Source organism: Rutidosis leptorrhynchoides, chromosome 4 (assembly GCF_046630445.1).
Source record: "Rutidosis leptorrhynchoides isolate AG116_Rl617_1_P2 chromosome 4, CSIRO_AGI_Rlap_v1, whole genome shotgun sequence".
In the NCBI taxonomy this organism is placed as follows: domain Eukaryota; kingdom Viridiplantae; phylum Streptophyta; class Magnoliopsida; order Asterales; family Asteraceae; genus Rutidosis; species Rutidosis leptorrhynchoides.
This window is the reverse complement of record NC_092336.1, coordinates 541,635,410-541,707,498: the sequence shown is the minus strand read 5'-3', so window position 1 is coordinate 541,707,498 and position 72,089 is coordinate 541,635,410. Positions and strand designations below refer to the sequence as shown.

At 35.6% G+C, this 72,089-nt stretch overlaps 4 protein-coding genes across 4 annotated transcripts; 3 read left to right on the top strand and 1 right to left on the bottom strand.

Annotated features, from left to right (window-relative positions):
- The first annotated feature begins 29,221 nt into the window (after window positions 1-29,221).
- Window positions 29,222-33,837, top strand: LOC139845106 (protein kinase STUNTED-like). The gene is made up of 10 exons (XM_071835329.1): window positions 29,222-29,410; window positions 29,505-29,578; window positions 30,019-30,137; window positions 30,311-30,426; window positions 30,755-31,312; window positions 31,698-31,946; window positions 32,040-32,203; window positions 32,450-32,677; window positions 32,764-32,913; window positions 33,327-33,837. Exons 1-10 carry the CDS (start codon window positions 29,242-29,244, stop codon window positions 33,582-33,584), a joined length of 2,085 nt encoding a protein of 694 aa, XP_071691430.1. The 5' UTR covers window positions 29,222-29,241; the 3' UTR covers window positions 33,585-33,837.
- A 23,713-nt stretch (window positions 33,838-57,550) lies between these two features.
- Window positions 57,551-60,006, bottom strand: LOC139845105 (heavy metal-associated isoprenylated plant protein 26-like). The gene is made up of 2 exons (XM_071835328.1): window positions 59,854-60,006; window positions 57,551-58,085 (listed from the first exon to the last, which is right to left on the bottom strand). Exons 1-2 carry the CDS (start codon window positions 59,935-59,937, stop codon window positions 57,702-57,704), a joined length of 468 nt encoding a protein of 155 aa, XP_071691429.1. The 5' UTR covers window positions 59,938-60,006; the 3' UTR covers window positions 57,551-57,701.
- A 4,939-nt stretch (window positions 60,007-64,945) lies between these two features.
- LOC139842633 (uncharacterized) lies at window positions 64,946-65,434 on the top strand. Its single transcript, XM_071832751.1, has one exon. The coding sequence runs from the start codon at window positions 64,946-64,948 to the stop codon at window positions 65,432-65,434; it is 489 nt and encodes a 162-aa protein (XP_071688852.1).
- A 1,682-nt stretch (window positions 65,435-67,116) lies between these two features.
- On the top strand, window positions 67,117-67,536 carry LOC139842631 (uncharacterized). Its single transcript, XM_071832750.1, has one exon. The coding sequence runs from the start codon at window positions 67,117-67,119 to the stop codon at window positions 67,534-67,536; it is 420 nt and encodes a 139-aa protein (XP_071688851.1).
- Window positions 67,537-72,089: the final 4,553 nt, after the last annotated feature.

Here is a 72,089-nt window from a genome sequence, read left to right as displayed (position 1 = left end):
TGAGAGTTTTCTTTGAATCACTTTCGATTCCATACGTCATGATATTGGAATTTTTCTATGAATTACCGTAATATAATCACGTTGGCCACCGTCATTATATTTCACTAATTCATATTTCCATTCCAAGGTCACTCCATAAGGTTAGGATATGATCAATGATGATTTCTAATATAGTGTGTTAAGGATAGCAGTAATCTTACCTGGATCGACAACATGTCGGTTTTATGCCAAAACATGCACTTGGAAAAGTTTGCGTAGAGTTGTTCTTCTCTTAAGAATGAATTTGCAAATGTTACTCATGTTCTTTTTCACTCTTGGAATTGATCAAGATGTCATCAATGAATACGATGACAAATTTGTCAAGATACGGTTTACAAACACGATTTATGAGATCCATGAACACGGCAGGAGCATTAGTTAAACTAAAAGGCATGACACAGAATTTATAGTGCCCATAACGAGTGCCAAAAGCAGTCTTAGGAATATCTGATTCCTTGACTCTAAGTTGGTGATAACCAGATCTCAAATCAATCTTTGAATAGACGCTTGACCCTTGAAGTTGATCAAACAGATCATCGATACGCGGCAACGGGTAACGGTTTTTGATAGTAAGCTTGTTAAGTTCGCGGTAGTCAATGCACATCCTTAACGTACTATCCTTCTTCTTAACAAACAGAATAGGAGCTCCCCACTGGGATGAACTAGGATGAATGAAACCCTTATCCAATAGTTCTTGGAGCTGGTTGGATAATTCCTTCATCTCTGGTGAAGCTAAGCGGTATGGCGCCCTTGCAATAGGTGCAGCACCGGGAGTCAAATCGATCTGAAACTCAACCTGTCATTGAGGAGGGAGACCAGGAAGATCTTCGGGAAACACATCGGGATAGTCTCTATCCACTGGTACATCTTCAATACGCTTCTCTTCCGATTCGATCAGCTTAACGTGGGCTAGAATGGCTGGATAACCTTTCATAAGGTATTTGCGGGTTTTAATTGAGGAGATGATATTGAGATTAGAACCACTCTTTTCACCTTAGATGATGAGAGTATCTCCATTTCCCAATGAAACATTAACAGTTTTATCATAACACATGATAGCAACATGTAATGGACGTAACCAATCCATTCCTACTACGACGTCAAAACTTACGAGTTCGACCGGCAAAAGGTCTATCTTAAATTCTTTATCGGCTAAGATTAGGTTGCAGTTTTTATAGATTTTATCGACTTGCATAACTTTTCCATTAGCCACTTCTACTAATCGTTTAGTTTCTAAGGGTTGAGGCTTTCCAGTAAATAGGGTACAGAAATCACTAGACACGTAACTTCTATCGGTACCAGTATCGAATAAAATAGTTGCATAACAATTATTGACAAGATACGTACCAGTGATGACCTCATCCTCATCTCGAGCTTCAGCAGTAGTAATAACAAACGGATGACCCTTCGCAGCAGTAGTATTAGCTCCAGTAGCGGGATTATCCTTCTTCTTAGGACAATTCGGACTAATGTGTCCCTTCTCTCCACAAGTATAGTATGTTGGAGGAGCTTTGCCCGGAACAATAGCCTTATCCTTTGGAGGAGTTTTACACGTCTTAGCAACGTGTCCCACTTTCTTACATGATGCGCAAATAGCAGTACACTTCCCCGGGTGATGCCTCTCACAACGAATACAGAAAGGATAGAAACCCTTATAATTCGACCTTGTGTTATCTGCAGGCTTCTTATTATCATTCTGAGCCGAAAGAGACTCTTTGATGATTTCCTTTAGGATTTTGTTTTCTTTTTCTAGGTTGTTTAGACGCACTTCTATCCGAGCAACATGACGTCTACTAAACTCCTTATTCTTCTCACAACTACTCTGAAGGTTGAGGATATCAGACTTTACCCTTACGTGCTCCATGTTATTACAAAATAATGGACTGGTAGCGGGTTCGGGTTGCTTTCTCTTTAGGGTTGAGTTTTCAGACGATTCTTCAATAGGCTCTTCTTCTGGTTCGTAATTTGAGAAGTCACTATCGTAGTTAGGGAGGTTTTGAAGAGCATCCCATTCAGGAGTACTCATCGGTTTATGTACCAATGAGTGAAAAGAACCAGAGTCAGCAGAATCAGCAGGGCTTTCTCCTTCGCTTTCAGATCCGTGAGTTGGGTGAAATTCAGGAGAAGCAGGTAGAGTATCTGGACTATAGTTTGGTGAACGAGGACCACCAAAGCCATAAGGTGGACTTTGGATAGATTTTTCAGTGGTAGATCCTTTAGTATCTTCTTCGGTTGGCTTGAAGAGAGTTGGTTTATTAATACTTGAGCTTTTCATCCTAACTTTAGGAAAGAGACTTTGATTAGCATTTTAAGCCAAGATTATTAAAGCAAGGTTGTTAAGATTATAAGGCAATCCTAAGTGCTTTAAGTCTAAGGCAGGAAAGGTTATAGTTTTCTAGATTGCTAAGGCACCCTAGCTAGCAAGTAAGGCACACATAAAGATGCAATCCTGGTTCTCTATAACAGCCTGGTTTGCTCTGATACCAATCTATAACGTCCTCCCAATAGGGTCTGGAAGGAACGTCACTAATATCAAAACATACCAACATATTATAAATAACGAGAACAATACTAAATGATGAATTTAACTTTAATGAGTACGCAGTAGAAAATGAAATGTCGTTACAATAACAGGAATAACAATAATGTAAATGTTCACATGCAGAAGTAATAAATGTGATATCTCTTGATCCTATGTCCAAGTAGCATCACATAAGCAGTAAGTATAAGAGCTTGAATCAAACAGCACCTGAGACAAAACATGCTAAAGTGTCAACCAAAAAGGTTGAGTGAAGTTCATAGGTTTAACAAAAAGTTTGACCGTTATTTTAGACCACAAGATTTAATTTGTAAAGTTGATCTCCCGCAAGATCAAAAAGTTATGCCAATGCGTGATATTTAGACTAAACGTTCAAGTTTGCCCCATGACAAGTTGTGTCTGTCCTTGTCGGTTTAATTTCATTATCAAGTAATACAAAGACTTAGTCAAATGTATCGGGGACGTTACTCCCGATAGGCCTACCCCTAATAATTAGGCATGCAGCAGCAATTAAAAATATCACTGTAGGGACTTAGTCGGACATAGCCGGGTATAGCATAGTTTAACAGTTTGGTACTTGTGTCTAAATTGTAAAAAGTAAAAACAGCATGTGTCTCACCCCAAGTAAAGTAAGTAAGTTTGCTAGCAATAAAGAGAGGCTATGAATTCACCTTAGTAAGTAGAGAGAGAGTTATTCCTCGGAATAGAAAATTGAACGAGTGAGCATGAAAGTTAACCTATGACATTTAAGAGTAGTTAAGTGTTTTGCCCATGTTTAAGTTTAAGTATGTGTTTAAGTATAGTTTGTTTTACTAAGTTTCTATTCCTAGTACGTTACTATTTTTATAAAGTTTCCATTTTTAGAAAGTTTCTTATTTTACTAAGTTTCTATGACTAGAGAGTTTCTACTTTTATGAGTGTTTTTCATTTTAGGACACTTGCCGTATTAGATAAGCTTCCAATCACCCCTTTCCCTTCGAATGTCTAATTTAGATCTAGGGGCTTGAGCCATAGGACCCTTTAAATCGGAAATCCAAACCCTCTGCCTAGAATCTCGTAGAAGCCATTCGTCAAGAAAGTTTGAAGATCTATACATCTCTAATACATATCCCAAAATGTTTTTAAGTTACAATATAAGTAGTAGGTTATAGGTGCTAGTAATAGTAATAGTGTATACATGTTATTTATTTTATTTTTAATTGAATATAATTTATAACATTATTTACATATTTCGGAAAAAAAATAACTGAAGTAAAAAGTAAAAAGTAAAAATAAAAAGTAAGAAAAAAATACTTACTAGTACTAATTCTTCAAAGAGAGAATGAGAGAAATTTTGGTGTGAGTTTGAATGAGAAATGAGGGGTATTTATACTTGAAAAAAATTAGGTAAAAAGAATAAAATAATTAAAAGAAAAAATATTTTAATTCTTAATGGGATTTTTAAAATTTAAAAGTATTAAATGTTAGGTCATGGGATAATGCACAAAATAAAATAATAAAAGTAGTTTTTCCATTATCATTTTTTAATTAAAAGTAATTTATTTATTTATTGATTTTTTTTTTAAATTCATTTATTTTAAGGATTTTTTTATATAAATAAACAAATTGATTTAATGTTTTTCCAAGAATATTTATCTATAATATTTTTTTTACTTAATTAATAAATACAAATTTTGCATAAAAATAATAAATAATTCGGTATTTTTTATTTTTAATAATAATTATGATTTTAATTATTAAACTATAGTTTTAGTAAGTTTGTAAATATTATTACATTTATATATAATTGGATTTATTATATAGTTAAATATGTAATACATTAACTAAATAATAAAAGTGATACAAAGTTTATATACTTGGTTAAATTATGTCAAATTATATAAATTAATAATATATTATTTATTTAAGCGTACATTGTTGACTAAAAATTACTATTCGGTCAATATTTATTTGTATATAACAACCCTTAATACATATAGTCAGGCAGATAACCCTAGGGTTATTTCAGTAAATTTAGAAGTCGAAAAGTGAGAGTTGTTACAGATTGCATTGAATGGGATTTTCTATTTAAAACCATGCAATTCATGGGTTTTGGTTTAAAATGGATTAGCTTCATTCGTGCATGTCTTTCCTCTTCATCTATCTCTGTTTTAATTAATGGCTCGCCCACCAAAGAATTTTCCCTCGGAAGGGGAATTCGACAAGGTGACCCCATATCACCGTTTCTTTTCATAATTGTCGCCGAAGGCCTTAACATACTTGTTAAAAGAGCATTAGCCAATGGTCTTTATGGTCTTTTACAAGGGTTAAGTGTCGGGCAAGATAACCTCATCATAACACATCTCCAATATGCGGACGATACAATCTTTTTTGGCGAATGGAATAAAAGAAGCTCCAAATATATCTCCAAACTCCTAAAATGTTTCGAAAATATATCGGGACTCAAAGTTAATTTTCGCAAAAGTAAGCTCTACGGTATTGGTACATCTACGGCCGAAACCGAGCAAATGGCTAGATACATTAACTGCTCTGCAGGGTCTACCCCATTTACTTACCTCGGCATCCCTATTGGTGTCCCCACTTCTCACATATCCTCTTGGCAGCCAATCATCGAAAAATTTAACAAAAGACTATCGGATTGGGCTGCCAAATCAATTTCCTTTGGAGGTCGCCTCACGATCATCAAATCTATTCTAAGTAGTATTCCATTATATTACTTTTTCTTATTTCACGCACCATCCGCTATCCTTAAGGTTCTTGAATCTAAAAGACGGAAATTCTTTTGGGGGGGTTCTTCAAATGATAATAAAATTAACTGGATTAAATGGGATCAAATTATTTTACCATATGAAAATGGGGGTTTAAACGTGGGTTCTCTTTTTGCTAAAAACATATCACTACTGTGTAAATGGTGGTGGCGTTTTAAAAATGAAGATAACGCTCTATGGGTAAAAACAATCAAAAGCATCTACGGGGCGGCCGGGGGGGGGGGGGGGGGGGGGGTTGGATTCTAACATTTTATGCAGGAACATTTCAGGTCGCACCATTTGGAAAGAGATTATTAAAGCAGGAAAAGTCGCAGACAACGTAGGAACATCTTTCACATCCTCAATTTTAAAACGCATTGGAAATGGCACATCGATTAGCTTTTGGCATGATATATGGTGCGGTCCAGAGAACTTAAAATCATTATTTCATAGGCTATACATGTTAGAATCTCGTAAAGAAGCATCTGTTGCCGATAGAATTCTGCATGTTAATTCCACTTCGATCGGAAACTGGGAATGGTCACGGACTCCTAGTAGTCGTGCAATGGATGAACTTGCGGAACTCAATAATCTATTATCTTCAGTAACTATCTCGGATCGCCCGGATTCATGGAAATTTTCCCTTGACACATCTGGCATCTTCACTACATCATCAATGTCAAACCTGATCAATACGCTTAAATATGGCATCAACTCTAGAAATCTATCATTACCCCGTAACAAATATGTCCCACAAAAGGTATTCATATTCTCCTGGAGAGTCATTCAACAAAAAATCCCTGTCAGAAGTGAACTTGATAAAAAAGGAATTGACCTTCACACCATCTTATGTCCATTATGCGATAATCACATCGAAACCGTTGACCATGCGTTGATAAACTGTCAAAAAGTGTCTTCAATTTGGATACAAATACTCGATTGGTGGAATCAAAATATCTCAACAATTTCTAACATCAATGAAGCAATCATCTCTGATTAAGGCTTCTCACTTAACCCTATTGGATCTTCCTTATGGCAAGCTACTAAGTGGATTGCGTGCTACATTTTATGGAAACATAGAAATCAAAAAGTCTTTTCAGGAAAAATATGGAACCCGGCAATGATAATCTCCGAGATTCAATCCCAAAGCTTTAGTTGGATCTCAAACCGTTCGCGAAAAAAAACATCAATCGCCTGGCATCAATGGCTCCTCAACCCTTCTTTCTACGTGGCATCTCCTCTAATTCGCACTGGAATCGGCTAATATGGCTCTTTTTAAATCGGATAGTATTCGTTTGTTCTATTTAGCCTATGTGGGTTAGATTAAATGGGTAGGTTGTTGTCATCTTTGTCGCCGCTAGATAGGCACGGCTGTCTCCTCCTGCCCTGCTTGTGTTTCCACAAGTTCATCCCACATTGTGTTATTTAGCAAATGTCTCTCCCGATTATCCTTCAAGTTTTTATCCAATCTTTTTCCGATTGTTTAGATTGTTAATAGCATTGTATAGAAGCATATAGGGACTTGTATTGCTATATTCCGGGTTATAATAATAATATATTTGCTTTTCAAAAAAAAATATTTAGTCAGCAACTTTGGAAGGCGATTTAATGTTTAATAGTTTGGTGACATATTAACTTCCAACATTAACCACCAGAACCGGTAATTTGGTGACATTTTAACTTCCAACATCTTACCACGGTTATTACGTATCGTCAACAAATCATCACATCGGATCGCCTAATTAATACTCGTAAGACCATGAATAACCCTGCCTGTGACGTCACAGGCAGATTGTTCACTTTTTGGCCAAAAAGTGCAATCTACCTGTGACGTGGCAGTGTCACCCTTTGACACCAAAATAACACTGACGCCCCTCCAGTGTCAAATAGGTCTCACCAGTTTTATTTTTTTTTTCTTTTTTATTTTATTATGCGTACAAATTATATTACATATTATATTACATATAATTAAAACATATAAAATTTAACCATTACATAAATTTAACCATTCATGGTGCGGAATGCGGACGGAAGGTTCCAAATATGCTCAACTAGATCATCGGTTAGTTGGTCGTGCACCGTCCTATCTCTTATTTCTCGGATGATAACGTCTTGATCTCGTCCTCTATTCGGTATCCGTTCTGGAAGATTCTCCATATCTTCGGTAATGAACTCTTCCTCCCAATCACTTAAGGCAAATCCTTGATCTTCCAAAATCATATTATGTAATCCTTCCATATGGAGAATCGTTCAATCCGCATACGAAAACGCCTTTTAAATTTATATGGCGGAAACACGGGTGTGTCACTAAAATAATCCTTCCATAAGTTTTCTCCGGCTTCTTCACGATTTCTTGGAATATAAATTCGTGATCTTGGAACACGTTCGGATTCGTCTTCGTCATCATCATCTTCTAAATGTTGAATTAGTGCAATAATACGCTCGTCTTCCGAATCGAAATCGTAACTAAGTAAAAATACGATGTTGTAAGTGGTGAAGTTTTCACCCACAATCGCTCAAAGCTCCCATCTGTATAGTCATCAGGAGTCTTTTTCCTTTTCCTACTCTTGGGTAAAGGCCATAATGGGTAAACTGATAATCATAGGCTCAACTCCGTTATGTACATGTAATCAATTTATACATAAATAAACATTTATTGCTTTTAGAAAGAAAAAAAAAGGTAAAGAAAAAAACATTAACCATCAGAACTGAAATGTCCCGTTCTTATTGATTAAAAACGTTCCATATTAATTGATTTCGTTGCGAGGTTTTGACCTCTATATGAGACGTTTTTCAAAGACTGCATTCATTTTAAAACAAACCATAACCTTTATTTCATCAATAAAGGTTTAAAAAGCTTTACGTAGATTATCAAATAATGATAATCTAAAATATCCTGTTTACACACGACCATTACATAATGGATTACAATACAAATATGTTACAACAAAATAAGTTTCTTGAATGCAGTTTTTACACAATATCATACAAGCATGGACTCCAAATCTCGTCCTTATTTAAGTATGTGACAGCGGAAGCTCTTAATAATCACCTGAGAATAAACATGCTTAAAACGTCAACAAAAATGTTGGTGAGTTATAGGTTTAACCTATATATATCAAATCATAATAATAGACCACAAGATTTCATATTTCAATACACATCCCATACATAGAGATAAAAGTCATTTATATGGTGAACACCTGGTAACCGACATTAACAAGATGCATATATAAGAATATCCCCATCATTCCGGGACACCCTTCGGATATGATATAAATTTTGAAGTACTAAAGCATCCGGTACTTTGGATGGGGTTTGTTAGGCCCAATAGATCTATCTTTAGGATTCGCGTCAATTAGGGTGTCTGTTCCCTAATTCTTAGATTACCAGACTTAATAAAAAGGGGCATATTCGATTTCGATAATTCAACCATAGAATGTAGTTTCACGTACTTAAGTTACAAGTCGTTTTTGTAAAGGTAGTCATTTCAGTCGAAAGAACGACGTCTAGATGACCATTTTAGAAAACATACTTCTACTTTGAGTTTAACCATAATTTTTGGATATAGTTTCATGTTCATAATAAAAATCATTTTCTCAGAATAACAACTTTTAAATCAAAGTTTATCATAGTTTTTAATTAACTAACCCAAAACAGCCCGCGGTGTTACTACGACGGCTCAAATCCGGTTTTACGGTGTTTTTCGTGTTTCCAGGTTTTAAATCATTAAGTTAGCATATCATATAGATATAGAACATGTGTTTAGTTGATTTTAAAAGTCAAGTTAGAAGGATTAACTTTTGTTTGCGAACAAGTTTAGAATTAACTAAACTATGTTCTAGTGATTACAAGTTTAAACCTTCGAATAAGATAGCTTTATATGTATGAATCGAATGATGTTATGAACATCATTACTACCTTAAGTTCCTTAGATAAACCTACTGTAAAAGAGAAAAATGGATCTAGATTCAACGGATCCTTGGATGGCTCGAAGTTCTTGAAGCAGAATCATGACACGAAAACAAGTTCAAGTAAGATCATCACTTGAAATAAGATTGTTATAGTTATAGAAATTGAACCAAAGTTTGAATATGATTATTATCTTATATTAGAATGATAACCTACTGTAAGAAACAAAGATTTCTTGAGGTTGGATGATCACCTTACAAGATTGGAAGTGAGCTAGCAAACTTGAAAGTATTCTTGATTTTATGTAACTAGAACTTGTAGAATTTATGAAGAACACTTAGAACTTAAAGATAGAACTTGAGAGAGATCAATTAGATGAAGAAAATTGAAGAATGAAAGTGTTTATAGGTGTTTTTGGTCGTTGGTGTATGGATTAGATATAAAGGATATGTAATTTTGTTTTCATGTAAATAAGTCATGAATGATTACTCATATTTTTGTAATTTTATGAGATATTTCATGCTAGTTGCCAAATGATGGTTCCCACATGTGTTAGGTGACTCACATGAGCTGCTAAGAGCTGATCATTGGAGTGTATATACCAATAGTACATACATCTAAAAGCTGTGTATTGTACGAGTACGAATACGGGTGCATACGAGTAGAATTGTTGATGAAACTGAACGAGGATGTAATTGTAAGCATTTTTGTTAAGTAGAAGTATTTTGATAAGTGTATTGAAGTCTTTCAAAAGTGTATAAATACATATTAAAACACTACATGTATATACATTTTAACTGAGTCGTTAAGTCATCGTTAGTCGTTACATGTAAGTGTTGTTTTGAAACCTTTAGGTTAACGATCTTGTTAAATGTTGTTAACCCAATGTTTATAATATCAAATGAGATTTTAAATTATTATATTATCATGATATTATCATGTATGAATATCTCTTAATATGATATATATATATATATACATTAAATGTCTTTACAACGATAATCGTTACATATATGTCTCGTTTAAAAATCATTAAGTTAGTAGTCTTGTTTTTACATATGTAGTTCATTGTTAATATACTTAATGATATGTTTACTTATCATAGTATCATGTTAACTATATATATATCCATATATATGTCATCATATAGTTTTTACAAGTTTTAACGTTCGTGAATCACCGGTCAACTTGGGTGGTCAATTGTCTATATGAAACATATTTCAATTAATCAAGTCTTAACAAGTTGGATTGCTTAACATGTTGGAAACATTTAATCATGTAAATATCAATCTCAATTAATATATATAAACATGGAAAAGTTCGGGTCACTACAGTACCTACCCGTTAAATAAATTTCGTCCCGAAATTTTAAGCTGTTGAAGGTGTTGACGAATCTTCTGGAAATAGATGCGGGTATTTCTTCTTCATCTGATCTTCACGCTCCCAGGTGAACTCGGGTCCTCTACGAGCATTCCATCGAACCTTAACAATTGGTATCTTGTTTTGCTTAAGTCTTTTAACCTCACGATCCATTATTTCGACGGGTTCTTCGATGAATTGAAGTTTTTCGTTGATTTGGATTTCATCTAACGGAATAGTGAGATCTTCTTTAGTAAAACATTTCTTCAAATTTGAGACGTGGAAAGTGTTATGTACAGCCTCGAGTTGTTGAGGTAACTCAAGTCGGTAAGCTACTGGTCCGACACGATCAATAATCTTGAATGGTCCAATATACCTTGGATTTAATTTCCCTCGTTTACCAAATCGAACAACGCCTTTCCAAGGTGCAACTTTAAGCATGACCATCTCTCCAATTTCAAATTCTATATCTTTTCTTTTAATGTCAGCGTAGCTCTTTTGTCGACTTTGGGCGGTTTTCAACCGTTGTTGAATTTGGATGATCTTCTAGGTAGTTTCTTGTATAATCTCCGGACCCGTAATCTGTCTATCCCCCACTTCACTCCAACAAATCGAAGACCTGCACTTTCTACCATAAAGTGCTTCAAATGGCGCCATCTCAATGCTTGAATGGTAGCTGTTGTTGTAGGAAAATTCTGCTAACGGTAGATGTCGATCCCAACTGTTTTCGAAATCAATAACACATGCTCGTAGCATGTCTTCAAGCGTTTGTATCGTCCTTTCGCTCTGTCCATCAGTTTGTGGATGATAGGCAGTACTCATGTCTAGACGAGTTCCTAATGCTTGTTGTAATGTCTGCCAGAATCTTGAAATAAATCTGCCATCCCTATCAGAGATAATAGAGATTGGTATTCCATGTCTGGAGACGACTTCCTTCAAATACAGTCGTGCTAACTTCTCCATCTTCTCATCTTCTCTTATTGGCAGGAAGTGTGCTGATTTGGTGAGACGATCAACTATTACCCAAATAGTATCAAACCCACTTGCAGTCCTTGGCAATTTAGTGATGAAATCCATGGTAATGTTTTCCCATTTCCATTCCGGGATTTCGGGTTGTTGAAGTAGACCTGATGGTTTCTGATGCTCAGCTTTGACCTTAGAACACGTCAAACATTCTCCTACGTATTTAGCAACATCGGCTTTCATACTCGGCCACCAAAAATGTTTCTTGAGATCCTTGTACATTTTCCCCGTTCCAGGATGTATTGAGTATCTGGTTTTATGAGCTTCTCTAAGTACCATTTCTCTCATATCTCCAAATTTTGGTACCCAAATCCTTTCAGCCCTATACCGCATTCCGTCTTCCCGAATATTAAGATGCTTCTCCGATCCTTTGGGTATTTCATCCTTTAAATTTCCCTCTTTTAAAACTCCTTGTTGCGCCTCCTTTATTTGAGTAGTAAGGTTATTATGAATCATTATATTCATAGATTTTACTCGAATGGGTTCTCTGTCCTTCCTGCTCAAGGCATCGGCTACCACATTTGCCTTCCCCGGATGGTAACGAATCTCAAAGTCGTAATCATTCAATAATTCAATCCACCTACGCTGCCTCATATTCAGTTGTTTCTGATTAAATATGTGTTGAAGACTTTTGTGGTCGGTATATATAATACTTTTGACCCCATATAAGTAGTGCCTCCAAGTCTTTAATGCAAAAATAACCGCTCCTAATTCCAAATCATGCGTCGTATAATTTTGTTCGTGAATCTTCAATTGTCCAGACGCATAAGCAATAACCTTCGTTCGTTGCATTAATACACAACCGAGACCTTGCTTTGATGCGTCACAATAAATCACAAAATCATCATTCCCTTCAGGCAATGACAATATAGGTGCCGTAGTTAGCTTTTTCTTCAATAACTGAAACGCTTTCTCTTGTTCATCATTCCATTCAAATTTCTTCCCTTTATGCGTTAATGCAGTCAAGGGTTTTGCTATTCTGGAAAAGTCTTGGATGAACCTTCTGTAGTAACCAGCTAGTCCTAAAAACTGGCTTATGTGTTTTGAAGTTTTCGGGGTTTCCCACTTTTCAACAGTTTCTATCTTTGCCGGATCCACCTTAATACCTTCTTTGTTCACTATGTGACCGAGGAATTGAACTTCTTCCAACCAAAATACAAACTTTGAAAACTTAGCGTACAATTCTTCCTTCCTCAATACTTCTAACACCTTTCTCAAATGTTCACCGTGTTCTTGGTCATTCTTTGAGTAAATAAGTATGTCATCAATGAAAACAATGACAAACTTGTCAAGGTATGGTCCACACACTCGGTTCATAAGGTCCATGAACACAGCTGGTGCATTAGTTAAACCAAACGGCATGACCATAAACTCGTAATGACCGTAACGTGTTCTGAAAGCAGTCTTTGGAATATCATCTTCTTTCACCCGCATTTGATGATACCCGGAACGTAAGTCAATCTTTGAATAAACAGACGAGACTTGTAGTTGATCAAATAAGTCGTCGATTCTCGGTAGTGGGTAGCGGTTCTTGATGGTAAGTTTGTTCAACTCTCGGTAGTCGATACACAACCTGAATGTACCATCTTTCTTCTTGACAAACAAAACAGGAGCTCCCCACAGTGATGTTCTTGTTCGAATGAAACCACGCTCTAAAAGTTCTTGTAATTGGCTTTGCAGTTCTTTCATCTCACTGGGTGCGAGTCTGTAAGGAGCACGAGCTATTGGTGCAGCTCCTGGTACAAGATCTATTTGAAATTCAACGGATCGATGTGGGGGTAATCCCGGTAATTCTTTCGGAAATACATCGGGAAATTCTTTTGCAATGGGAACATCATTGATGCTCTTTTCTTCAGTTTGTACTTTCTCGACGTGTGCTAGAACAGCATAGCAACCTTTTCTTATTAGTTTTTGTGCCTTCAAATTACTAATAAGATGTAGCTTCGTGTTGCCCTTTTCTCCGTACACCATTAAGGGTTTTCCTTTTTCTCGTATAATGCGAATTGCATTTTTATAACAAACGATCTCTGCTTTCACTTCTTTCAACCAGTCCATACCGATTATCACATCAAAACTCCCTAACTCTACTGGTATCAAATCAATCTTAAATGTTTCGCTAACCAGTTTAATTTCTCGATTCCGACATATATTATCTGCTGAAATGAATTTACCATTTGCTAATTCGAGTAAAAATTTACTATCCAAAGGCGTCAATGGACAACTTAATTTAGCACAAAAATCTCTACTCATATAGCTTCTATCCGCACCCGAATCAAATAAAACGTAAGCAGATTTATTGTCAATAAGAAACGTACCCGTAACAAGCTCCGGGTCTACCTGTGCCTCTGCCGCATTAATATTGAAAACTCTTTCGCGGCCTTGTCCATTCGTGTTCTCCTGGTTCGGGCAATTTCTAATAATGTGGCCCGATTTTCCACATTTATAACAAACTACATTGGCATAACTTGCTCCGCCATTACTCGTTCCGACACCATTTGTTCCTTTTGTTCTATTAACCCCTGGTCCGTAGACCTCACACTTCGCCGCGCTATGACCATTTCTTTTACACTTGTTGCAAAATTTGGTGCAGAACCCCGAGTGATACTTTTCACACCTTTGGCATAGCTGCTTCTGATTGTTGTTGTTGTTGCGGTTATTATTGTTGTTGGGATGATTGTTGTATTTGCTGTTGTTGTTGTTGTTGTTGTTGTTGTTGGGCCGTTTGTTGTAGTTGCGATTGATGTTGCGATTGTTGGGATAATTGTTGCGATTATTGTTGTAATTGCTGTTGTTGTTGTATTGGTGATTCTTATCACCGTTTTCCTCCCACTTTCTTTTGACTTGCTTCACATTGGCCTCTTCAGCAGTCTGTTCTTTAATTCTTTCTTCAATCTGGTTCACTAGTTTGTGAGCCATTCTACATGCCTGTTGTATGGAGGCGGGCTCGTGTGAACTTATATCTTCTTGGATTCTTTCAGGTAATCCTTTCACAAACGCGTCGATCTTCTCTTCCTCATCTTCGAATGCTCCCGGACACAATAGGCACAATTCTGTGAATCGTCTTTCGTACGTGGTAATATCAAATCCTTGGGTTCGTAACCCTCTAAGTTCTGTCTTGAGCTTATTGACCTCGGTTCTGGGACGGTACTTCTCGTTCATCAAGTGCTTGAATGCTGACCACGGTAGTGCGTACGCATCGTCTTGTCCCACTTGCTCTAGATAGGTATTCCACCATGTTAACGCAGAACCTGTGAAGGTATGCGTAGCGTACTTCACTTTGTCCTCTTCAGTACACTTACTTATGGCAAACACCGATTCGACCTTCTCGGTCCACCGTTTCAATCCGATCGGTCCTTCGGTTCCATCAAATTCCAAAGGTTTGCAGGCAGTGAATTCTTTGTAGGTGCATCCTACACGATTTCCTGTACTGCTAGATCCAAGGTTATTGTTGGTATGTAGCGCAGCCTGTACTGCGGCTATGTTTGAAGCTAGAAAAGTACGGAATTCCTCTTCATTCATATTCACGGTGTGTCGAGTAGTCGGTGCCATTTCCTTCAAAATAATCAAATGGAACAAGTTAATCATACAGAATATTAAGATTAGTTAATAGTATTTCGTAGCATAATATGAACTCATTTATAAAAGCTTTTTCTTCATATTAGCGTTTTATAAGTTTAAATTCGGGTAGTACCTACCCGTTAAGTTCATACTTAGTAGCTAATATACAATTCAACTACTACAATTCTATATGAAAAACTGATTATAATAATATTTCGCGTTCAAACTTTTACACAATATTTTACAAACTTACAATACCGCTTATTTCACATATAGCATGAAATATAGCACACAATAAATTTGATACAAGATGGTTGTGAAGATAATTCTAGCTAGTACACAAGTCGTTCAGCAAAGGCAATAAAGACACGTAATTCATACGTCCAGAAACAAGTCATGCATTCTGGTTTTACTAGGATTACTTCCCATCCTTGGTCTTGTGGAACATAACCGTTATGGTCGTTGATAAGACAGCGTGTTGTAACGTCGTCAAAGGGATGAGGGTTACGTAATGTCCAACAGTCCCGTAACAATCTAAAAACCTCATTTCTTACCCCAATTACCGACTCCGTCACTTGTGGGAACGTTTTGTTTAATAGTTGTAGCCCGATGTTCTTGTTCTCACTTTGGTGAGAAGCGAACATTACTAATCCGTAAGCATAACATGCTTCTTTATGTTGCATGTTAGCCGCTTTTTCTAAATCACGAAGTCCAATATTCGAATATATTGAGTCAAAATAATTTCTTAACCCATTGCGTAAAATAGCATTTGGGTTCCCCGCAATATATGCGTCAAAGTAAACACATCGTAACTTATGGATTTCCCAATGTGATATCCCCCATCTTTCGAATGAAAGCCTTTTATAAACTAAGGCATTCTTAGAACGTTCTTCGAATGTCTTACAAACTGATCTCGCCTTAAATAGTTGTGCCGAAGAATTCTGACCGACTCTAGACAAGATTTCATCAATCATATCTCCGGGTAGGTCTCTTAAAATATTGGGTTGTCTATCCATTTTGTGTTTTTATACTGTAAAATAGACAAGAGTTAGATTCATAAAAAAAAAATACTTATTAATACAAGCAATTTTTACATATATCATAAAGCATAAGCACACTATATTACATATATTACCCACACGAATACAACTATCTTATTCCGACTCGCTTGTTTCTTCTTCTTCAGTTTTGGTTCGTTTTGCCAAGTTTCTAGGGATATATGATGTTCCCCTAATACGAGCCGTCGTTTTCCACATTTGTTTAGAAAAACCTGGTGGTTTAGAGGTTCCCGGGTCATTGTTACAACTTAAGGACTTCGGGGGTTGACGATACATATAAAGTTCATCGGGGTTGGAATTAGATTTCTCTATTTTTATGCCCTTTCCCTTATTATTTTCTTTTGCCTTTTTAAATTCAGTTGGGGTAATTTCTATAACATCATCGGAATTCTCGTCGGAATCCGATTCATCGGAGAATTGGTAATCCTCCCAATATTTTGCTTCCTTGGCGGAAACACCATTGACCATAATTAACCTTGGTCGGTTGGTTGAGGATTTTCTTTTACTTAACCGTTTTATTATTTCCCCCACCGGTTCTATTTCTTCATCCGGTTTCGATTCTTCTTCCGGTTCCGATTCTTCTTCCGGTTCCGACTCTTCTTCCGGTTCCTCTTCGGGAACTTGTGAATCAGTCCACGAATCATTCCAATTTACATTTGACTCTTCATTATTATTAGGTGAGTCAATGGGACTTGTTCTAGAGGTAGACATCTATCACATAATATCAAACGCGTTAAGAGATTAATATATCACATAATATTCACATGTTAAAAATATATAGTTTCCAAAAAAATTTGTTAAGCAATCATTTTTCAAGTAAACACGGTCGAAGTCCAAACTCACTAATGCATCCTAACAAACTCGATAAGACACACTAATGCAAAATTCTGGTTCTCTAAGACCAACGCTCGGATACCAACTGAAATGTCCCGTTCTTATTGATTAAAAACGTTCCATATTAATTGATTTCGTTACATCGAAATCAGTTTCTTGAATGCAGTTTTTACACAATATCATACAAACATGGACTCCAAATCTTGTTCTTATTTTAGTATGCAACAGCGGAAGCTCTTAATATTCACCTGAGAATAAACATGCTTTAAACGTCAACAAAAATGTTGGTGAGTTATAGGTTTAACCTATATATATCAAATCGTAACAATAGACCACAAGATTTCATATTTCAATACACATCCCATACATAGAGATAAAAATCATTCATATGGTGAACACCTGGTAACCGACATTAACAAGATGCATATATAAGAATATCCCCATCATTCCGGGATACCCTTCGGATATGATATAAATTTCGAAGTACTAAAGCATCCGGTACTTTGGATGGGGTTTGTTAGGCCCAATAGATCTATCTTTAGGATTCGCGTCAATTAGGGTGTCTGTTCCCTAATTCTTAGATTACCAGACTTAATAAAAAGGGGCATATTCGATTTCGATAATTCAACCATAGAATGTAGTTTCACGTACTTGTGTCTATTTTGTAAATCATTTATAAAACCTGCATGTATTCTCATCCCAAAAATATTAGATTTTAAAAGTGGGACTATAACTCACTTTCACAGATTTTTACTTCTTCGGGAAGTAAGACTTGACCACTGGTTGATTCACGAACCTATAACAATATATACATATATATCAAAGTATGTTCAAAATATATTTACAACACTTTTAATATATTTTGATGTTTTAAGTTTATTAAGTCAGCTGTCCTCGTTAGTAACCTACAACTAGTTGTCCACAGTTAGATGTACAGAAATAAATCGATAAATATTATCTTGAATCAATCCACGACCCAGTGTATACGTATCTCAGTATTGATCACAACTCAAACTATATATATTTTGGAATCAACCTCAACCCTGTATAGCTAACTCCAACATTCACATATAGAGTGTCTATGGTTGTTCCGAAATATATATAGATGTGTCGACATGATAGGTCGAAACATTGTATAGTGTCTATGGTATCTCAAGATTACATAATATACAATACAAGTTGATTAAGTTATGGTTGGAATAGATTTGTTACCAATTTTCACGTAGCTAAAATGAGAAAAATTATCCAATCTTGTTTTACCCATAACTTCTTCATTTTAAATCCGTTTTGAGTGAATCAAATTGCTATGGTTTCATATTGAACTCTATTTTATGAATCTAAACAGAAAAAGTATAGGTTTATAGTCGGAAAAATAAGTTACAAGTCGTTTTTGTAAAGGTAGTCATTTCAGTCGAAAGAACGACGTCTAGATGACCATTTTAGAAAACATACTTCTACTTTGAGTTTAACCATAATTTTTGGATATAGTTTCATGTTCATAATAAAAATCATTTTCTCATAATAACAACTTTTAAATCAAAGTTTATCATAGTTTTTAATTAACTAACCCAAAACAGCCCGCGGTGTTACTACGACGGCGTAAATCCGGTTTTACGGTGTTTTTTGTGTTTCCAGGTTTTAAATCATTAAGTTAGCATATCATATAGATATAGAACATGTGTTTAGTTGATTTTAAAAGTCAAGTTAGAAGGATTAACTTTTGTTTGCGAACAAGTTTAGAATTAACTAAACTATGTTCTAGTGATTACAAGTTTAAACCTTCGAATAAGATAACTTTATATGTATGAATCGAATGATGTTATGAACATCATTACTACCTTAAGTTCCTTGGATAAACCTACTGGAAAAGAGAAAAATGGATCTAGCTTCAACGGATCCTTGGATGGCTCGAAGTTCTTGAAGCAGAATCATGATACGAAAACAAGTTCAAGTAAGATCATCACTTGAAATAAGATTGTTATAGTTATAGAAATTGAACCAAAGTTTGAATATGATTATTACCTTGTATTAGAATGATAACCTACTGTAAGAAACAAAGATTTCTTGAGGTTGGATGATCACCTTACAAGATTGGAAATGAGCTAGCAAACTTGAAAGTATTCTTGATTTTATGTAACTAGAACTTGTAGAATTTATGAAGAACACTTAGAACTTGAAGATAGAACTTGAGAGAGATCAATTAGATGAAGAAAATTGAAGAATGAAAGTGTTTGTAGGTGTTTTTGGTCGTTGGTGTATGGATTAGATATAAAGGATATGTAATTTTGTTTTCATGTAAATAAGTCATGAATGATTACTCATATTTTTGTAATTTTATGAGATATTTCATGCTAGTTGCCAAATGATGGTTCCCACATGTGTTAGGTGACTCACATGGGCTGCTAAGAGCTGATCATTGGAGTGTATATACCAATAGTACATACATCTAAAAGCTGTGTATTGTACGAGTATGAATACGGGTGCATACGGGTAGAATTGTTGATGAAACTGAACGAGGATGTAATTGTAAGCATTTTTGTTAAGTAGAAGTATTTTGATAAGTGTATTGAAGTCTTTCAAAAGTGTATAAATACATATTAAAACACTACATGTATATACATTTTAACTGAGTCGTTAAGTCATCGTTAGTCGTTACATGTAACTGTTGTTTTGAAACCTTTAGGTTAACGATCTTGTTAAATGTTGTTAACCCAATGTTTATAATATCAAATGAGATTTTAAATTATTATATTATCATGATATTATCATGTATGAATATCTCTTAATATGATATATATACATTAAATGTCTTTACAACGATAATCGTTACATATATGTCTCGTTTAAAAATCATTAAGTTAGTAGTCTTGTTTTTACATATGTAGTTCATTGTTAATATACTTAATGATATGTTTACTTATCATAGTATCATGTTAACTATATATATATATCCATATATATGTCATCATATAGTTTTTACAAGTTTTAACGTTCGTGAATCACCGGTCAACTTGGGTGGTCAATTGTCTATATGAAACATATTTCAATTAATCAAGTCTTAACAAGTTTGATTGCTTAACATGTTGGAAGCATTTAATCATGTAAATATCAATCTCAATTAATATATATAAACATGGAAAAGTTCGGGTCACTACAAGAACTGTATAATTATGAATTGCTTTAGATAATTTGTATGTATATGTATCTTTATTATACAACAAGTAACTATTACCGTTACAATTACAAAGACCCTTACAACTATGTTACATCAGCATATTGTTATTATTAAACATTAAAATATTTTAAATTAAAAAAATATCATAATATATGTCACAGACCGTCAGAGGCATCTTAGAAGATGTGCGAGTGCGAGCAATTGCTCATGACTCAAAATTTTGAATGATCTATACATTATTTTTTTGACAAAATTACCCAAATAGTCCTCGTGTTTTTCATATTTATCCCAAACCATCCCTCCCACTCAAATTATCCCAAACCATCCTTTAATTGGTTTTCATGTCCCAAACTAGTCCCTCCCACTAACTGGCACTAACAGTCTCTTAAGTACGTTGCACTAACTAGTCCCTCTCACTAAATTTAGGAACAACTCTATTAAAAAAACTCTCTCCTACTCGCGTTCACACCCGATGTACTCCTAGATCCAATCTGCAAACTTTTTTCGGTGATCGGCGGGAGCAAACGCTGATCACTACGCCTTACTCTTCTCCTCTCTCTGATCATGTATATCCAGCTCTACGTTTTCGACTTCTTTCCCGATTTCCGTGAGGATTCGAATTCACTTCAATTTTTCGGAATCGGCAATTAAATGGGAGTAATATCACACTCTAATTAAAAGCTCTTCCCTACTCCTGATTCACCAAGGGTGGGTTATTCCTAATGATCTTAGTATCATGGCGAAGGTGAAAGAGATTGATTCGTTATCATCCGCTTTGCTATTACCAAACACCATACAAAGCTGAGATTGCATCATCATTTGACAGTTTAAATAAAATAAAATGGGTTGGCTATTGAGGATTCATTTCGTTTTTAGTCTATGTTTCACAAGGAGGCTTTTAAAGTTGAAAATTAAGTCACATGTATTTAGAGGAAATCACATGACTTAGGTAATCGTCTTGGCCCTACCATGGTTTCAATAATTGAGAGCTATCTGATGGTTGGCAGCACGCTACTGAGTCTAGTTAGATCTAAAGCTATATGTTTCATCTATAAATTCCTTTAGACTAGCGTATCTAAGTGATAAAGGCATAAAATATCTGTGACTAAGTTGTGCCAAAAATGCAAGTAGCACAAGTTCGTTGCATTATGTTTCTGTATTAAACAATTAATATTGTAGATTGTAGCATATTACCATGTCAAAGTTGCTTAAATCATATGCTACATAACTGCGTAAAGGTTTATGTTTAGGACTCATTTATAGTTCATGTACAATAGTTGTGTTCTTTTGCGTGTTAGCTGTGTGTCACTTATGTTTTATGCAACTTTGGTATCCTATTTTGGGTATTGTTGTTGTTGTGTAATTTTGTCTTAAAGATATATAGTGGAACGGATTAGTTAGTGCAAAAATCTTAACGGATTGTTAATTTCAGTTTGTAGGAGGGACTAGTTTGGGACATGAAAACCAATTTAAGGATGGTTTATGCAGGTTTTAAGTGGGAGGGGTGGTATGGGCTAAATATGAAAAACACGGGGACTTTTTGGGCAATTTTGTCTTATGTTTTTAATGATGTAAAACGAAAAAAATACATCAATACTAAAACAATTTCGCGCGGTTAAAAAAAAGCTAGAGACCAAATCAAAGAGTATAAAGATAGAAAAGATATGGTCAAATCCTGTTAATTGAAGATGCATTAAGTTTTAACTCATGTAAATATCTTCGATGATAATTTAATAATTTAATTAAGAGACGTAACGGATTAACGTTGATAACTACTATTGATAGTGATATATTGAAAATCGTTGAGTTAAAAAAGATTCAACAACCTTGTTTTTTAATTTTTTTTTTTTTTTTTTTACGAGGAACCCCCTAGCGACGAGCCATAATGGCTCCCCTCTAGTTGGTAAACCCCGGGTAAACGGCAAGCCAGGCCTCCACCGCTACCAGGTAAAACATCCTCTAGTCAATCAGTCACTAAATGGAGCTCGCCCCAAGGTATTTTGCCTTGAAGAGAATCGAACCCGTGACCTCTTGCTTCATTGGAAGTCCTGGTGGCCACCCAGGCTATGCCTGGATGGTTTTTTAAAATGTTAGGAGTGTCATTTTATTTATAAAAAATAGACAAAATTACATGGGGGGTCCCTGTGGTATGTTCGAAATAACAAGTGGAGTCCAAAATAATTTTTTCACCTTTGGGGGTCACTGTGGTTTGCAATAGTTTCACGGGGGGTCCAACAGCCTAACATCTGTCAATATTTAACGTTTTTGGGTCTCACATGATTTGCACATGAGGGTAATTTCGTCTTTTTAATTCCTTTGACCCCTTTTAAGTCTTACATGCACCTATTTCTTCTTCTCTCTCCACAAAAATCACAAAATCCACAAAACTCATAAAACCCACAAATGAAGGCAACAAAAGAAACATCTACTTCATATCAGACCAAGCAAAAACTGGTTGCAATGATTATATAAGCACTCATACGCCAAATTGTATACTATTAGATTATCAATTCTCCAAAATGATAATCAACACTCAGATACACACACACAACAGGAAAAGACCTTGCATAGTTGCAATCATACAGCAAGATTACTTCTTAAAGTCTGTGAAACATCACGTTTGATTAAAACATGAGGTGACCCAATACACTTATACACAGAGGGTGAAAAAGCTATGTAAAGGATACGTGGTCGCTCTGTTGCTGTTTTTGCATCCCTTCTAACTCGCTTGGGGCTGACAATCTGTTTACTCTCTAAACCTTACAATTTATAATTTCAATTTCAAATAGTCGCTAACAATCTGTTTACTCTCTAAACCTCTGAAACTGACTTAATTAAGGCTTTTACTGGAAATGAGTAAACTACTGATTACATTATAAACATTTATTTATATACCAGCTGATCCAAAACATACATTTATTGTTTCTACCAAACCTAACCCCAAATTGATCACCAGACGTTAACAAAAATACGATTCATAATCAAAATTAGAACAACAATAGATACTTTGATGCATAAAATGGTGAATCAGAAACAACAACAAATGGAGTGCCTTACTCTAACCAATTAAGTAACGAATCAGTTGTTGTACATGATAATTGAATGATCGAGTCACTAATATAACTGTAGATACAGAGGAATATGTACCTAGGTTCTCGATCGAAGTGAGAGCGATGGTTTCTAGAATCTGAATCACGACGATACATTTTTTGTTGGTTGGGTAGGGCTGATTGATTGCAGAAGGATTTGGGTTCAGTGATCCGATCCACACTAGGGTTCCGCTATATAATATCCGATATTTACCACGGCCATATCCGTTATTATCATCATTATCATCAATTTTCTACGCATCGTTAAAGCTCTTGAAGAAGGCGATAGTGGTGGCGGTTGAAGAAGGCGGCGACGGTGGTGGCTGTTGAAGAAGGCGGCGACGGTGGTGGCTGTTGAAGAAGGCGGCGACGGTGGAGGATATTGAAGAATGCGGTGGTTGTGTGTGTTTCTATTCTAGGTTTGGAGACTTCAAGGTGGTTGTGTGTTTCTGTTACTGTGAACAAGATAAATGGAAAGATAAAAAAAAAAAAATAAATTAAAAAGGGAAAATTTGACTAAATGACCATTCTACCCTCATGTGCCTAGCACATGATGAATTTTAACAGAGTTTTTAACAGACGTTAGGCTGTTGGACTCCCCGTGAATCTATTGCAAACCACAGTGACCCCCAAGGTGAAAAAATTCTTTTGGACTCCACTTGTTATTTCGAACATACCACAGGGACCCCCCATGTAATTTTGTCTAAAAAATAATTTAAGTATAATGAGATGACAACTATTTAAGAATAAAATACTTTAATGCGAGTTTGTTAAAGTTGTTTTTGTTTGTTGATTGATAGTGTACCCCACCTTCGGGTCACAAATAATCGCTCCGTAATAAGATGAACGACGAAGCGAGTGACAAATATAAGCATGTGAGCGCAAGTCATATACGGAGCGGAGGCCTTGGGCATGGTGCACCGAAGCCTCGATTAGCCAAAGTCAACACCTATGAGAAGATATGGATTAGTTAGGCCACCGCCACATTCACTTTGAGGAAGGGACCACACACATTTCCTTGACAAGTCCCATGTATGAAAAGACCAAAAATCTTTCCATAATACATGAGTAATGCCCAAATGCATGGAAAAATGGGATCTGACCTCTACAAATAGAGAGATCTTTCGGCTAACGAGGGGCAGACGCAACTCACTCACCATACAAGCATGCTACTAATGAACATATCTTTTTTTTCTCGGTGACGTAAAGCAGTCCACGGATCAGCTACCTTCGGGGAACCACTAACGAAGAGAATAAAACCTCTATACTCACTCATATTATGCCCAAACGTGATATAGTCATTGTAATCTAAACTCATCGATTAGATTCGCCGGAAAGTTTATAAACATTGGTACTATAAATTTTTTTTATATGTATTGAAAAGTAAAATTATCGAGAACCCATTTTATATATCGTATAGGGCCTTCTATATTCGTGAGACGACCCTGCAGACAGTAAATAAGCAAATTCATAATTTAACCAAAACTAATATCTAGAGAAACAACATCAAGCGTCGTCCTATTGGCGACTTGACTGCCTCGTAGAGCCTAAATTGAATTTTCGACTGACTTTGAAATCCATGAAAATTTGATTCTACCATTTTAATGGCGTCTTTTATTTTATTTTTTATTTTTTTTATTTTTTTTTTCATTCTCATGGCGTCTCAATTTTATTTTATTTTTTATTTTTTTTAACCCTTATGTTAAATTTTTATTTTACTATATTTAAAACAAAAAGAAATTTTCCTACTTTTTGACCGGAGGTCCACTCGGAAGCAATCTCCTTATATGTCGAATAGATAGAGGGATGATTTCTCTACTTTTGTGAGTGTTTCACTCTGGGTGGAAAAATGACTTATTTTTATTCTCGAATAGAGAAAATATTGTCTACATCTCACCTCCCTTATACACCACTCATGTGATATTGAGTTTGTTGTTGTAATATCTAGAGAATACTTCTAAGAAATATAAAAGGTTTTCTAAAACTGAGACTCAGACACCCCCACTCAATAAAAAAAAATCACGTCTATAAACTTTTCAATATTTTTTTGATATTAAATTAATTTGAATTTGAATATGGGTACACTAAGTTAGTTTTTCTCTAATATTAAAACAATGAATAAAATATAGTAAGGGACATTATACTTTTGTTTTGGTTGCCCAAACGGTAAACCAGCAGCCAGTAAATTAAATACGGTTAACAAAGAAAGGAACATTTTCCTATTTTTATTGTATTCCTTTTTCCTTATTTTAGGGGGAGTGATTAGTACACGTAGTACACCTTCAAATGTGTTTTGCAGAGTTGTACTGTACAACATTATAAAGCATATGGTTCAAAATAGGTGGTGTACGAATCATAATCCTAATTTTTCATTTTATGTGAAATTTATGTATTAAAGAATGTTATATAACTTTTTTGACAAAATTACACTCGTCGTCTCTGAACTTGTATCCAGCCTTCTCAGGTCATCCTTAAACTTTTTTTTTGCTGGCGTCATCCCTAATGTTGTAAATTATAACGCTGGACGTCCCTCCGTCTACTTTCCGTTCATTTTCTCCGTTAAGTTAGATCATGTGCATACAATGTGGGGGTATTTTAGTCTTTTTTTTTTTTATCTATTCTTCCTTATCTTGATCTCCATCCCCAATTTATTTTTTACAAACCCTAGTTTCTTCTCCATCTTACCTCCTCATTCTCTGATTACAAAATCATAAATGCTGGTATCATAACAAATCCAAATCCAATCCAAATTCAAATCCAATCTACAACTTAAAATGAAATATAAATCGAAGCATAAATATAGATGTTTCAGCAGAGAGTTCTCTATTAACAATACCCTCAAGTGCCTCGCATTACACAATCAAAATAAAACCAAAATTTACAACACCCTCATGTGCCTCATAAGTCCAAAATTAACAGTCCATCTTTAAGATCCTAAAATAAGAATTCTAAATCCAAATTAAAAATCCCATGTGGTTTCACGCACTAAATTCATGAACCATTGTCCATGAGATCATTTTTAAGATTGCATTGTAGGTTTAAAATTCTAAATTATTACACACAAAAGTTATCATTGTAGTCACCTGAAGCATGGGATGAACACACCTTCAGATCGACATCTTCAGATTATGTTTTACGGTGGTGGTTTCGACTTAATATTCTCTATTCAAAAGCATTCAAATTCGACCACCTTCACCAACAAACAATTAACAATCGAGTTCTCTATTCAATGATGGTAGCAGCTGGTGTGAATGGAGTTGGCGGCGGCGGTAATTTCGACCAAGAGACGAAGAAAATAGATCCACCATTTACTTTCAGCAAAGAGACGAAGGAGATATGTTTTAGATCCATCGAACGATATAGATGTTTACTTTCAGATCTTGTTTTGAAGGGCGTATCTTCAAATCTTGTTTGTTTCAAATGTGAAGGGTGTACGGTTTGAGATTTTAATTTCCAGATCTCATTTTATGTTTATGGTTACTGAAATATAAAGGTATCTGAAAAATGAATCAAGGTTTATGATTTTGATTTAATTGCAAAAATTGTGTGATTTTTAGATTTGGGTTTGTAGATATGAATTTAGTTAAATATTAGGGATTATGATTTGGGAAAGAATGAAGAAGGAAAGTGGAGGAGTGGAAATTGATAGAACAAAAATAAAATGATAAAACTACCTTCACATGTCTTGCACATGCATCATTCTAACGAAATATTTAGAAGGAATGTAGACGGAAGGACGACCGACGTTATAATTTACAACATCGGGGATGACGCTAGCAAAAAAAAAGTTTAAGGATGACATGAGAAGGCTGGATACAAGTTCAAGGACGACGAACGTAATTTTGTCAACTTTTTTTGATAAGCAAAGAAACTATCCTATAAACGAGCACATTGGTTCTCCCATAAAAGATAAAACTTCGGGTAATCATGTCCCTTTAGCGGGTGAATTGCTCATCATGCGCACCTCTAATCAAATTTATGTGTTAAAGAATGTTATATAACTTTTTTTGTAAGCAAGGAAACTCTTCTATGAACGAGCACATTGGTTCCCTCATAAAAGATAAAACTTCGGGTAATCAAGCCCTTGAGCGCAAAACCTGGTACCGGCTGAATTGCTCATCATGCGCATATCTAGTCACGCTCCCGTTTTAAATTGGTTTGAGAATAGATTTTTCATGATTTGGATGATTTTTTTTTATGTATAGATTATTGATCTACGTGAATTACTTGAAGACAGCTCTTTGAGTTGTCAATAAAAAATTTATTTTTTATTCTATTTTATTATTGTGAATTTTATCTTAAAACTTTATTAACGACGAAATTAATGGTTGTCGTTAACATGTTTAAAAGAATCGTACATATCAGTTAGTTATTATGAGTACTTTATAGTGTCAGTTATTTAATACTCGATTGTAAATGTGTTTTAAGCACGTTAACAAGAGCCTAAAGGTTTTCGTTAGCACAATCATTACTATGTATTTATTACTATGTATTTATTACTATGTATTTATTTATTTATATTTATATCATTTGAATTATTTCTCCGTACATAAAATAAATATAAATATATTCGGTTAAAAGTTTTCAAAAGAGAGATTATCCCCACACACTAATTTTTGATTCAAATACATCTAATTTTTGTAAAAAGAATTTCGGAAAAAAATTCAAACTTTTTTTTTTCGGAAAAAAAAAAATTTTGAATTTTTTTTTTCATTCATACGTGATTTTCGCGCTACATGTTGCACTCTAATTAGTTCTTTGAATTTCAAGTAAATTAAATTATGCAAGGGATTAGAACTCTATACCCTTACTTATACTTAGAATAATAATATAAGTTTAATTCCCTAAATTAGTTTAGAGGTATAACTCTTTATGAGATAAGAATGTAGATTGAATTAAAAAGTGATACGAGAATGACTTCGAAGACTGTTGCAGGCCGTAGGTTGAATTGAAAGTCAATAACGGTAGTTAAAATTTGAACGGTAATGATGTTTTCCTGTCTCTTTCTATCTATTTACTTTCTTCACAAAAACGTCATTCCTTATTTAAAACTTATATGAATAAAATTTCTCAATCACCTCTCAATATTAATGTCACCGTGAAAACAATAATAATTACTCGTATTGAATTAAATACTCTCGTATATATTAACGGATTTCACCATTTTTCGCGGGAAATCTTTAACGTCCGCCGACGCTTTCTTTAATTCTGTCCGTCTCCCCATCACACCTTTCATTTTCGACCCTTTTGTATTTTAATCACAAAATCCCATTTCATTCACCAATTTTTTTTAGATTAATATGATAAAAAAAAAAAAAAAAACCTAATCTTGATTTTATCTTAATTAATTATTTTATAGTTGGAGTAGTTGGGGTTGATTTGTTTTCAAGCAACTTCATCAATTTTGGATTAAAGATGGAGTTGCATTATAAATCTATCTTGATTTTGGGTTAGTTTTTTCCAATTTATTTACTTTTCTTTTCTAATTTTTGTCGGTATCCCTAATTTCAGATTTTCGGGTAGGTTTAATACTACAGGTGGGGTTTCTATAAGAATAATAAAGCTTTTGGCTTTTAGCCAAAAACTCATAATTTTAAGATCTTCTAAAACAGTAGTTTTGAATGTGAAGTTTCTAGATATAAAGTGGGTTATATAGTCATTCTATTTTGGGGGGCTACGTTCTTTTGGTTGTATTTAGTGGATGCTCTGCAAATTTAGTGAAAAATTAGAAAATGTTGAAGAAGAATTTGCAGAGTTTTTATTGAGAAAATAAAAGAAGGTGCATAATAATAATAATAATAATAATAATAATAATAATAATAATAATAATAATAATAATAATAATAATAATAATAATAATAATAATAATAATAATAATAATAATAATAATAATAAAGTAATAAAAACAATGACATTTGAGGCTGTTGATCATAATCATCATCATGGTGTTGAAACAAAGAATGTTTTGGTGGGAATTCGATTCGATGAATGTGGGAGACAGCTTCTTGATTGGGCTGCGGTAAAAGTTGCTGATGCTGGTGATCGTGTTATTGCGATTAATGTTTGTCGAAATTCTGGTAATTTTTTGAATATGATGTTATGTTATTGTTAATAATGAGCATGTTTTGAATTTTGTCATGAAATTCTGCAAATTTGAATGATTTTTTGCAGATTCTGTATCTAAGTACAAGACTTTGCTAGATGATTATTTGGCTGATTATGAAGGTCTTTGTGATCACAGACAGGTAATAATATTGTTAAGGTATTTTATGAACAATAGTTACAATTATTTATTTATTTATTTATTTATGTTATAAATAAAAGAAAATAGGCTAACTCGAGCAACTGATAAGGTTACTCCTTTTTTGTCCTGTAACAATTGCATGGTCTGTGCACCAAGGTGGCCTTGTCTATGTTACCTAAACACATGGTTTATAAAGGATACAATTTTAAAAGTTATTCAGGGGGACAAATTTTGCCATGTTTCGGACAAAGACCAAACTTATGCCTAAAAGTTACTGAAATTTTCTACCTACTATGATACGTGCGAAGACAGAAATCTGATTGCATGTGATTTATATCAAAACCAACAAAATAATAATGAAAACTTAAGATAAATTCAGTTAGATATTTGAAGGTTCTGGTTTTTGTGTAAAAGTTAAATTTTGAACTATGGGTTTTTCAGGTGGACCTTACTGGACAAGTACTAAGAGGGAATTCAATAAGAAAAGTATTGGTTAGAGAAGCAAAGTATTATTCTGCAACTGCTGTTATTGTTGGTGTTAGCAAGATGAAGGCTTTCGGGTACGTTGATCTTTTATAAAATTAATAAAATACTCCCAATATTTAAATTAAAAAATTCAAATGTGAAGACTAATCTTTACTTGCACGGTATCCACATGGTACTACTTTGGACGGTGTGCTTGCTTTTATTTATTTTTGTTTATGTATTTTTTTAAAATTTATTTATTCTGCAGGGGTTGGTTATCAATTGCGAAATACTGTGCGAAGAAACTACCTTTAGCTACTGAAGTATTGGCAATCCATAATGGGGAAGTTGTTTTTAAGAGGTTTTCTAATGGCCAACTTTCAGGTATGTATTGCTTATGGTGTTTTACTTTAAATTAATCATGATTATGTTAGGCATATGGTTCGGTTCATGTTACAATCGAATGACCCTAATCCCTTCCGAATCTGTACATTTTACAATGAATTATATACAAAACAAGAAGAATAATCACACACACTAAAAGTATAGTAGTGGTTAGCCTAAAAATATATAATCACCCTCATGTTAGTCTCATGTGCATGTTATTTATATTTTACCATTTATAACGAATCTCCAGGTTATATTTTATCCTGCATTAAATAACATATATCAATATCTAATTTTCTTTTTTTATATATATTTTTTTGAAAAGGATCAATGAGAGATCCAAGGCCAAGTTTCTACTTAATTGGGAACTCACAATTGAAAGACACCCAGTCAGAGTTTTGTGAGTCCGAAGCATCGGATATGGGGAGACACAGTTCTGAAATGGTACACAGCTTAAAAGGCGAAGATTTAGGCCCATTTGAGCTGCGAAAGAAAGCTTTGAGCTCGGTTTCTGTGGTAATAGAAGATTTTGCACATCAAAGACCAGGCTGGCCTTTACTTCGAGCCAACAGTGTGTTAACCCCATCAGCAATGGAAGCTAGAAAAATGTCGGTGGTCAAGTGGGTCATGAACCTACCGAACCGGTCCACACCTGGAACTCCTAGGACGCCTTCTTCGTCTAGTAGTGACATCAGCCCTAAGAGTTTGGGTTCTGATTCAAGATCTGAATGTAGCATATTTACAAACACGAGTAACGATAGTAATACGCCTAAGAGCCATGAGTTGCCTGAAATCTTGAATCTTATACTCAAAACGAACCCGTCTCGCTGCAAATGGATCGCGTTTGATAAACTCAAAGCCTCAACTTCTCACTTTTCATCAGGTAATTACACATTCTTAAGTTGTGCTTTTGTTGTATTTCTCAAAGTTTTCTCTTTAGTAATAACTAACAAGAATTATCAAAACTAAAAAATGGATAAACTTTCTGTTAGGTATTATAAGAGTGTTTATTTCACTAATAATTCCTTTTAGTAAAAGTTATCAAGTATAAGTTCCTGCTTAGTAACATCTACTCAGAGCCTCAACTCATAATCAAAAGACTTCCTGTTAGGTGTTGTTGTATGAGTACATATTTTTTATTTATTTTTTTCCGGAGTGGCGAAGCCTTTAATCTTCGGTGCCCTGTTTTTGGTTTTCGCTGTATATTTTAAGATAAAACACGTTGGACAATTACAAGATTTTGACTAAAACTTGTGTTTTTTTGGCAGAGAATCTGATTGGAAAAGGTGGTTGTCATTGTGTATATAAAGGGACATTTTCTGATGGAAAATCGGCGGCTGTCAAGATTAGGAAGTCGTCAAGAGAAGCATGGAAAGATTATATCTCCGAAATCGACATTATGACATCACTAGATCACAACAACATTACACCTCTTTTAGGAGTGTGTGTGGAAGACGATAACTTGATATCTGTTTATGATCTCGTGCCTAGAGGAAACCTAGAGGACAATCTACATGGCAAGTCTCCTTCAAAAGTTTTAAAGAATTTTTTTTTTTATGTAAATTTCATTTAAAACTGTGCATGATTTTATTGTGCAATTTGGTTTTTAGGTGTGACGAAGGATAAATCGGTTTTGTCATGGGAAGTAAGATTAAATATTGCAATTCGAGTTGCTGAAGCTTTGAATTATTTGCATAAAGAGTGTTTGAGACCTGTTATTCATCGTGACATTAAGTCTTCAAACATTCTTCTCTCTGACAAATTTGACCCACAGGTATAATGTTATTACATCTAGTAATGCTCGAGGTGGCAATTTTAACCCATTTACTTATGAGTGTCAATTCTGAGTTCTGACACTAATTACTTTGAGAAACTTTCATTAGATTTTGAACAGTAGTACTTGTTGCCAAACAATCTAACCCGAGATACCCGTCCCAAAAAAGTTACCCATATTACCACCTATAAGTAATGCTTTTTCGAATCTTACCATAGTTTTCCGTCCCTTGAATCTTGTTTGCAGCTATCTGATTTTGGGCTTGCAATATGGGGCCCCACAACTTTGCCTTTCTTGAGTCACAGCGATGTAGTCGGAACTTTCGGGTATCTTGCGCCGGAGTATTTTATGTATGGTAAAGTTAGTGAAAAGGTGGATGTTTATTCGTTTGGCGTTGTTCTCCTGGAACTACTGACTAGAAAAAGACCGATAAGTTCGGATCCTGTTAAAGGCGAAGATAGTTTGATTATGTGGGTAAGAATCTTGATATCATTTTTATTAACAAAAAGCTTTCAGATTGTTTATTCTTTATTGTTGTAATTTTATCATGTATAATGTAGGCAAAACCGAAGCTAGAAAAAGGGGATCTAGCAAGCATATTGGATCCGGATTTGGACTTAGAAGCCCGCAAAGATGAAATAGTTCGAATGGCTCTGGCTGCTACTCTTTGTCTCACACGCTCAGCTAGAAGGCGTCCTACAATGAGCCAGGTTCCTAAAAAACCCTTTCACTCCTAACAGTATCGTTACAGTTTGTTTGTAAAGGTGGCAATTTCAATCCGTTTATGTGAAACAGGTCTATTAGGGTCCTAATTATATGTATAATGGGTCAAATGAGTGAAGTTGATCGACTTGATTGAAAATGAACGGGTTGAGTGGGATGAAAGTCGCCAAAAGTGTCAATCTAAATATTTTCAACCTGTTAAATTGTTCTATTTTCAACCTATTAATATATATGAAAAACTTTCGTATAACTTTTATTTATTGAACAAGGTCCATAAAAGTGACAGAACGACACTGCTTATATTACACATTTATTTACCCCAACACGTTATCCCACCTTTAGATACATATGTGTTAGGGTATTACATAACTGCGTTTTTTTTCATTTTGTGACAATTTAGGTTTTAAAGATCTTACAAGGAGAGCACGAAGTAATTGAAAAGGGAACTCAAAATGATCTAGAAGTGTCGTGTAACAATGAGGATGACGATGATGATGAAGTTTATCCCGAATCAAATGCAGAGTCTCACTTAAGTCTTGCATTTCTTGACGTTGAAGACAAGTCATTATTTGGTAGTGTGGATGTAAACCAACACACCCGTGTTTCATTACAAGGATACTTGAGAGGAAGATGGAGTCGATCTTCGAGTTTAGATTAATTAGCTTTGTTTGTGTTTGGTGAGATCTCATTTGAGTTGAGAAAATTCTTCCATGTTCAGAAGAAGAATTATGTAAATATACTTATATGTGTAGTTGAGAATATACATGTGTGAAGAGGAACTTGAAACAACTAGTTAGGTGTGATGAATTAGGTGATTATTGAAATGTAAACTTGAGTTGTTAGGGGATTTAAGAATCGCTCACAATGTGTCCTTTTTTTTTGTTAGTAATAAATCAAATTGTGACATATTTACCATCATATCGTTTAGCCATTTAAAATGCTATTCAACGTTGCAATTTTTTTCGAACCATTAGCTATTTGTAGTGTGTATCTGATATGCGAACCATTAGCCATATCAGTTTTCTCCTCGGCAGCAGTTGGGAGCGGGTTATACAACTGCGGGAGATGAACGCGTAGGTGGTTAAGTTCCCTTTGGGTGATCCCATACTGCTTTTCAAAAGAAAAAAAAAATGTAAGTTTTTAATAACATACACGAAAACTCCAGCACACAGAATTTCTCTACTGATACTGTGCAATACATCATAAAACACGGGTGATTCGTACTAGGATCTGGCGTTGTTAGGCACACCACATGCGTAGACAGTTATATAGGATTAGTAGTTAAAACTGATCCATCAATGTACCATGTAACATGCTGTTGTAGTCCTAAAACTTTCTATTAGACAAATATCAGTTAATCCACCAAGGCACCAACACTATTTTGCAGTTCAATTTTTTTTTCTTCTTTTTTTTTGCTAAAAGTACGGAAACTCATATAGAAACGTAAACGTTTTCAAAAAGAAAACGCTTACAACAAGAATTAAAAAATGGGCCCATGACGAAGCTCGAAGCTAGAATGTTACAAAGAAAAGCTAACGATCAAACAATCTATAACTGAGCCTAGCCCGCCAAAACAGAACAACCAAACAACAACCGAAAACAGAAAAATTCAAGCACTAAGATAACCACCTATACATTTTGAAACTAGACTAATGTTTTGTGGTAATGCAGAGTTGTCACAATTTCAAGTATTCCACCACATTTTTTTTTTTTCTTTTTCTGAATCATGAAAACTGACGCAACAATTATACACTGTATATTTATATGAGCAATATTATAAGGCGGTCAATGATAAAGTGGTCCCGGATGTCATTTTGGCTTCTAATTGTGCGGGTAAGTCCATGGAAGACGGACCCCTTGCGTGTCCGTGCTATGGTAAAAAATGCAAATCGAAGTGCCTTAAAGCTTCAAGGTTCGCTCGTGAGCACAAGGTCTCTTTTGAGTGCATTGGAGGTAGGAATATGTATCATCGCAAAATGAAGAAGCCCGTTGTCGATACCACTCCTAATTGGGCCGAAAGAAACTCAGACCTTGAAGATGATGTGAGGACTGTTGGTGTAACATAATCCGTTGATGTCGGTCCCACGCTTCCTAAAAGATTAGAAGGTTTGAAAAAGGAGAAGAAGAACAAGGATGATGACTTGGTTAATCATAATGATGAAAAGAAGAAGAAAGGTCTTTACCAATTTTAATTGAACTGAGTGGAAGAAAATATTGCGATTGCGAGGAGCCATCATGTGAAGGTTTTTGTAAATCTTGGCGTGTTTTGAATAGAAATGTATCAATGGTTCAACTCGGAGACATAAACAAGGGGTCGATAAAGAAAGCGAATGATGCTTCCAGTTCGGGTTCTCATAAGCTAAAAGATTCCGATGAAGATATGGAATATGACGTTGCAATTCAAAACTTGTTTATCGGATCTTTTGACGACAACAAGAGCAGTTCCTCTAACGTACTCTCATTTAAAATAGAAAATCGTTCAGGTAAAGACTTTTGTCGGGAGATTGTTAACGGTAAAATGTTAAAAGTGGATCCATAATTTTGGTGTACTGTAGCGCTTATTGCGTTTTTTTGTCTATGTGTTTGTTGGTGTTGTAGTTTAGGCAGTGCCATTTTGTTCAGTATTGGTATGGTTTAGGGTAGATGAAGTTCGGTTATAGATAGTTTGTATGTTCGCTGCTTTTTAGGTACTGATCATGCATATTTTTACCATAGGGTTAAATATGTCTGCTCAATACGTAGAGGGGTTTAAAGATCTTAGAATGTGGCTCTCCGGTCCGGCTACCGTGAATAACCCTGGCCGACATGATGATGTCGGCGGGGTGGCCAAGTGATTCAGTCCACCTCCGATAACGGTCGTCGATCAAGAGGCCCCAAATAAGGTCGTAGGTACTAGCTTACGAAAGACTAACCTGTTAACCTTGAAAAGATGCCGAATGATGCTTTTGTATCGTAGGTGATGGTTACGTAATATGATGTGTCTCGTAGGTGATGATTAGGGTTTGTATTTATAGGCAAACCCTAATTCTAGAACCGTCCCAGATCATAATAACCTCATCCATAACTGACTCCCCCGAATCACGGATATAATTATGGAAAAGATATTTACTTGACAGCTAAGCAACCGCTGTACCGAGAACAAAGGAATCAGATACAATCCGTATACCGCATAGCACACACAAGCACACGTATACGCACACTATTAAGCGCCTGCATGCATATGAGGTGCGCATGCGGGTTGCGGTATCATTATGTCCCCCCAGTTTGATGTTATATGACGCAAGACACATGACATCAAACTATTAAGCGGAAAAAAAAGAAAACGGCTAGCAATCAATGTTCCGCGTGCGTTTCGAGGTCATTTAATGTCTGTCACTGTCGCAGAAGACCATTCAGCTGACAAGACATAAAGTGGCAGTTGGCAGGCGCGTGTCAGCCACGCGCTCATAGGTAACCATACCCATCTGACATCCTCACGCGCACTCAAAATGCTAACCGTTGATCGCTGAACACGTGTACAGCCACGATAAACCCATTCCAACCCATTGTTCCAAATCGTCTCTATAAATAGCCCCAAATCACACACATTTTCATTTTTCTGCTCCAAGCTTCCTCAATACGCTGCTACATTCAATTCCGATCAAATCCTAAATACTCCGGCCACCGTCTAAAGGTTAGTGATTCTCCAACCATTCTATAGAAAATGACTAAGGCTAACGAAACCTATGTAGATAGTGTCAGATCGATTATAGAGCAGAAACATATTGATCACTTAGTTAAACAATACCCGCCGTTAGCAAAATACAATCCGGTGCCACCCTTGCCCAATCAGCGTGCTCACGAGCCACCAGAGAAAAAGGTGGTCATCTACGAACATGCGTTCAAGCATGGTAACTTTAGGGTTCCCCCATCCGACTTCTTCCTAGGCGTATTAGATCACTTCGGAGTGGGATTAGGACAACTACACCCTTATGCCATAGGCAAAATAGTTCTGTTTGAAATGTTGTGCGCCGCACTCGATAGGGTTCCGTTGGTTAAAGTTTTCTGTCATCTATACCGCTTAGCCAATCACCACAAATCCTGGTTCACCTTCTTTGCCCGTCAAAATTTCACCAAAACCCCAAAGTCGAATGCGGGTAACTGGAAAGAAACTTTATTTTTCATTGACCAAACTGTAGTTGGTACCGCTTTTCCGCAAACGCTTATATGGTGTTAGAAGGTGGAAAAGGATGTGAACAAAACCCCGGTCCTTGATGACGAGGAAACAAAGCTGTTAGCGGAGTGCGCTAACGCACAGCTGGTGCACCGGTCATACGGGAACGTAATGTTGCGGCTAGGGAAGATATCCGTACACTGGCCATGGGAGGATGTGCGTCCAGCCATAGTCGGACCGGATGGAAAGGGTAGGAATAGTATAATCACGTACTAACAACAGTTTGCTATTTATGTGTTCTAACGCATGCGTGCATGTTCGCAGAGATGAAGATGAAGAGAGTACTGACTGCGGAGGAGATTGCGGGCATCGCCTTTCGCAAACAGAATGTGAACCAGCCGTTAGAGCAGGAGAAGACTGACGAGAATGCACCTGCCACCTCCGGCAATAAGCGCAAGGCCGCCGAAGCCTCCCAATCCCAACAGAAGAAGAAGAAACTCACTCCCAAACAGAGGGAGGACAAGCGGAACGACAACTTCGTTCCCATCGAACCCCGTTCTGCGGATCTACCTCCCCCATCTTCTGGTAAGAGTTCTGCTTGCGCGCATACCGCACATTTAAGTTTGCATTTATTTAACCATTTATGAATACGCAGGGCATGCTGAAGAGACTCATCACACCCCACCGCGGGTCAATCCGGACCTCGAAGCTACCGCCGAGTCAAAGGACAAGACGATACACCTGGACTCCGAGTCTACACCAACCCCGCCACACGGTAGCTTTCGATTGGCGAACATGGCGCAGCTCACACAGTCATCTGCGGAAAACGCCGCAGAGCAATCCGCCTTCCTCCAACAAATCTTCCCTGCTGAGTTCCGCAACCAACTAGCCGCACTGCCTTTTAATCAGGCGCTCAACGCCTTCGTCCAAAACGGCCTCGTCTTTTTTGGCATGGTTGCGGATCAAGCCCGCCGTTCCACTAACTTGTATCAAGTGGCCGTGCGGAAAGAAACAGAGCTAGGGCTGCTGCAAGCGGGGGTTGATCAGGTGAAGAAAGACAGGGACGCCGCAGAAGAAGCTCGCAAGGCGGTGGAGTTAACCGCGGCGGAAACCAAAACTGCACTGATTGAAGAGAGAAAGAAAAACCGCGAGCTGGTTGAGGCGGTTGACCAGTCCAAGGGGGAGGCGGAGCGCCTGCGGGTGGAGCTGGAAAGGGTGACGAGGGAAAAGGATGACGCGGTTACAGGTCGCGAGCTAGCGGAGGCGGACTTGACAAAACTCTGCACCGCTCTTCCTACCATTGCGCAGAAGGTAATGGATTCCGAGCCTGTGTCCGACAAGTTCAACGCCTATGTTGACGCGGTTAAAGACCACGAAATCAACAAGGCAGTGCTAGAGGTGATCCAAGCCTGCGGGCTCACACTGCCATACCCCGACGTCGTGCAGAAAAAATTGAAGGAGGGTACGGCTGCGGTGCTCATGGAAGCGGAAGAAGCCATCACTGCCATCCCGATCCCCCTAATTAATGCGTTTGCCACGGACCCTAATATGTCGATTGATGGGTTCCTCAAGGAGGAGTTTTAGTTTGTTGTAATAGTTTGCGCCGTAAGTCCTATGCTTAGGCAGGCAATTGTAAATACAATTTTTGAGCCATAGGTCCCGTGATGGGCAGGCGTTTAAAACAATTACCATTTGTGTAACAACTTAATTTGATGTATATATATTTCTGTTATGCATGCGTAGTGTGTTTATTTGTTTATATATCGCGAATCAAAACAAAAGGTGAACCGCATGCCCATGCGCATAGTTAACCAAAACTCATGCGTATGCGGATGGTACTGCGTAAAATCAACCAATACTTTAACAATTTACCTTTAACAATTTAGACTCAAAAGTTACTGCGTTTTTGCTTTGTCATGTACTAGAGGTGCACGGTAGCTGTATGGTAAGCAACGCAACTAAAAACAAGCCAATGTCTTTATGCTTAAGAGTTCCTCAAGCAAACCAATGCGAGAGTAATTACACACAAGCAAACCAATGCTTGTAATTTTTTAAGTCGACTTTGCAGCCATCTAGTCTGTGTGGCGCTTGGCTAGGGGAAAACCAATTCCCTTTGCCTGCCGTTAGCGTCTAGCCTTGTAACCAAACAGGCTTCTGCCGCACGGGGGCTAAAGGACACCCCTTAAATAGGCAGGAACCGCATATAAAAAAGATTTAAACAACAAAAGTATGCCCGAGTAAATATTTAATTGGCAATAATCACAATTACAACCGCGACACATCCAAACGGACGGAAATTACATAGAAAAAATAATGTGCTACAATAAACTGGAGTGATCAGGTCCACCTAGCTACATATAACATTTTTTCAATAACGTCGCATGCCAAGTGCGTTTCACAGGTTTTCCATCTAATGTCTCGAGATGGTACGCCCCGGTATTGTTTGCCTTCGCCACCATGTATGGACCTTCCCAACGGGGGCCCAGTTTCCCAGTATCCTCCGCATGACTTGCGTCGTTCTGACGCCAAACCAAGTCACCGCACTTGTAAGAGCGCGAACGCACACGCTGATTATAGTACTTTGCAATTTTTTGCTTGTTATTTGCTTCGTTGACAGCCGCAGAGAGTCTGCGCTCTTCCAGCAAATTAAGATTTTCCCGCAAAGCTTCAGAGTTATTTTGCTCATCGAAATTTTGTATGCGGAACGTTGGTACCCCAATTTCTGCGGGTACAACAGCTTCTGATCCATAGACCAAACTGAACGGGGTCTCACCAGTGCTTGCTTTGGGTGTTGTTCTATGCGCCCATAAAACCTTCGGTAGTTCATCCACCCAACCAACGCGACCATGACCCAACCTAGCTTTGATTCCAGCTACTATATCCCGGTTGGTCACTTCGCACTGGCCATTCGCCTGCGGATGCGCAACAGATGTAAAAGTTTGCTTAATATTAAGCTCTGCGCACCAGCTGCGAAAAGGGTCACCCGCGAACTGCGTACCGTTATCACTAACAATTTCGTTTGGTATACCAAATCGACAGACGATGTCTTCCCATACAAAATTTCGCACCCTTTTTCCTGAGATTGCTGCCAGCGGTCTCGCTTCGACCCACTTTGTGAAATAGTCGATTGCAACAATCAAGAATTTGATGTTTCCTGCGTGTGCAGAATGTGCGTAAGGTACTGATGTGAGTAACATTAGAAAATAAATGATAAAATTACCTCGGCCTTTTGGGAATGGTCCGAGTATGTCGATTGCCCATTTGCAGAATGGCCACGGTGAGGAGACTGGTATCATTGGATGCGCAGGTGCTCTGCTAATAGGTGCATGTATTTGGCATGATTCACATTGCTTAACTATGCGCAGTATCCGCGTACATGGTGGGCCAATAATATCCTAGCCGCATTATTTTTGACACAATGGACCTGTGCCCCGAATGGAGTGCGCATGCACCCTCATGCACCTCGCGTACAACTTCCCCCGCCTCTTTCGGGCCAATGCACCTTAAGTGCGGTCCCAAATAATTCTTTCGATATAGGACGTCACCCTCAAGGGCATACAGCGGTGCCTTAACGCGGACTTTCTTTGCATCAGCGGAATCCGCAGGAGAAGTGCCATCCCGCAGAAAAGCCACGATGGGCGTCATCCATGTTGAGCTTGATTCCTCAACTGGTGCCACTAAAGGCATCATAACAATGGATTTCGCATTGAGTTCTTCTATTAGAACTTTCTTCCCCATATGATCAAAAGCCAAGGCAGCCAGTTTGCTTAGCGCATCCGCTTTCTTATTTTGCCCCCGCATTACGTGGGAGATTTGAAAAGCTTCAAACTGGTCAGCGAGGTTGTGAACAAGCGATAGATATTGCTGCATGGCTATGTCATGCGCTTCGAAATCTCCTCTGACTTGACTGCATACTAGCTTTAAATCCACATATGCGTGCAAAATTTTAACAATTTAACTTATGCGCAATGCGCATACCTGCTAACAGAGCCTCATACTCTGCTTCGTTGTTCGTAACAGTAAAATTAAACCGCAGTGCGTATGTATGCTCTTCGCCATCCGGGCCTGTTAAAATTACACCCGCACCTGCACCAGATGTGCTGCACGCACCATCGGTGTACAATTCCCATGGTGACAAAGTTGGTGCAGGTGGATCCTGATGTTCTGCTGATGCCTCGACATCCGCAGGTAATTCTGCTAGGTAATCAGCAAGTATTTGACCCTTAACCGCACTGCGCGAAGAAAAATTTATTTCGTTTAGCATTGATAATAATAAAAGTTGTCTTATTTTACAATAATAATAATAATAATAATAATAATAATAATAATAATAATAATAATAATAGTTATTATGATAATAATATTGATAATATAATAATATTAATGTCAAAACAATAATAATGATAGTAAAAATAATAATTTTGATAAAAATGATGATTTCTCTAATAATGATAATAATAGTAGTAAAAATGATACTTTTAATATAAATGAGAGTTTTTATTAAAAATGATAATAATAATAATAATAATAATAATAATAATAATAATAATAATAATAATAATAATAATAATAATAATAATAATAATAATAATAATAATAATAATAATGTTAATAATATAAATGATATTAACAATAATAATAATTAGCTTAGTAATAATAGTAACAATAACTTTAAGTAATGCTACCTTAAGAAGTAGTTTCTAAAAAAAGAATTTGCCTTAGTCCGGGCTCGAACTTGAGACCTCTCGGTTAAATCCAAAACCCCTAACCATACGTATATCCTTGCATTCCCATTTTAATTTTCCATAATCGCAATCATACTCTTTACCATCATCTTATCTATCATTATTCTATATTATCATTATCTACATCATTTTCTATATTATCCTCTCGTTCATTTTCATCCTAACCCGTTCATCTCATCATCATTTGGTACAATATAAATTGGATCTTAGTCCAATAATCGCAAGAGGTATACGGCCCAAAATGGATTCCATAGATCCATTTACAATATGAATGACCCAATATAAATTTCTGCAGCCCAATGCTAAACGAATCCAAATAGGTAATCCATTAGTTGATTGGATGACAATTGGTATTAAATATATTAGCTGGATTTGGATCCCAATCCATGTTCCCTCATGATTCGGTAAAATAAAATAAAAATGTGAGCATAACCTGCTCCACCTGACTTCGGAAAAAAAAAGGCAGTCAAAATTTGTTATGATTAAATTATCATCATCTTCTCCTGTTTTCTGTTTCATCATCGTTTACTTTTTCTATTCATCATCTTTATTCGATTGTCTCCTTCATCATTTACTAACGTGTCCTCTATCATAATCAGAAACGAGAAGTATCGGCTGCAACTGTGGTTATACAACCGTAACAGCTGCAACGAGCAGGGAAAGTTTAATAAGGGTTTCGTGGTGAGTTTTTTTTTTCGAATAGGTATAGATGAGATAGATAGAGAGAAAAGATGAGCTAGAGAGAGAGATGTAGTTCATAGTTGTCGATGGTGGAGATCACGAAGAAGAGTGGTGGTGTTTGTGGGAGAAGAAGGGTAGCTTATGTGGTGATTGTATATGGTTGAAGATGATGAGGATGATCGTAGGTCTTATGTGGTACTAGAAACGGAGGTGACGATCGTTGGGATGTGATAGTTGTTTAGTTATTAAAAGTAAGTCATAACCATTTAGTGAATGGTTATAATGGTTCGGTTTGGTAACGTGATTGTTAGTAAGAGATCACGACGTTTCAAATGGTAGTGGTTGATAAGTATAAATAGTAGTTCATGTACATTGTAGTCGTAGGATTTGTAGCAGAAGAGTACGGTTGTAGTTATATCTTTGTGGGGTGGTGTTAGGGTTGGGTTGTCGAACAAAAGAACAACGAATAGCAATAGCCGGTGGAGGAAAACAGGTCCCCTATGATGGAAGAATAGTCGTGTGATGGTTTGTGTGGTGGATGACGACTATTTGGTGGTGATGGGTTATCGAGAAAGAAGAAGAAGACAAACGATTAAGATGATGAACTTTTCGTTGTGGAGGATGATCATGTATATGAAATTACTCTCTCGTTTATGAAATCGTGTTGTGATGATAATCATCAAATGTATAGTATGATAATTTAAAATTATGTTGAGGAAAGAAGTCTTGTAAGTTGATAGATGATATGTGGATATATATATATATATATATATATATATATATATATATATATATATATATATATATATATATATATATATATATATATATAAATAAGTGGGTGTTTGTTTGATTGAGTAGGAAAACAAAAACCGAGTAATTGATGTTGGGGAATTATATCCACTCATGCATGTTTCTATGTAAATATTAATAAAGAAACAAATATAGTAGAGTCTTATTATTGAACACGGGTAATGGTTGTCGAGCATATATAATAAATATAGATATAGATATAGATATGTTTTACATGAATTTGATGACAATGCCTTTCCCACCAAAAAGAAAACAAAAAGAAGATATCTTGGTGCATGTATGTATCGATTCATGCATCTAAGAATATGTGATGTGCTGGGATCCACAAATAAATATTTAATAACCATTCTAATTTCTAACGTGTATGAATCACTAAAAGACTATTAGGTTAATCTGTTCGTATTCATATTAAAGTTGATGTGGTTCTTAGTCATATTAAAGTTGACGTGATTTGCATGTTATAAGACTTTGATTTTTTTATTAGTATTAAATATTAGTAAATCTTAGTTTTAAAATAAATGGACTATTAATTAGTTTTGGTTAGTATTTGTGTTGACTGAGTATTTTGGTACACGTTGGGGATGAGATGCAGTCTACCAATTTTTTTTTTTTTATTTTTTTTTATTTTTGATCTTGAAGTGGTTAGTGGTTAGAGCTAGTATTTTTAGTATTTAAGAGCTTAACTTATTGTATTCAGTTAATTAACGATAAGTAATGTAGTTCCTTTGGTTTCCATTGTTCTTTATTTTATTCTCCATATTAATAATGTAACCAGAATGTGTCATTAGCCGTATTTTGTTTTTATGTCATTCAATCCATATCAATTTGTAATTTTGAGTGTGAGTAGATAAGGGGTCTGTGTCCCAACAAAGACACTCAAGTTGGACAAAATGGTAGAGCTTGTAAGTATGACTTTTACAAAAATAAAATAAAATAAATAATGGATGGAGTCATGAAGATATAATAATTTTTGTCTTTTGGCACATGAATATATTTAGGATATATTATAAGTTAAACTGATCACTAAAATGTTAAACGTATTCTTCAAACGAAATAATTAGAAGGTGCAAAGTTTATAGACTTTACTACATCTTTAAATTTGTTAGATATATTTTAAAAACTAATAAGTTCGAAATATAAAATTTGTACGAGTAATTTTCGTTTTCAAAACTAACTATATTCGAAATACTTTATATATATATAAATACGTTTTAATATCATGTTTTATTATATCGCAAATTATTTTATCACTAAATCATATAATAGTTTATTAACATATTTCAATTCATTATATATATATATATATACATATATTTATATATACATATCTATTTACAATTAATTGTTCGTGAATCGTCGGGAATGGTCGGAGGTCAAATGAACATATGAAACAGTTCTAAATTTTGAGACTCAACATTCTAGACTTTGCTTATCATGTTAAAACCATATAAAGATTAAGTTTAAATTTGGTCGAAAATTTCCGGGTCGTCATATTACCTACCCGTTAAAGAAATTTCGTCCCGAAATTTATAAAAATGTTTTCATGACGAAATGAAGTGATAAATAGAGTTTTTATCATTACTTAGTAATATAGATTAGACGATTCGGTTAATTGAAGCGTATGAGTGAAGCTATGGCAAAAGATTGGATTAGAGATTTGACTTTTTGACGTAGTCTTGGTTGAATTCCGAAATTCAAGGGATTTTGAGAAAATCGTCGAGATCTGAAAGATTTGATTCTTTTGTGAATAAAATCTCTTTAATTAAATGCGATTACCTGCCTCGATCTCTTTATCAGATATTTCACTATAAATTAACTTTTTTCGTTCCATTACTTTTATCACTCCTATATCCAATTCCCAAATTCAAATGATTGTGAAAATGCTTAATCCAATTCTAATCCTTGTCCTTATTCTTACTATCACAACAATCATTCTCTCTTTTTTTTTTTTTTTTTTTTTTTAACTTCCACCGAAGGAATCTGTTTTCTTCTATTTCGCCTTTGGGGTTATAGTGTTTTTAATTCTCCTGTGTCTTTATGTTGCGATAAACATTGATATACACAGTTTGTAATTGATGTGTAGTTATCGGGCATTATATTTTCCTTTATATTTCGGAGCTCCATGTTCTTATTTTCTCTTCCCGATTTTAAACCAAGCGAATAATGGTCCAGAATTGGTAGATATAGAGTTTCGAATGATCATAATGTTCTAAGCAGAAAGGAACGTGATAGCACGATTTGATTTTCAAATTTATCAACATCACGGAAGATAGAACCACTAGAATACATTTTCTTGATATGTTTATAAGTTTAGCAGGATGAAAGAGTTATGTAACATGACACGTGATAATGGTATGATCTACTGTGAACCATCATCACGTTTCACTAGAAACTCAGCATGACTTACTGTAATATAATCACGTTGGCCAAGCGCCATTATATTATACTAACTCATGCTTCAATTCCCAACACTTCTCCACAATTCATTCATAATTTATACTTAGATTTTACAGAAGTTTCCAATATAATGAAATACAGAAAACACGAAGAGGTAGATAATTTCGGACAAGAATATTTATAAAAATATCTTCAGAAATATCGAAGATATTTATGATGATATTTTGGAGTTTCTAAGTTCGAAGGTTGATGAAGAAAAATTTTCCGCAAGATTTTAACATGACTTCGGAGTAAGATATTCTCTAAAGATTTCATCGGATCAAAAATTACCTGAATTCTTTGAGTATAGGGTTTGGTCCTTGTATTTGTCTTTGGTCTCCTTCAGGGTTAGCTCAATCCGTTTTTCAGTACCAAATTTTTAATCGAGCGTTTCCAACACTACATTCTTTATCATCAACCTCTTGGCCATTTAGGCCATCTACAATTTTACTGTTTCGTCTGCATTTAATGCAGCCATATCTGAATCGTTGGTTATCAATCCGAGGTGTTTTCAGGAGAATTGTGTTCTTAGATGATTAAACGCTGATGGTAGTATGGTGGAATATAAAAGGTTCTCTGGTAACAATAAATGAGCACGCGTATATATCAAGGTTATAATAAGGTTGTTTTGAACGAAAAGTCGAAGTTGACTTGTTGGAGCTGTGACAAAATTGTCTAATTGGAGAAGGAATTTCAATGTTATTTTCAGTAATAATAATGCCAAAAGAGCTAGCACAGATACGTGTGAAACGTTTAGTCAGGTTCCAAGTGTTTTCAGATGCATAACCACACGCATCAATCTTTTCTTCCATAGAGGATGTGCGGTGGGTTCATCCTCTCGATTGAGATGTTCTCAAGAATCATGAAAAGTTTGAACGTAGATTGGAATCGTCAAAATACAAATGAGGTTTAAGATGAAATCAAGTGGCAAACTTGAAGAATTGTTTAGTTTCATATATTATAATCAATATTTTAATTCATTTTAATTGTCCAATGTTATTTGTCCACAGTAGATAGTCCAAAGTTGTCAGTCCAATAATTCATATATAGTTTAATATATAATATTCGTATTAATTAATACGTATCGTGACCCGTGTACATGTCTCAGACTCAATCACAACTCAAAGTATATATATTATTTGAGAATCAACCTCAACCCTGTATAGAGAACTCGATCATTACTGCATATAGAGTGTCTATGGTGATTCCAAATAATATATATAGATGCGTCGATATGATATGTCAAAACCTTGTATACGTGTCCCGATATTTAAAGTGCGTAAAATAAATAACAGAAATTAAATAACGATAAATAAAGTGCGTAAAGTAAATAACAGAAATTAAATGACGATAAATAAAATTGCGAGAATGTAAATTGTGATAATTAAATTGCGATAAATAAAATGTAACCAGTTAGCTAGGAACAATTAGCTAGGAACAGTTAGCGTGGATTCTTAACAAAATTTCTCATAGTTAATTCGTTTGTTTCTAACAAATTTTATTTTGTCAAATGTTTTCTTCATTATGCCACTTGTTGGATTCTGATAAATCAAAATCCCAATATGAAATTTGATGAATATGGTTATTCTGTGGTGAACGGATTTGTATATCGGTGGATGTAAGTAAGATAGTATATGACTGTTGAAACAGATTCAAAGAACGTACAATGTAACTTATTAATGTGAAATTTAAATATTCCTCGGGTATTACCTACCCGTTAAAATATTTTCACCATTAACAGTTTGTACAAGAGAATTTTTAATTACAATCTTTATGAAAACATATATACATATATATTTTCTTCTGATGTATTCATGAATTTAATGAGTTAATATGATATTAAACTCATTTGCTTTTCGGTTGGAACTAGAATAAATAATCTCTAAAACTTTAGAGATTACATATTCGACATTTCGAACGAAGATAAATGAGGTAGAACGATACGTAGAACGAAGATCATACTCAAAGTACAGATGATGATATTGAAGCATGGATTGTTGATGGTACTGGTGTTGTTATTGATGGTACTGTTGGTGCCGGTGATGTTGCTGAAGCTGGTACATTTTCCACCATATTCTCCGAATTGATTATTCGAGCGCGAAGTTCGTTGATTTATTACTCCAGTATGATTGTCGATCGGGACGAGCGGATGAATAAGGTTCAGAATTGTGGATAGAATATAATCTTGTCGAGTTACCCTAGAAATGAGACTGAAAATGGTGTTTCGAACAGGTTCGTCGGTAAACGCTTCAGGTTCATTGTCAAGAGGTGAATTCGGTTGGTGGAAGGGATTACCTTCTGCACGTCTCCATTGATTAAGTCGACTACAAACCCATCAGATAAATTGGGGATGTATGATTGGTTGATTCATTCTGGTGACACTGCTTTCGGAGCTTAGGTGAAACTCCATATCGGAATAGCTGTCGGAATCCGAGGAATTCAAACTGGTTGAGGGATTCATCTCGCACGATCAGATGAATGATTTTCGATAAGAAATAGATTATAGGATGTAGATTAGTACCCTGCATTACATAATTTACATATGCATATATAATACTAAAATCCCATAAGTTACGGAGGCAAAGTCTATAGTAGCAGCTATGCTAAGATATGAAATAACAGATACGCTAAGATACGAATTTTTGTCTATACACTATTCATGCAATCATTGCAGTAAGATGTGTCTAGACTAAGAATGATAAGCAGGTAATTTCCTAAGGATGATAAGCAGATGATTTCTGACACAAAATGATAAGCAAAACTTTTGTCATGCAGACACGGTCGAAGTCCAGACTCACTAATGCATCCTAACAACTATCAGCTAGACACACTAATTCAAGGCCTGGTTCGCTAAGACCACCGCTCTGATACCAACTGAAAGGACCCGTCCTAAACCATCTGGACGAAGTCACCAACAACTGGTTTCATTGCGATGATCGACTCCAAACACTGTCTTTAAAATGAGCAAATGCACAGCGGAACGTTTCTTTCATACCTGAGAATAAACATGCTTTCAAGTGTCAACCAAAAGGTTGGTGAGTTCATTAGTTTATCATAAATAATCATTTCATAATTTTAATAGACCACAAGATTTCATATTTCCATTTCTCATAAACATACGTCCCATGCATAGAGACAAAAATATCATTCATATGGATTGAACACCTGGTAACCGACATTCACAATATGCATATAAGAATATCCCCATCATTCCGGGATCCTCCTTCGGACATGATATAAAAATTCGAAGTACTAAAGCATCCGGTACTTTGGATGGGGCTTGTTGGGCCCGATAGATCTATCTTTAGGGTTCGCGTCAATTAGGATGTCTGTTCCCTAATTCTTAGATTACCAGACTATATAAAAAGGGGCATATTCGACTTCGATAATTCAACCATAGAATGTAGTTTCGATTACTTGTGTCTATATCATAAAACATTTATAAAAGCAACGCATGTATTCTCAGTCCCAAAAATATATATAAAAAGGGAGTAATGAAAACTCACCATACTGTATTTTGTAGTAAAAATACATATGACGTCATTTAACACGTGTAGGGTTGACCTCGGATTCACGAACCTATATCATTTATATCTATTAATACATATAATCGTAATCGAACAAGTTTATATATTATTAGAGATTTAATTGTTATTTTAATTATGTTTTTCATTAATAACCTTATTAATTATATCTATTAATATTTATTAAAAAGTATTAATATAGTTATATTAAGTGTAGTAAATATAGTTTTATATAACTAATTGTTATTTGATAAAATAATATTGATAATAATAAAAGTTGTCTTATTTTACAATAATAATAATAATAATAATAATAATAATAATAATAGTTATTATGATAATAATATTGATAATATAATAATATTAATGTCAAAACAATAATAATGATAGTAAAAATAATAATTTTGATAAAAATGATGATTTCTCTAATAATGATAATAATAGTAGTAAAAATGATACTTTTAATATAAATGAGAGTTTTTATTAAAAATGATACTAATAATAATAATAATAATAATAATAATAATAATAATAATAATAATAATAATAATAATAATAATAATAATAATAATAATAATAATGTTAATAATATAAATGATATTAACAATAATAATAATTAGCTTAGTAATAATAGTAACAATAACTTTAAGTAATGCTACCTTAAGAAGTAGTTTCTAAAAAAAGAATTTGCCTTAGTCCGGGCTCGAACTTGAGACCTCTCGGTTAAATCCAAAACCCCTAACCATACGTATATCCTTGCATTCCCATTTTAATTTTCCATAATCGCAATCATACTCTTTACCATCATCTTATCTATCATTATTCTATATTATCATTATCTACATCATTTTCTATATTATCCTCTCGTTCATTTTCATCCTAACCCGTTCATCTCATCATCATTTGGTACAATATAAATTGGATCTTAGTCCAATAATCGCAAGAGGTATACGGCCCAAAATGGATTCCATAGATCCATTTACAATATGAATGACCCAATATAAATTTCTGCAGCCCAATGCTAAACGAATCCAAATAGGTAATCCATTAGTTGATTGGATGATAATTGGTATTAAATATATTAGCTGGATTTGGATCCCAATCCATGTTCCCTCATGATTCGGTAAAATAAAATAAAAATGTGAGCATAACCTGCTCCACCTGACTTCGGAAAAAAAAAGGCAGTCAAAATTTGTTATGATTAAATTATCATCATCTTCTCCTGTTTTCTGTTTCATCATCGTTTACTTTTTCTATTCATCATCTTTATTCGATTGTCTCCTTCATCATTTACTAACGTGTCCTCTATCATAATCAGAAACGAGAAGTATCGGCTGCAACTGTGGTTATACAACCGTAACAGCTGCAACGAGCAGGGAAAGTTTAATAAGGGTTTCGTGGTGAGTTTTTTTTTTCGAATAGGTATAGATGAGATAGATAGAGAGAAAAGATGAGCTAGAGAGAGAGATGTAGTTCATAGTTGTCGATGGTGGAGATCACGAAGAAGAGTGGTGGTGTTTGTGGGAGAAGAAGGGTAGCTTATGTGGTGATTGTATATGGTTGAAGATGATGAGGATGATCGTAGGTCTTATGTGGTACTAGAAACGGAGGTGACGATCGTTGGGATGTGATAGTTGTTTAGTTATTAAAAGTAAGTCATAACCATTTAGTGAATGGTTATAATGGTTCGGTTTGGTAACGTGATTGTTAGTAAGAGATCACGACGTTTCAAATGGTAGTGGTTGATAAGTATAAATAGTAGTTCATGTACATTGTAGTCGTAGGATTTGTAGCAGAAGAGTACGGTTGTAGTTATATCTTTGTGGGGTGGTGTTAGGGTTGGGTTGTCGAACAAAAGAACAACGAATAGCAATAGCCGGTGGAGGAAAACAGGTCCCCTATGATGGAAGAATAGTCGTGTGATGGTTTGTGTGGTGGATGACGACTATTTGGTGGTGATGGGTTATCGAGAAAGAAGAAGAAGACAAACGATTAAGATGATGAACTTTTCGTTGTGGAGGATGATCATGTATATGAAATTACTCTCTCGTTTATGAAATCGTGTTGTGATGATAATCATCAAATGTATAGTATGATAATTTAAAATTATGTTGAGGAAAGAAGTCTTGTAAGTTGATAGATGATATGTGGATATATATATATATATATATATATATATATATATATATATATATATATATATATATATATATATATATATATATATATATATATATATATATATATATAATAAGTGGGTGTTTGTTTGATTGAGTAGGAAAACAAAAACCGAGTAATTGATGTTGGGGAATTATATCCACTCATGCATGTTTCTATGTAAATATTAATAAAGAAACAAATATAGTAGAGTCTTATTATTGAACACGGGTAATGGTTGTCGAGCATATATAATAAATATAGATATAGATATAGATATGTTTTACATGAATTTGATGACAATGCCTTGTCCCACCAAAAAGAAAACAAAAAGAAGATATCTTGGTGCATGTATGTATCGATTCATGCATCTAAGAATATGTGATGTGCTGGGATCCACAAATAAATATTTAATAACCATTCTAATTTCTAACGTGTATGAATCACTAAAAGACTATTAGGTTAATCTGTTCGTATTCATATTAAAGTTGATGTGGTTCTTAGTCATATTAAAGTTGACGTGATTTGCATGTTATAAGACTTTGATTTTTTTATTAGTATTAAATATTAGTAAATCTTAGTTTTAAAATAAATGGACTATTAATTAGTTTTGGTTAGTATTTGTGTTGACTGAGTATTTTGGTACACGTTGGGGATGAGATGCAGTCTACCAATTTTTTTTTTTTTATTTTTTTTTTTTTTTGATCTTGAAGTGGTTAGTGGTTAGAGCTAGTATTTTTAGTATTTAAGAGCTTAACTTATTGTATTCAGTTAATTAACGATAAGTAATGTAGTTCCTTTGGTTTCCATTGTTCTTTATTTTATTCTCCATATTAATAATGTAACCAGAATGTGTCATTAGCCGTATTTTGTTTTTATGTCATTCAATCCATATCAATTTGTAATTTTGAGTGTGAGTAGATAAGGGGTCTGTGTCCCAACAAAGACACTCAAGTTGGACAAAATGGTAGAGCTTGTAAGTATGACTTTTACAAAAATAAAATAAAATAAATAATGGATGGAGTCATGAAGATATAATAATTTTTGTCTTTTGGCACATGAATATATTTAGGATATATTATAAGTTAAACTGATCACTAAAATGTTAAACGTATTCTTCAAACGAAATAATTAGAAGGTGCAAAGTTTATAGACTTTACTACATCTTTAAATTTGTTAGATATATTTTAAAAACTAATAAGTTCGAAATATAAAATTTGTACGAGTAATTTTCGTTTTCAAAACTAACTATATTCGAAATACTTTATATATATATAAATACGTTTTAATATCATGTTTTATTATATCGCAAATTATTTTATCACTAAATCATATAATAGTTTATTAACATATTTCAATTCATTATATATATATATACATATATTTATATATACATATCTATTTACAATTAATTGTTCGTGAATCGTCGGGAATGGTCGGAGGTCAAATGAACATATGAAACAGTTCTAAATTTTGAGACTCAACATTCTAGACTTTGCTTATCATGTTAAAACCATATAAAGATTAAGTTTAAATTTGGTCGAAAATTTCCGGGTCGTCATAGGTCATGTCTGACTCGCACCATGCGAAAATATCTGCGTTAGCTGACAGTATTCCATGCAACTTGCCCTTCGTTTCGGCTGACAAGCCTGCGCCGATTTTAATTCGCTTATCCGGATGCAAGCGATTTGCTATTACTGCACAGTTTGCAAGTTGCTCTCCTACGCTAGGAGCGCTTACAGACGCGACAGAGCCACACAGCTCGGTTGCTTGATGTGACGCAACTGTGGCAGCGCCTCCTACTGTGGGAAACTTAATCAAACCATGCACTACCGATGGGATGATGTTGAAACGCCGTATGAAGTTTCTCCCTAGCAGTGCGTTATATCGTGAAGTTGAACGAACCACATAAAAATCGACCAATTCATGCCTGATCATCTGCGGGTTCCTGTCATCCGCAAGCTCTATCATTAATTCTATCCGGCCTAGCGGCCACGAGTTTTCTCCGGAAAACCCTGATAGCGTAATATCAGGCTGGCGTAACTGCGCTTTGACTTCTGCCGGAAGGAAACGATAACAATGCTCATACATAATATCGACACCGCTGCCAGTGTCAACATGCATGCGCTTAATCTGGATTCCGCAATCAGAGATGCGACACTTGATGATAATGGGCTCATTAATAGAATCAATTGACATTACAGGAGGGAAAGTGATTGGGAGAAGCTCCCAATCCTGGTGATCATTGTACTTTCTCCGCTGGCTGATTTTCTCTGCGTCAACCATGTTAATGGTTAAGTCGGCATTTTTCGCTTTGTCAACTTTCTGCCACGCGAAAGTCTTAGACTTCGAAGCCTCTTCTGCGGCCTTTCCCTTGTCCTTTTTAGGTGGTTTTAGATGATCCAATTTGCCCGCGCGAAGCGCTTCCAGAACTCGTTCCATCAAGTTTTTACACCGATTGGTGTCGTGACCATGATCGTCATGAAATTCACAATACTTTGTTTTATCCCGCTTACCAAATTCTGTAAGCGGAGTTGGAACCGCAAAGGTTGCGCATACCGGTTCGGTTGCCAAAATTTCTTTTGGCGTTTTAGACAAACTTTTGAGTAGCGCATAGTTCTGATTATTGATGTCGCGCTGATTATTGTTTCGATAATTGCCATTTGATTTTCCTTTATCATTCCTGATAGGACCACCGCTAGGATACCTTCCGCGAGAGTTGTTACCGCGATTTTGATCGCGCGAACGATCATCGTCGTCCTTCCTCTCGTTGCGTGAGCTAGCTGTTGGGATGTCATTATCTTCGCCACTCCGCATATAGTCGTGGCATTTATTAAGCGCCTCAGCATAAGTTGTTGGGACTGTATGGCGCAGGCGCCTTACCAGTGTTGGATGACGTTCTGAGTTTATACCATGTATGAGTCCGGAAATCTGTTGCTCTGGTTTGAGATCTGGTATGCGCAGACACTCGTTAGTATATCTTGTGAGAAATTCACCCAAAGATTCCTTGGACTTCTGCACGATGTCATGGCATTCAATGTGAGTGCGCTTGCGTGGTCTCTGATTCTGATATTGCAGTAAAAACTTTGTCCGCAGATCCATAAACCCGGCAATACTACCCGCCGGCAACTTATTAAACCACTCACGAGCAATACCCTGTAGTGTCATAGGAAATATCTGACACGCAACCGGATCCACCCAGCCTTGAGTGCGCATTGCGCCTTCAAAACGCTGTAAAAAATCATCTGGATCGATCAGGCCATTGTAAGTACCCAACGTGCTAGGTACCTTTGGTGCTGATGGAAACGGGTATGCGGATATATGCGGAGGAAACTTGTCAAAGGTAGTCGGTAGCTCGAAGGGTGGTTTAACAGGATCCCCTTTCAAGTTTGCAAAGAAATGCTTCATCATGTCCTGAACAAAGTCAGGTTGTGAAAATAAGTGAACCATATCAGGAGGTGCGGCCTGCATGAATTGACTTGCAAGATTTGCCTGCCCTTGAACATTTTGCCAAGGTTGACCCTGCGTCTGCGGATATAACCAAGGCTGCTGCGTTAGAAAAGAGGGATAACTTGAAGACGCAGAGTACACAGGTGGTTGTAAAGGAAGCGAAACCTGTGGCGCGGATATCTGCGAAACCTGAGGATACACACTTAAAAGCCCAACTGTATGCGCTGTGCTGTTATCGGCGCCCAATGAGAGTGCATCTGGGATGACACCAAACCCCCAACTATTAAGTAACGCCTGCGCATCCGCAGGAGTTAAAAATTGTGAAACTGGGCGGGGTGGTTGCCAAGGTTGCAACGGTGTAAATGACGAATTCTGTTGAATGCTCTGCGTATGCAGAGGTATTGAAACAGTGGTACTGTAAATAGGTACCTGGCCGCAGCAAACCACATGCGGCCCCGTTGTTCCACCGCTAGTGCTTGCCAAGATGACCCTTGGATCCACTGACGAAAAGTCCAGCCGCGTGGTTGTGACTGGTGAGTTTGCTCTTGGCGGTGTAATCCCGTCTGAATATATCGGCTTGTACCTCTGAAAGGATTCGCCGGATATAGGTGGAGGGTACATCGTGTACCCCGCCTGAATAGCCGCCTCCGTAGTCATAACCGGTGTCTGTTGACTACCAGACGGTGCGTTTTGAATATCTGTTTGGGTATGTTCCGATGATTCCTCGGAAGTCATGACACTGTTAAAGAAAAAAAATTCAAAAATTTTGTAAATAACGAGTCATACAATTCAAAACCTTAAAAGAAAAAGCAATTAAACAGTCTTGAATTAATTCGACTCTCGATGAAAGCACCACTTGATCATGCATATTTTTACCATAGGGTTAAATATGCCTGCTCAATACGTAGAGGGGTTTAAGGATCTTAGAACGTGGCTCTCCGGTCCGGCTACCGTGAATAATCCTGGCCGACATGATGATGTCGGCGGGGTGGCCAAGTGATTTAGTCCACCTCCGATAACGGTCGTCGATCAAGAGGCCCCAAATAAGGTCGTAGGTACTAGCTTACGAAAGACTAACCTGTTAACCTTGAAAAGATGCCGAATGATGCTTTTGTATCGTAGGTGATGGTTACGTAATATGCTGTGTCTCGTAGGTGATGATTATGGTTTGTATTTATAGGCAAACCCTAATTCTAGAACCGTCCCAGATCATAATAACCTCATCCATAACTGACTCCCCCGAATCACGGATATAATTATGGAAAAGATATTTACTTGACAGCTAAGCAACCGCTGTACCGAGAACAAAGGAATCAGATACAATCCGCATACCGCATAGCGCACACAAGCACACGTATACGCACACTATTAAGCGCCCGCATGCATATGAGGTGCGCATGCGGGTTGCGGTATCATTAGGTACAAGCCTTATCAAGTTCTTTCTTGTATCTTTTGTTCGTTTTCTTTTTAAAAACGTGTTCTTATTTATATAAGTTTTCGTTATTTTTGTTAAAAAAAGGGAAAGAAAAAAAAGGTTTCCACTCAATATGAGAACAAAATTGATAAAGTGTTCCTTTCAAGAGGGTTAAAACTTAAAAAGTGAGATATACTGATAACAAAGTAAGATCTTTTAACTTTAGGCATACAGTATTAGTGAAATACTACTTTCAAAACTGAAATGATTCTCAAATTTTAATTTGATCTGTCTCTTTCACAAAAGTTTGGCTTAAAGTCCATAAACTTATCAATGGTGTGGTCCCTCGTTATCACTGGTGGTGCATCTTGCATTTTTGTTTCTAAAAATTTCCAACTACTATTTCAACTATAAAGATACTTGTATCAGTCAGATAAAGACAAGAATAGAACTGAATACAACATACAACCAATTTTAAATTATAATGCACTCAAAATCTTTTCAGGATTTGATAAATCATTTTCAGACAATGATATTGAATAATCTGATTCTTTGTATACATATATGTATGTTCTAATGTTTTTATGTTATATTCTTAGTCATATAAGTTAAAGTGTACAAATTTTTTTACTTTTTATTCTTGCACCCGCAACTTGAAACATAACCTCTTTGTAAATCAATATATTATATTGTTAGTGGAAAGGACTAAAGGCCAATGTACACAAATATAACCAAATTTAAAGTGCAAGAGCAATTCTTATATTACAATATATGTAGACTAATTAATAGTATTAACTATTAACTATATCCATACTTAGAATAACATATGTAGACAAAATATCTGGACCTTATAATCAATCTAGACTCTATCTAGAGGCGGAAAACACTAGACCTAGACTCAATCGAATAACGGTTTGTTCACAGGACCGAATTAGCCGAACATAGACCTTAATCTAGATTAGAACGATGCCTAAAAGGTATTATTCCATGGGATAGAGGTCTGGGAACGATTACAAACGATAACAATCGGCTAGGGTTATGTGGGAGTGTGTAAACTATCAATGAACCACAAATCCCGTATATATACTTCTGCAGCGACAGTTGGTTGACTGTCGTGTTTAGTCGATCGAAGATCAACTTACACCGACCTTGCACTGTTGACCGACAGTGTCTTCAGTCGGTCGACTAACTCTGTCAGTCGATCGACTGTCTGGTCAGTTTAACTATTGATTAACACATTCACGCACAATATCAAACATTCAACAGTCACGATTCCCAATACAAAGTTCAATATTACATGACTTAGGTACAAGATAACGTTCAAAGAACTAGAAATTACAAATATGCACTAACAACATAGGCTCAAAGAGGTAGTCTAAACATGTTATAAACATATGCCACTTTACATGATAGCACATGCACCTGTATTTTCATCACTAAAAGCGGTGGTATAGCGAACCTCTGTCGAATTAGCACGAGCCAAGTGGTTCATGGACGGGTCTTGAGAATATCGCACGTACCCAGCAGGTGCCTTTTTGTCATAGACACCTTGAGCGTAAGGGTGTTCAACAATGTCGTATGGCATGTAGGGCCAGAGTTCGGCTTTCTTGCCTGTTCGATGAGCCACACGAGACACAACCTTGTGTGGCTCAACATATCCAATGACGGTTAGCTTATGTTGCTTTGGTTCGATGCTAACGGATTGCACACCTTTCATTCCTTCAACCGATCTTCGTACCTTGCGTTCACATCCTTCGCAATCAATCTTCACTCTGATCTCAACAGTCTAAATATGATTAACAAATTCTACTCTTGTTAAAATCAACAAATTAACAGATGAAACACACGGTAGTGTGACATAATAACATTAAACACAATAATAAGGGTGTTGATTCATACACCACCTATTTTTAGCCGTACACCACTAAATATGTTTTATAGTGTTGTACAGTACAACACTGTAAAGCATTTTTGGTGGTGTATAGCTAAAAGCAGGTGGGGTACGAATCACTCTCCCAATAATAATAATAATAATAATAATAATAAGATTTGAATTTCTTTGTGGACAGTAAAATTTAATAGGAAGGGTCTAGTACTCTACTCTAATTATTTATGATGACATAAAAAATAATTTTGGTTATTTATCGGGTGTATGTCGACCGAATCTTTTTACGTTTAAAAAGAAAGAAGTAAAACTTGGATATGACCCCTCACAAAAATAGTATACTTACCCTTAGGAAATGTGGGCCTACAAGATATCAAAATATCTATAGTTGTTGGGAGCACTATCATAGCCAAAAGTTAGGGGTGTTTAAAAGTGAGTTTGATTGGTTTTAATTGAAATGATAATGAGTCCAATTAATGTTAAATTATTGAATTATTATTCTTATAACCATTCGGCATCTATATTTTTCTTTAATACACTTATTACACTATTACACTATCATTTTTAAATTATATCTGAAATACTTCTTAAACAATTATATTATTTTACATATTCAATAGAAATGTTAATACATTAATTTTACATTATTCATAAAGTTCTATGAAAATAATTATCAAATATATTATTCTCGTTCATAACCAAGTTCAATCAGCACATTTGAATTCAGATTTTGGAATTTGAAAGGTTTGAGGTTGATATATATGAGTAAAGTGTTATTATATAAATTGGTATAATCAGTGTATTTAGAGAAGTAGAGATATTTATACATTTTATTCTACTAATAAAGTGTTCTTTAAGTAGTAAATAAATGAATAATGGGATCTTAGTTGGAAATACATGTATATATAAGGGCTTAGTATAAGTATGATTAATGTAGAGGGGGGTTTTCAGGCGACAGATATTTTTATATGAGGGTGTTAATGTGTTATAGTTACAACAACAATAGTTAATCTGTTATAGTTAGATTAATGTTATTTCTAATTTCTAATTTGAGTGTTTTTTAGTACAGTAGTATGAAAAGATATGGAGTAGAAGTATATGTATATATACTTCCATATCTTTATACTATTATATGCACGCCGTATACTATTGTCCTTTGTATTTAGTACAACTCTCAATGTTAATATGCTCTCACTACTACTATTATTGCGTATTATTTTTTGTTGTTATAAATGGTACTCCATTATTTCTATGTTGTTACAGAGTACTGTTGTTATTATTATCATCCTGTATTTCAAACTCTTCACCTTATTTGTTACGGAGTATAAAATTTGTTTAGTTTGAATGATTTGAGTTTCTATTGGAAATAGGAATGAAATTTCAAACCCATCACTTTATTTGTTAGAAAATGTTTATGCTGGTGGATTTGATAATTGATACCATTTCTTAAAATCACACCCATTTACTAAACATTAATGAAAATGAATACATTCCCTCAATCTCATTCCTAATAATACTTACCGTATCAATTAATCAAACGCATAAATGTTTTAAGCAGTTTAATTAGCACACAATACATAGAAAGCTGTACATAAAAACCTAGCTAAATAACTTGATCAAAGTAAATAATTAAAGCTTAGAATAAACAATGAGAGATAATTCTAGTTACCTGCAACTGTTTGTTGTTTTTGTATCTTTTGTGCCTTCCGGTTGAGCAATCGAGCATGTTTGAAAGATGATCCAGAGCCCCCATTTATTTTTGTGTGTTGTAGCTAGAAAAAGAGTTGCAGGAAAACAGCCAATTAGTACTTTTTGTTTGATTCCACTATATTTTTTTATTTATAAAGGACAAATAGTTTCTTTGTAACCCCTCAACTTCTAAGACTTATTCAATGAAGTCTCTTTTTCGAATATCCTTTTTTATTTTATTTCTTCTATAAAACAAATAGCAACCAACTTTCATAAAAGAGTCGACATCACAATCTTTGGTTATCTTAACATCATGGGTAATGAAAATATGTCGAGCCTACTTAATTAGATGGTTTCACGTGTAATAGTTCCTTGTCATTATCGACATCGACAATAAGATTAAAAGATCTTAAGGGTCTAATTTTCTTGAGTTGATTTGGTTTTAAGATATCTCTTTTTTATTTATTATCTATTACTGTATAATCCCATACCCCACTTTTGTGAGATTGGGTATTGTTGTTGTTGTTGTTGTACTGTATAACAAAATTAAAATTCTATTACTCAAATTTAAAAAAATTTAGATGTCAAAAACAACCGCCCTTGAATGCAAACGTAACTTACAAATGTAATACGTCATTCATAAACTCAAATTACACTACTATCCCTTATCCTAAAAGAACTCCTTATTCAATAGTCAATACTAGAGACGGCAAAAGATTGTATATGAAGCGAGTAATGTCATATTCATATTCATTTAATTTTCGTTCATCCATATATATTTTCATATATATATATATATATATATATATATATATATATATATATATATATATATATATATATATTGAATTAAGCGGGTTAATGGATATCCATTGGATATTAAAAAAATATTATAATATTTTCTACTTTAAATTATAAACAAAAAAGTTATATAGCAAAAATAAATATAACATGACATAATTAAAATCTATCCTCAAGAAAGTGTAATCTTTGTAGAAGATATAACACAATTTGTTAAATTTACTATTTAACATATATTATGAAAAATTTAATATGTAATTTGTATGTTTATATTGTTAGATATACATGTTTTATTGCAATATATCATAGTTATTTCCTTATAAGGGTGTGTTTGGCGCGTAGCTTATTGGAGCTTATGGAAGCTTAAGCTTATGATTTTAATAAGCTTCAAGTCGTAAGCTTCGTTTGGTAGACAAAAAACGTATAGCTTATGAAAATCATAAGCTCTGAAAAAATAAGCTACTTGTAGTAGCTTATGAAAAAAAGTAGAGCTTATAAACTGAAAAATAAACTCCAGCTAGTTTATCAAACATTTATTAAAAAATAATAAGCTTCAGCTACCAGCTTCAAAAATAAGCTCCAGCTCCAGCTCCTGCTCATAAGCTCCAGCTCCAGCTCCAGCTTCAGCTATAAGCTACAGCTCCAGCTACGTTCGTCCAAACACGCCCTAAGATTCAAAAGTAAAATGTAAAGTTAAGAGAAAATTGTGTCGTTGGTCCCTGTGCTTTACATGAAATCAGGCGTTTGGTCCCTGAACTTCATTCCGAGGTTGTTGTTTTATATTTCTGTATTCTCTATTTTTTGGATTGGTAATTGTGTACAACGTTTGTTATATGGTATGTAATATGTAATTGTGTACAACGTTCTAAGATAAAAATCTCTCTGAACACATGAATCTGTAATCCTTTTTTTCCAGCTAAAAAACGGATAAATTTTTATAATAAACAAAGTGGATCATCAGCAAAATGAATCCTCCCTCAAACATACAACCATGAAACCCGAGCAAAACTAAACAAACCTACACAAAGCTCGCACAACCAACAACAAAGACGAAGCCCAAAAAGCACATAAGACATGACTAAAAGAAAAAAACTAAGAGATGACATCCAATCTAGCTGACGAACGGGAGATTAAGATGTATCTAAACAATAAAAGAAAAGAGACAAAAAGCTTAAGCGTCTTTGATGAAGTCACCGAACACTCAAACTCTTCTTGATAGAAACCTAAAATGAATCTGTAATTCTATTTGTTACAATTTGGAGGTCATAAAAGACCAATATCACGTGCATTTAGGGGTTTTTAATTTAGTAGTATTTTTTATTTTTTTTTATTTTTTTATAAAGAAATTACTTAATTGTCCATTATTTGCTTACTACATATATTTATAATTATTAATTTTATATTTATATCTTTAGAATACAAATGAATTTTTGCTGAACTAAAATTTAAATCAATTGGTAAATTCAATTGTTATTTTTATTTTATTGACTTTTTTTGAAGATTTTATTCCTTATTTATTCAGTTTTTTTAATAATAACAACAACAACAACAACAACAACAATAATAATAATAATAATAAATTGTTCACGTTATAAGCTTCTTTTTAAACCACAAGGTGAGAGAATGAGAGAGAATCTAGAGAGAGAGTGTGTGTGAAAACCCTTGGGTAGAAGTTAGAAAAAAAAAACTCGAGAGATGGGAGGATTAACACGACGGCGAGCACAGTAGGAGCTAGGAAATCTAATAGTGGGAACGAAGGGAACTACAACTGACGTCAAACCGAAAAGTAATGGAAATCGTTCATGCTCTACAATTTTCTCGAGGATTGGAAAACTGTAAACTTGTGGAAAATGTTTAAAAAATTACGGATGGGGTGAGAGATGTGTACATGGTCCAAAAAAGATTAAGAAATGGGCATCGATTCGCGTTCGTTAGATTTGCTGAAGTTGCTGATGAAGATAAACTTTTATCCAGACTGAGGGAGATTAGGATCGATGAGCAAAAACTCTTAATCTACAAGGCGAAGGATAAAGGAAACAAGGGGGAAGAAGGAACTAAACCGGCGACTGAAAATAACACCAGGAAGTAAAGTCCAGCAGGTAACAACGAGGCAGTTTCTCCAAGGTCATTGAGAGATGGAAGAAGGTTTAGTGATGTCGTTCGTGATAAACATTCATATGACCTAAGGGATGAAATCCTCAATAAGAAAAAGGAGTAATGAGGAGGAGTTAATCCAAGAAAGAACAGCGATTCTAAACACTGAAGATAACAAATGTCTCCTGGATAAGGCGATCATTGGCGATGCGAAGAAACTTGAATACGTGGAAAACATGCGGTCACTGTGTGATGGTGAGGGATTTAGTAATTACGAGATAAAGTACCTAGGAGGCACCGAAATTATGATTGTTTTTGAAAATGTCGCTACAGCTAAGGAGATAGCTAACAAGGATAACAACCATTTCTTAAGAAACTGGTTGGACAACATCAGAGCAGGGAACAATCCTGGAAAACCTGCAGACAGACTCACTTGGGTCAACATTATGGGGGTTCCGGTTATCTACTGGTTGGATAATACATTTCGGAAAATAGCGATGTGGTGGGGTCAAATCCTTGAAACCAGTAAATGCACTCTGATCGGGAACCAAAACCTAATTGCAGGTCGTGTCCTTGTTAAGGTATGGGGTAACAAACTTATCAATGAAATAATCAAACTAAAAGCAGGAACGAGTTTATTTTACGTCAAAGCAATTGAGGAAATTGGTGATATAATTGAATTGGACATGGAGGATCCTAGTGTTAGTGAATGGAAAGAAGGAGAAATCAAATCCAATGATGATGCATCCAGCTCTAGGTCAGATGACAACGAAGATGATAATCATTCCACTCCAATCGCAGACGGGGATTTGGCTGGAAAATTAGTCCCGGATATGGCGGTGGAAGATGAGGGGTCTATATGTATGGGGAATATGGAAACGGTCGTTAATGATGTATCTGTTGGGAAAGAAACTAAAGATAATGATGACATTGGTAACACAAGGGTGGAGTCCAAGAGTATGGGAAACCCAAACGTCTCTGACAAGAGAACTGGTAAAAACGGCGAGTTTGATAATAGGGTTAATTCAAATTTGAACGAAGAGGGTGGTGGAACTAATTCTCCTATTGGGCCATGCTCTAAGCCCACTAACGAAAAAGCTGGTAATTCTCCTCTTGGGCCAAACACTAGACCCATTAATGTTAAGGTTAAGCCCAATAAAGATGGTGAAACTATGTCTCCAGTTGGGCCAGGCATTAAGCCTAATAAAGACAAAGGGAAGTCTAGTAACATCATTGATTGTGATCCCACGTTGGTTAATGAAACCGGACCTGAACTATTGGCTAAACCTGGTCTAGCTAAAGATATTAATCAGTCGGTCAAGGTTGCAATTAATCTAAGCGATACAGTCGATGACGGTGTGAGCATAAATCCAATACCCCCCTTGTGAGGATGAAGGTGAATCTAATAACAGTGGAGACGAAGTTGATGGGATTGAATCGATGTTCACAGCTGGTTTGTGTCACGATGGTGTTAACATTGAACTAGCTAGTAAAGGCAGAGAATCTTCACAAAACATGAACCTCAGAGAGTTTAATAATTTGATAGCCTCAACACTATTTATGAAGGCTAAATGTTTCACGAGATCAAAGCAGAAAAGCTCGAAGTCGAAGCTCAATCGAAAGGACAAAGGCAGTAGAAGATCGAAGCAATCTAAGTCCAATTCTATGGCAGGTTATGGAGGAATCAGTGGTGAATACTCGGATAATAGTGTGCACCTTGATGACTTTGCTAAACAGATGTGTCTAAAGTGGGTGGATGAAAAGGTCTAACCCTTTCTCTTCCTATTTTAGTTCGTTTACTGTTCTTTTTAGTGAAGATTATGTCCTTCGATATTCGGGGGTTTGGGTCGGGTAAAGAGAGTAAAATAGGTGATTGTCGAAAACTCTTAGCTCGAGAAAAGCCTGTGATTGTAGCTCTTCAAGAAACAAAGTGTAATACCATTGATAGAAAGTGTGTGAGTCTGATTTGGGGCTCCCAAGATTTTGAATTCATTTAAAATGAGAAAATCGAGAAATCGGGGGGTATGCTATTGGTTTGGGACTCTAACTGTTTTTTGGCCGAGCAAACGTATTTTGACAATTTTTTTCATTGTTGTTAGGGGTAAATGAGCGGGAAAGAATGTTGAGTTAATTATTTTTAATGTCTACGACTCCTATAACGATTCTAATAAGCAAAAATGTGGTCGAGTCTTGAAAACTTTGTATGTACATATGACGTGGACTGGGTACTCTGTGGTGATTACAATGAGGTTAAGGATAAAACTGAAAGACAAAACTGCGAATTTGTGGAAGGAAGGGCAACTTGGTTCAATGAGTTTATTGATAAGACTAACCTTATTGATGTTTCGATGGGAGGTAAAAGATTCACGAGGATATGTGATAACTGCATTAAGTTTAGCAAATTGGATCGGTTCTTGGTCTCGGAGAAATTTAGACAATCTTGGGGGGACATCTCGGTGATGGCTTTAGAACGTAAATTGTCCGATCATTATCCTATTGTGTTGCGGGATATGTCCATAGACTACGGTCTTAAACCGATAAAGGTGTTTGATGAATGGCTAGATTTGGAAGGTTTGGCTAAAATTATTAAGGATTGTTGGGATCAGAAGTTTGAAGGCACACGTGCAGATTGTATATTTCGAAAAAAAAAAATTGAAGAGTGTTAAAATGGCCTTGAAAGAATTTAGTCAGACAGCTCTTGGTAATCTTGAAGTAGAAATCAACGAGTCAATGAGCGAAGCAACCAAATGGGAAATAATTGCCGAAAGCAGACAACTAACAAGTGATGAACGAACCAATTGGATGGATGTTAGAAGAAAGTGGATTGCCAAGGAAATAAATTAAATCTAACATGGCAAAGCAAAAGTCTAGGGCCAAGTGGATGGTTGATGAGGATGAAAACACCAAATTTTTTCACTCGTTCATTAGAAGAAGGGATGCTAGAAGAAATATTCGGGGTCTCATCATTGATGGTGTATGGAACGAGTGTCCCATGGATGTCGAAGAGGCTGCATTTGTGCACTTTGAGAAACAATTCAAGCGTATTAACTCAAATCGGATGCAGTTTGCAAATGATGACAACATGCCTGCTGTTAACACTATCACAACTTCGAAAGTTGCTGATCTCGAAGTCCCTTTCTCAGAAAAGGAAGTGTGGGAGGCCATTAGCGAGTGTGGATGCTCCAAATCACCGTGCCCAGATGGTTTCAAGTTCAAATTCTTTAAGCTACATTGGGATATTATCAAGGAAGATTTGTTAAAAGCGTTGAGTTAGTTTTGGGATAACGGGGAGATATCGCATGGTTGTAACACTTTATTTATAACCCTTCTTCCAAAGAAAATGGACCCACTGAATTTAAACGATTACCGACTCATTAGTCTCATCGGGTGTTACTTTAAGATTCTAGCAAAAATACTTTCGTCTCGAATTTGTAAAGTCATCCCTAGTCTTATTGATAATGTGCAAAGCGCGTTCATAAAGGGTAGGTTCATTCTTGATGGGGTCCTTATCGCTAGCGAAGCTATCGATTTTTTAACTAAATATAAGAGAAAAAGTCTCATTTTCAAAGTCGATTTTGAAAAGGCCTATGATAGTATTAATTGGGAATTTCTCTTAAATATTATGAAGAAAATGGGTTTCGGTGATAGACGGAGAAAGTAGACATTGGCTTGTATTGAATCGGCATCAGTATCCGTTTTGGTTAACGGGTCCCCTACGAATGAATTCAAACTTGAGAGAGGTATCCGACAAGGGGACCCATTATCCCCCTTCCTTTTTATTATCGCAGCGGAGGGATTAAATGTTCTTACAAAAAAGGCCATTGAATCCGGGCTATTTAAGGGTGTCGAAATTGGGTCCGATAAAGTTTTGATCTCTCACCTCCAATATGCGGACGATACAATCTTCCTAAGAGAGTGGAGTCGTCATAATTTTTGTAACCTTATGAAGCTACTCAAGTGTTTTGAAAATATTTTGGGTCTTAAAGTTAATTATCATAAAAGCCTCGTGTATGGTCTAGGTGTGTCAAAAGAGTAAGTTGAAAGTATGGCAAATCGGGTAGTATGTAAAGTGGGTGAGCTCCCGTTCACATATCTAGGGCTACCTATTTGGCAAAATATGAATAGAATTGAACATTGGAACCCCGTGGTCGACAAATTTTCCTCAAGGCTCGCGGATTGGAAGGCTAAATCGATTTCATTTGGTGGGAGGTTAAAGTTAGTGAAGTCGGTTATAAGTAGTTTGCCACTATACTTTTTCTCACTCTTTCGTGCTCCGTCATGTGTTATTAAAAATCTAGAGAGTATTAGGAGAAACTTTATTTGGGGCGGGTGAGGTGAGTGTTCTAAAATGTCGTGGGTTAAGTGGGAGGATACACTTCTACCCTTTAGAGAGGGTGGACTTAATATCGGGTCTTTGAAGGGAAAAAATCTCGCGTTATTGGGAAAATGGTTTTGGAGGGCGAAAACCGAGCCTAATGCTCTTTGGGTTAAAGTATTAAAAAATATCCATGGGGTGGGGGGCTTAAATATTGATTCGGGCTCTAACGAGATTAAAGGCAAACGAGGTGTATGGGCAAATATTATCCGTGCAGATGGTGCAATCGACAAGACGGGAATCCAATTCGGAAGCTCGTTCGTAAAGAAAATTAGCGACGGTGGAGGCACTTGTTTCTGGACCGATCAGTATCAATGTGATGAGCCTCTTTGCAACAAATTCAGGCGTCTTTATTTGTTAGATACTGACCGAAGCTGTTTTGTTAAAGATTGAGTAACATGGTCAGAAGGAGCTGCTGCTTACGGTGGTTGTGGACTCGAGAACCAGTCGGTCGAATGCATGGCGAACTAATTAATCTAATCGATTTGCTGAATGTTTTTGTTAAACAAGATGGCTCTCAGGATGCTTGGAGCTGGAAGTTTTCAACAAAGGGCGACTTCATAACCAAAAAACTCGCTAGCCTTATTGACGAGAAAACAATCATGGACAATAGATTCAGACAAGAAACACTTAAAAATAATCTTGTACCGGGGAAGATTGAGATTTTTGTTCGGCGTGCATTAAAGAAATGTTTAGCGACTAGAGTCGACCTTGATAATTGTGGGATCGATCTTCACTCCTTACACTGTCCGCTTTGTGAAGACGGGTTAGAAACAATTGATCACGCTCTATTTCTTTACAAAAATTCGTTCGAGGTATGGGAAAGGGTGTACAAATGGTGAGGGTTGGGCCAGGTGTCAAATCTAAGCATCAATGAAGCGTGTCGGGGAAATAGCAAGACTCATATGTCTCGTAACGGTTGTCTCCTTTGGCAAGCATTAGAATGGGTGTGTTCGTATTTAATATGGAAGAACCGAAATCTCAAAGTCTTCGCAAATAAAAGTTGGAATGATCCTACCGCGTTAATGGAAATTCGGCTCAAGTCTTTCAAATGGATCGCTCCGCGTTGGAAGAAATCGAAGATCGATTGGATACAACGGATCTCTAACCCGTTGGTATATGCGATGTGATCCTAACTGTGTTCGTTTGCTAGTTAATTGCAATTTTATATCGAGTCGTGTAATGCTTAGTCCGTTTGTTCATTCTTGTTTGATTGTTTTCGAGTTTATAGGTGTTTAAGTTGCTTACTCCGCAACTAGTTGCCTAACGTTGTAGCTTCCTGGGCCAACTGATTGGTGCCATCGTGTGTACTGGGTGTTGCCCTTGTTTTCGAGTAATATATTTAGCTTTTCGAAAAATAAAAAATTGTTCACGTTATAGTGAGATGTATTAGATGTTAGGTCATTCTTTATTCTAATCTCTTTCAAAAACAACCATTTAACATTTATTTCACTAACTTTTCATTAAACCCTCATTATCTGTTATCAATTAATACTCACGAATATACCTTTAGAATATAACTAGTTTTCGAACCCTCGCTTCGCGCCGGGGGTTCGGTTTTCAATGTATTTTATTGCGTTTAGTTTGTAAAATTATTTCGTGGTTAACAATGATGTCGTTGAAGCGCAACTTGAGTCGAACTAAAAGGTGTAACCCGTCAAAGATTTAAATATTATTTTAAATTAACAATATATGTGTATATCGGCGTTTCGATATGGGATTGTTGACTTTTAAAAATTTAACGCAATTAAGCCGTTATCTTATATTAACACTTCGTATGATTTAATAGTAGAAGATTTACTGAGATATATCCAAAAATCACTAAATAATTAAAAAAAAATAATAAGACCCATATGTGTTTGTTGTTAATAGATAAAAATAGTTACGGAGGCTGCGAGTGAAAAGTCAACGTGTATTGTGACGCCCCGTACAAAATCATCGTGTACGGTTCATCAACAACAGGATCATTACAAGGTCAAACACTATATGCTGTTTGAAAACCAGTTATGCATTCATAAAAAGATAGCGTTTTACAAAAGATAACATGCTTCCTATGAATAGAAACGTTAACATAAGTATGTGACCCAAAGGTCGTTACAAAGCCTTTGTTTGAAAATAACATAAGTTACGAATGCAAAATAAAAGTTTCATGATTGAGACATCTCTAAGTAATGTAGCGGAAATCTAACACAGCAGGTCCATAACAGCAAGTCTATAACACCAAGACAGCAAGTCTAACAGCGGAAGCAACAACGTCTAAGCACCTGAGAAATACACGCTTAAAAAGTCAACACGAATGTTGGTGAGTTATAGTTTTTTTGTAATCAGTAAAGTAATGTAGACCACGAGATTTCAGTGCTTCAAACAGCATTTCAAAACAGTATGATAAAGTATATGCTTAACCGTGGGCACCCGGTAACTAGACTTAACGTATGTATATCACCCCCTAAAAGTGCACTTGGAGAGTGCGTTTGTCCTCGAAGTATTAAACACCCGTTGTCTGCTAGCACGACTAGCCCGAGTGGGGTTGTCATATCCTATGGATCCATATCTAAGATTCGCGTTCACGGTTAGAAAACCAATGATTAAACGTTACCGAGCTAAGGGGAATCTTTGTGCCGTTTTGTAACCCACACATATATAAAGTTTAAGTACTCGTGTCTAGTATGTAAAACATAAAAAGCGCATGTATTCTCAGTCCCAAAAATAGTAAAAAATTAGTAAGGGATGCTATAACTCACAGTGTATAAGCAGTAAAAGTCGGTATGAAAAGTATGCAAGTAGTAAGTCGGTCCGAATGGTCGTCAACCTAAGTCAAAGGTCACTAAGTCAGTATGTTGTCCCCAAATGTTTAAAAGTGCATAAATTAAGTTTAAGTGTCATCGTCATCATCATCATCATTCATCAAAGCTAAGGTAAGTTTTAAAAGAATAGAGATCGAAACACAAGGCTGACTTTGGACAGCTGTTACAACCTCAATACAAATCGATAAGACGTGTGGCCAAGGCTCCGTATGTGAGTCCTTTAACCGCTGTCTAATTTTCAGAACCTAACTCGTCTTCGTTTGACCGTGGCGACGGTTTAAGTGCGAGTAGGTCAGAAATTTCAACACAACGTTACAAAGGCGTAGTGACTTTCGGAAAGCTATAAATCTCAAACCGTATATCGAATTTAGGCGAGGTCTAAATGAAAAGTCATCTACTCGAAATGAACTATCCGAAAATCAATTTTCCAGAAGTCCAGGAGTCTGATCAGACACCGAAAAACAGCAAACAAGTACTCCGGTGGGTTCCTTAGTGCTTGATGCTCATCACGATTCTCATCCTTGATGTGTGTAAGCTTCAAGTGTACAACTCTTTGATGTGTTATGATAGTGCTCTAAATGAAAATATATTTAGTATCAATATCATCATAATATGTAAAGCTTTTAGTTGCAATTTTTCTATTTTTATGTAATATTCGTTTAAATAAATAAGTGCGAAGACAAAAGAAGAAAACGATGATTTGAAGACGCAAATGACCAAAAAGCTCAAATGTACAAGATATAATTCAAGTGGTTCAATTTATTAATGAGAAACGTCTAAAAATTACAAGAGTACAAGCCGCGGAATGCAAAGTACAAGATATCTACGCGTACGAAAGAACGTTCGAAAATCCGACACCGAGACATAAACCGAGCATCAACGTGTGAGTCAACGGTCCTAAAATTATGAGTCAACTATGCACAAGAATATAATATAACATATATATATAATTAATATAAATTATATATATATTTAATAAATATGTCGACAAACTAGAAAACAAGGGAAAGTGAGCTAGTACCAGTCACCATGCGATCGCATGGGATTAACACACCCATGCCATGTGATCGCATGGCCCCAAAAGTTGGGTCAGGTGCTATAAAAGGCAACGTTTTCAGCGAATGTAAAACACATCTTTTTCTTTTCCTTCTCTGTAACGAAAACATATATATATATATATATATATATATATATATATATATATATATATATATATAATATTAAGTTTAAATTAAGCTTACTAATAATTGGGTTATTGTAAGAAATGTTTTAAGGTTTTAAAGTCGGAGTTCTGTCCGTGTAACGCTACGCGATTAATCACCACTGTAAGCTATGTTCTTCCTTTTTAAATTAATGTATCGTAACTAAGTTATTATTATGCTTATTTGAGCCGAAGTAATCATGATGTTAGACTAAATATTAAGACGGGGTTATTGGATTTTGTACCATAATTCGGGTTTGGACAAAAGACCGACACTTGTGGACGTTGGACTATGGACTATTAATAGATGGGGGGTATTGTCTAATCGAATGATAACTCATTAGAATCTGTCTAACCTATCTTCAAATTAGATAATCTAATAATTATTAAATGATTATGCATGTCCTATTTAGTGACGTTTATACGACATCTTTTATGATCATTTAATTAATTATTCGGGTTGGGTAATTTGGGTAATTGATCATTCTGATCAAGTGGGTAAATTAATATTCATATCTCATTAAAACAGGGGTGGATTACATACAAAGATAATTGGTGTAATTGTTAACAAAGTATTAAAACCTTGGATTACACGCAGTCGATAACCTGGTGTAATCATTAAACAAAGTATTAACACCTTATTACAGTTCGAATCCCTAATTAGTTGGAATATTTGACTTCGGGAATAAGGTTAATTTGACGAGCATTTTATAATTATGACCGATGGACTATTAAGGACAAAAACCAGATAGGTATAAAATAAATCCAGGACAAAGGACAATTAACCCTGATAAATAAATTAAAATTAAAACGTCAAACATCATGATTACGGAAGTTTAAATAAGCACAATACTTTTATTTCATATTTCATCGTACCTTTATTTACTGTCATTTTAATTACTGCAATTTACTTTATCGCAATTTAAATTCTGTCATTTATA

Excerpts from the sequence above, each read along its gene's own strand:
- LOC139845106 (XM_071835329.1), top strand. The coding sequence starts at position 29,242 with ATGACATTTGAGGCTGTTGATCATAATCATCATCATGGTGTTGAAACA. Across the intron at positions 29,579-30,018 it reads GTCTTTGTGATCACAGACAG|GTGGACCTTACTGGACAAGT; the intron begins GTAATAATATTG and ends TGGGTTTTTCAG. Across the intron at positions 30,427-30,754 it reads TTCTAATGGCCAACTTTCAG|GATCAATGAGAGATCCAAGG; the intron begins GTATGTATTGCT and ends TTTTTTGAAAAG.
- LOC139845105 (XM_071835328.1), bottom strand. The coding sequence starts at position 59,937 with ATGGGGGCTCTGGATCATCTTTCAAACATGCTCGATTGCTCAACCGGA. Across the intron at positions 58,086-59,853 it reads AAAACAACAAACAGTTGCAG|ACTGTTGAGATCAGAGTGAA; the intron begins GTAACTAGAATT and ends AATCATATTTAG.
- LOC139842633 (XM_071832751.1), top strand. The coding sequence starts at position 64,946 with ATGTGGTCGAGTCTTGAAAACTTTGTATGTACATATGACGTGGACTGG.
- LOC139842631 (XM_071832750.1), top strand. The coding sequence starts at position 67,117 with ATGTCGTGGGTTAAGTGGGAGGATACACTTCTACCCTTTAGAGAGGGT.